This window comes from Rutidosis leptorrhynchoides, chromosome 10 (assembly GCF_046630445.1).
Source record: "Rutidosis leptorrhynchoides isolate AG116_Rl617_1_P2 chromosome 10, CSIRO_AGI_Rlap_v1, whole genome shotgun sequence".
NCBI classification, from domain to species: domain Eukaryota; kingdom Viridiplantae; phylum Streptophyta; class Magnoliopsida; order Asterales; family Asteraceae; genus Rutidosis; species Rutidosis leptorrhynchoides.
Genome location: NC_092342.1, coordinates 348,111,403 through 348,183,491, shown reverse-complemented (window position 1 = coordinate 348,183,491; position 72,089 = coordinate 348,111,403). Strand labels below are relative to the sequence as shown.

The 72,089-nt window shown below is 34.9% G+C and overlaps 2 protein-coding genes and 1 non-coding gene across 3 annotated transcripts; all 3 read left to right on the top strand.

Annotated features, from left to right (window-relative positions):
• The first annotated feature begins 37,615 nt into the window (after nt 1-37,615).
• Nucleotides 37,616-37,722, top strand: LOC139873933 (small nucleolar RNA R71). Its single transcript, XR_011767643.1, has one exon. It is a non-coding gene; the product is annotated as a small nucleolar RNA R71 (small nucleolar RNA).
• Nucleotides 37,723-42,666: 4,944 nt separating this feature from the next.
• LOC139871467 (uncharacterized) lies at nt 42,667-43,184 on the top strand. Its single transcript, XM_071859177.1, has 2 exons — nt 42,667-42,728; nt 42,779-43,184. The coding sequence occupies exons 1-2, from the start codon at nt 42,667-42,669 to the stop codon at nt 43,182-43,184; spliced, it is 468 nt and encodes a 155-aa protein (XP_071715278.1).
• Nucleotides 43,185-45,166: 1,982 nt separating this feature from the next.
• Nucleotides 45,167-46,604, top strand: LOC139872708 (heat stress transcription factor C-1-like). Its single transcript, XM_071860635.1, has 2 exons — nt 45,167-45,392; nt 45,903-46,604. Exons 1-2 carry the CDS (start codon nt 45,189-45,191, stop codon nt 46,503-46,505), a joined length of 807 nt encoding a protein of 268 aa, XP_071716736.1. The 5' UTR covers nt 45,167-45,188; the 3' UTR covers nt 46,506-46,604.
• The last annotated feature ends 25,485 nt before the right edge of the window (nt 46,605-72,089 follow it).

Below are 72,089 nucleotides of genomic sequence, written 5' to 3'. Positions count from 1 at the left end.
TTCTTGTGCATATTTGACTTGTAATTTTAGCTCCGTTGACTTGCGCATTGATACTCAGTTTATATCTCGGTTCCGGATTTTTGAACGTCTTTTCGTACGCTTTAATATCTTGTAATTATGTTTCGCAACTTGTAATTTGCACAAAAAATTATTTTTCTTAACTCCCAAAATCCGCGCAAGTCTTTAACTCACTTTTAGTGGCACTTTTGAGTGCACTATGGCTTTAGTGTCACTTTTCAGGCTTTAGTGGCACTTTTTCTTCAATTCTTTAATCTTCGTGCTTCGTCTTCTCATTTATTTATTTAAACGATTACAACTTAAAAATAGAATAATTACAACTAAAAACTTTACATATTGGGATGATATTGCAACTAAATATATGTTCGTTTGGAGCAATATCAAATATCCCCACACTTGAACGTTGCTTGTACTCAAGCAATACAGAACTTGAAATTAAAATCACACTTCACTCGAATCACTTTTTTATTCTCACACTTTATACATCAGTGATTTTGATACGGTGGTATGAACAATGATAGTAACGATGTGGTTTACAGTCCCACATGACTTATAAAAATTTAGATCCTTTAAGGAAATTGGATCTTTATGAAAACATTTGATCTTTTGAAAATTCATTCTAGCTTTTACCCTAGATAAGTTTTCAGGAATAACCCTTCATCGGTGTTTGAAAAATGTTTTTGTGGGTTATGTGGGTTTCAGATTTGAAAATTTTAGCTCAAAACTTGTGGTTTTGTGTCACCCACTTGCTAACCTTGTATTAGGAAAGCAACACGTCCAGTATACTTACTCCGTATATTACCTTTCGGTAAACTACCGGCAGGTTGTAAAGGAAAGCGATGAACAAGTAACTGTTAAGGCAATGTCTAATGACATACAGATGTTCATGGTCCATAACGTGTCGGATGCAATTACTATCCTTTGTAGAAGAAATAGTAAAGATCACTCTATAATTTTTCGGTCTGGCACAAGGTTATGTCTTTGACCATGCTATGCAACCACCGTTCTTACGGTTGATACCCGATTTGGTTCAGGTGACCTAATGAATTCCGGTGAATTCTTAGGATTTTACGTTCAATGGTAATGAACGCAATGAAAATAGGGTTTCAGAAAACAAATCGGTTTTAATTTTGATCAAAATATTTTCTCGTTCAAGCTAGAGTTTAGATATCATCGTATTCCATGAGTTTGTAATTCTCAATCTTTAAAGTCAATCTCAAGGATTGAGTAATATCAGGCTTAAAAGCTGATTTTTGATCTTTGAGGAGATTATCCTTTCTGTGGGTCTGATTCATTAGTCTTATCAAGCTAATTTGCACGGCGCCCTCCCCATTTTACGAGACAGATCCTCTCATGGTTAGGATAAGTCTGACCACTTGGCGACCCTGTTTGATGCTGAGGTCCGTGGATTTCCAGCTGATTTTCGAGAAAACTTTTCAAGGTTTTTCGTAGACTCTACAACTGGTCTGGACGACAACTTCCTGACCTAAATCAAGAAAAGCGTGTCTTTTTTGAAAGACTTTACTTTCTTTTAATGATGGAATTAATTCATCGTGTAGATCCATCTTTTTTTCAAATATATTATCGTAAATCGGGTAAAACTGATTAGTTTAATCCAAAGCAAAAGTACCTGCAATAATCTTGTACAAAATATGTGATATATGTTTTAAAGAACTTGGTAAATTCTTCTCACACTTAGTTTTTATTTATTCTTTTCTTTGCCTTTTTATTCTCCTCTATTCCATTTTAAATGAATTCAAGCATTTTGGGTTGTTTCTCAATTTATGTTCTCTCCGAGGTAACAATAATTTCGGTATTATCACCTAGTTTTATTGTTCATAAATATGTATAAACATGATTTTGAGTTCATTTAATTGAAATTTTTTTAAATTTTCACAAAATTTGGCAATTAAACCAAGTGTAAACCCGAGAGAATTTATGACCCTTCCCCACACTTGAGATCATGCAATGCCCTCATTTGCATGAAATTAGACTATACTTATAAATTCACGAGGGTGATTAGCGTAGAAAAATGATTAAAAATACCGAGTTTGCAAACATATTGTTTTTTCGAATGATAAATGGAGCACATCATTTGCTCAATCCCGCAGTTGTTATATCACATTTGATAATTTGCGTCTTGTCGTCAATATTAGTAGCTTTTGCTGAACTTAATGCCAGTTTTTGAAAGTGCGATGTTTTACCCTGTTTTGTATATAACATAAACTACAAACATATATACATATTTTTGAAGTTGGGTATATTACCCCACATTCATATAATATTTTTGGCATACTTTAGATCAATAATATTAAAATAATGATAATAAATTTTTTCGCCCCGCCCTCGGGTAAAGCAATTTCGGTTCTATGACCTAGTCTTTAACTTACGACGAATTTTAGAAATTATTTTTTAAACTTAATGAAATAAAGTAATTTTTGTTTTTAAATTCACACAAAACTTAAATTTAAAATGCATATTAATTTCATACAAAACCTACAAAACAAAAATTCAGAATGGAGGAAGAAAACTAGTTCTTTAGTGTCTGCTAGTGGAAAAGACCAGTTGAATTCCATTCTCGGAACTACACGAGAATAGAACAACTAACTCTAGACAGCATTTTTTTTTTCTTAGAACATTTGAATCTCCCCACACTTAGGTAGCTGTGGTGTCGAAATTGTGATTAACTTCATCGTTTCTCTTGGACCATAATCAACTTGCATATCTGTGACTTTTGCTTTAAGCCATTGGTCGGATTCCTGTGTAATATCCACAAATTCAACTAGTTTCGCCTTTTCTTTAGGCTATAGATTGGATACTAACCGGTTACATAACTTAGAGTTCCCCTTGGTTCTAGCATCGCGAATCCGTTTAATAAGTTTCTTCATTGAACTATTAATAACAGGGTCATTTAATTTCGCATTAACAATGGGGTTCTTTGTTATCAGGTTATCATTAGGTGTTACTTCATCTTCCCCACACTTAGGCGTTTTATTAAGCACTACCGTTGGAGTTGGTAAAACAATATGCTTCTTACCGATCGTCTTTATTGGTTCAATGGTTTTGGTTGGTTGAGATTTAGAATTTCGAATCATAAAGGTGATCGATTTTTCACCATTACTAAGTGTCATTCTACCCTCTCTTACATCAATTAACGCCCCGGTGGACGCTAAGAATGGTCGACCTAAAATTAGAGGAATGTTTGAATCCTCTTCTATGTCAATGACAATGAATTCGACTAAAAAGGTTAAATTACCTACTTGAACGGGTAGGTTGTCAGCAATTCCAACTGGGTGCTTAATGGTTTGATCAAGGAGCCGAACACTCATTTCCGTTGGACTTAACTTACCTACTTTTAATCTCTTATATAATGAAAGAGGCATAACACTCACACTCGCACCTAAATCTGCTAGTGCATCATACATGACACAATCACTAAGTAGACAAGGAACAATAAATTCACCCGGATCACCCAACTTGAAGAAGTGGAGACATTATCTCTACGAGATAAAATTCACGGTGTTTACCGATCATAAAAGTCTTCAACATATTATTGACCAGAAGCAACTGAACATGAGACAAAGGCGTTAGGTTGAGTTATTAAATGACTACGACTGTGAGCTTAAATATCATCCTGGTAAGGCAAATGTAGTTGCTGATGCCCTTAGTAAAAAGGATCGTGCTAAACCGATCCGAGTCCGAGCTTTAAGTATACGTATTCGTACGAATCTTACATCTCAAATCCATAAAGCACAACTTGAGGCATTGAAGGAAGAGAATGTCCAACTCGAGGGACTTAAAGGTCTCGTAAAGCAACTTGAACTCAAGGGAAACGGAATAAGGTATTTCAATAACCGAATCTGGGTCCCAATCTTCGGAAATCTTCGAGAACTAGTCTTAGATGAAGCACATAAGACTAGGTATTCTATTCACCCAAGCTCTAGTATAATGTATCACGATGTGAAAGAATTTTATTGGTGGCCTCATCTGAAATCAGACATTGCTGAATATGTGAGCAAGTGTCTAACTTGTTTGAAGGTAAAAGCCGAACATCAGAAACCATCTGGTTTACTTCAACAACTGGAAATCCCATAGTGGAAATGGGAATGTATCACTATGGACTTCATTACTAAATTGCCCAAGACTTCTAGTGGCAATGATACTATTTGGGTGATAGTTGATTGTCTTACCAAATCTGCTCATTTCTTACCGATCAAGGAAACCGACAAGATGGAGAGATTGTCACAACTGTATATCAAAGAAATTGTCTCTCGTCATGGTGTTCCTATTTCAATCATATCCGATCGCGACAGTAGATTCATTTTCAGATTCTGGAAATCCTTACATATTGCTCTTGGAACTCGACTCGACATGAGTACTGCTTATCATCCGTAAACCGATGGTCAAAGTGAACGAACCATTCAAACGTTGGAAGATATGCTTCGCGCTTGTGTTATCGACTTTGGCAAGGGCTGAGATAGACATTTGCCTTTGGCTGAATTCTCTTACAATAACAGTTACCACTCAAGTATTAAGGCTGCACCTTTTGAGGCCTTATACGGACGAAATTGTAGATCCCCACTGTGCTGGGATGAATTAGAGGACAGACAGTTAACCGGTCCTGAAATCATACACGAGACAACCAAAAAGATCGTTCAGATTAAGAAACGATTAGAAACTGCCCGCAGCCGACAGAAGAGCTATGCTAATAAACGTCGGAAAGGTTTGGAATTCCAAGTTGGTGATAAATTTATGTTGAAAGTATCTCCTTGAAAAGGCATCATTCATTTTGGTAAAAGAAGCAAACTTAGCCCACGATTTGTTGGACCTTTCAAGATTACTGAAAGGATCGGACCCGTGGCTTATCGATTAGAACTATCTGCTGAACTTAGCAGCGTACACGATGTATTTCATGTCTCGAATCTTAAAAAGTGTCTCGCTGATGACACTCTCGTTATTCCTTTGGATGACATTCGCATTGATGATAAAATGCACTTTGTAGAGGAACCCGTAGAGGTCGTGGACCAAACTGAAAAACGCTTGAAACAAAGCACTATTCCTATTGTTAAGATCCGTTGGAATTCACAAAGAGGCCCCGAGTATACCTGGGAACATGAAGACCAGATGAGGCGGAAATATCCCCATCTCTTCTCAATCGCTGATGCATCCGAGAAGTCTACCTAAAACTTTGGGACGAAGTTTTTATTAACGGGGAGGTACTATAACAACCCTCACTTTTCGACTTCTGAAATTACTAAAATATCCCTAGGTTTTTCTGCATGACTATATGTATTAATTAACTAGGGTTGTTATATATACGATTTAATGAACGTTGACAGAAAAGTGATTTTTAGTCAACAACGTACGCTTAAATAAATAATATAATTATTATAAACAATGTTATATTATATAAATTTATATAATGTAAAACTTTTTCTTATTAATTTAAATATATAACTTAAATTACTTGTGTTATATATAATTAACTATATAATAAATACAAGTTATTATATATATAAAATAAATAAATATATATATAATAATTTGATAAATAGTTTTTTAAATATATAACTTAAGTAAAAATAAAAATAATTTGATAAAAAGTTTTTGAAATATATAAATCTATAATCTGTAATATATATATATATATATATATATATATATATATATATATATATATATATATACTAAACAAATACATCCTTATGTTGACTAAAAAAAAATCATAAACTAGTTCATCCTCTTGTTGACTTAAGCTCCATCTCGTGTCCTATAAAAAGAGGTCAAAACTAGTTCATTCTTGCACACACTTAACTCACTTCCTCTCGAAAAACATTGAAGAACTCTTGAGGTAATCTTTCCTTTTCATTTTCTTATTTATTTTTATTCATTTTATTTATTTCTTGTATTTTGTTTCGCTAATTGTTATTTTAAATTCTTAATAAATATTCACATCAGTAGTATTTGTTTGGAAATTATTTAGAACAGTAGTAGTACTTATAAAAATAATTATGATAAATTTTGGAATATTATTTGTAGTTAATTATGAATTAAGTACTAATTAAATATGAAAATCATATAAAATTCGTAATAAAATATTAAACAGTAATAAAAATAGTTATAATTCGTTTTTGAGATTATTATACTTTTATAAACAAGGGAAAATTTTAAAAATTAAATAAATGGGTTGATTAGTATTTAAATACAATTTACTTTTGCTTTATTCTAAACCGAGAGAAATAATAAAGAAAATACAAAATAAATACAAATGTGTATTAAATCTATTTTTATAAAATTTTTATATGATTAGTAGCATCACTAGATACTGTAAAAAATATAAAAATTAATTTTAAATCGTTTTTCCTATTTATTTAATTATAGGCCGATTAGAATGGTTAAATAATTAGAAAATATTAAATAAATAATATTTAGGTATAAAATTTGATTTAATAATTTTTATAACATTTTTACAGAATATAGAACTTGTAAAAAGTATAAAATTATTTATTTAGGTTGATATAATATTTATTACCTAATTAATTTTGATTTAATCTAAACCGAGAACATATGCAAAGAAAAATAGAAATAAATATAAAAACTTGGAAAAATTATTTTTGTAAATGTTTCTACTGATTCATATGCCTAACTAGAGTTATAAAAATTATGAACATAATTATTAGGTGACTAATAGAATTAATCAACAAATTAAATCGTATATGTATATAATTCGGCTAAACTAATTAAATACATATAAATACATTAATATTATATTATTACAAAACATAAAAATAATACTTGTAATAACTAATTAATTGCTTTCCCTATTATACTAAAGAATTAAAAAAAATCAATAATAAAGAATAATACTTATAACTTAAATTAATAATGATAACATATAATTAATAAATAATTATGATATAATAAAGACTTATATTATAAACCTTGATGCGACGTATTCCTGTACGTACATAAAAAGTGTCGGTTATGATCAAGGATAACGTATGACTTATACAAACTTCATCGCTACTTACAGTCGTAAGTGAATGATGTCTAGGTTGCCATTTATGGGTAAGCTTTTGGATCTCGAATGCCATGACTTAGATTCCGGTCAAGAGTCCTGGGCCCCCGGTTACATCTGGTCATTTCTGGCTTATTTGATAGCAACTGATGAGTGCAGCGGTGTATACGAAATACTATTATTTTTATTACGAAATACGATCCAATTTACACAAGTTTTATTTATTTATATAGATGGTATATACTTAAACCTTGCTACAACACTATAGGGAGTGTACCTAATCGTAGAGCAGTGTAGTTTTTAGTAAGTGCGGTTCGTTCCACAGGGAGCTATTGAATACGTACTATATTTTTAACAACTATATTTATATAAAATGTATATAATTATATATAGTAATAATATATAAAAGGGGGGTTTTACCATTTAATGACCGGTTTGTCGATTTTAAATAAAGCGTCAAGATAAATGACGATAATATAAATGACAGAATTTAAATTGCGATAAAGTAAATTGCAGTAATTAAAATGACAGTAAATAAAGGTACGATGAAATATGAAATAAAAGTATTATGCTTATTTAAACTTCTGTAATCATGATGTTTGACGTTTTGATTTTAATTAATTGTTACCCGGGTTAATTGTCCTTTGTCCTGGTTTATTTGATACCTATTTGGTTTTTGTCCATAATAGTCCATCGGTCATAATTATAAAATGCTCATCAAATTAACCTTATTCCCGAAGTCAAATATTCCAACTAATTAGGGATTCGAACTGTAACAAGGTTTTAATACTTTGTTAATAATTACACCAGGTTATCGACTGCGTATAATCCAAGGTTTTAATACTTTGTTAACAATTACACCAATTACCCTTTTATGTAATCCACTCTTGTTTTAATAAGATATGAACATTAATTTACCCACTTGATCAGTTTGAATAATCAATTACCCAACCCGAATAATTAATTAAATGATCGTAAAAGATGTCGTATAAACGTCACTAAATAGGACATGCATAATCATTTAATAATTATTAGATTAACTAATTTGAAGATAGGTTTGACAGATTCTAATGAGTTGTCATTCGATTAGACAATACCCCCCATCTATTAATAGTTCATAGTCTAATGTCCACAAGTGTCGGTCTTTTGTCCAAACCCGAATTATGGTACAAAATCCAATAACCCCGTCTTAAATATTTAGTCCAACATCACGATTACTTCGGCTCAAATAAGCATAATAATAACTTAGTTACGAGACATTAATTTAAAAAGGAAGAACATAGCTTACAGTGATTGATATTGCTCAATTACATCATATATATCTATCGCAATATCGCTTAAAACGCTCTATAATCGAAGATAATGAAGGTGATCTACAAGTGATAAGCCAAGATGCGCGAATTTGTATCGGAAGAATGATTTGCAAAGAATTTCGATGATTTATGACATTGGTTGATCCCGATACGAGTTAGGGTCAAAATACCACTCTAAAATAATAAAACAAGGCTTCCGATATGATAGGTTTCGTCCAAATGAAATAATATTGAAAAGAAAACGAAAGAGTCAAAAATAGTACAGCAGGACGCCGTCCCACATAGCTAGACGCCGTCCTGCCCTTTGAAGTGGGACGCCGTCATGGTCATTCGAGACGCCGTCTTGATCTTTATACCGGGACGCCGTCCTGCCTTTTAGGACGACGTCCCGAAGTAGGTGTACCCGACTTTTTCTGCTTTTTACCTAATTTCTCCACTTTAAAACATCAGTTTTGGGACTGTTTCATCAGAATACGAACCAGAGAGTTTAGAGGCGATTTTCAGGAGCAAATTGGAGAACTCCAACCTCTTTGAAGAGGCTCAACATCAAGGCATCATCCATCAAAACCTTCTTCATCCAAGAACTCTTGTTCTTGTAGGTTATTTACTTGTTCTCAGCAATGATTTCAGTTAATAATTTGATTGTATTGTTGTCTGTTACCATGATTGTTGGCTAGTTTCTATAATGTTTGTCTAGATTAATAACCAAGGTATTGGATGTAATCTTATTGATTGAATGTATTATGCGTGATAGATTGAAGCTTGAATTAAGAACCATGCTTATTGTTGTTAAAATCATTTGTATCTAGTTAATTGATATGTTGTTGATAAAGAGAACTCTTGTTGATGTATCATATTGATTTACAATCAACTTGTCTTAGATTGATTGTTTGCTAAACCGGACCAAGAGGGTAAACTAGATTAAAACGGTTAAACAAAATAGGAATGAATTGTGTAGAGCGAACGCAAAGACAATTGTTATTCAAGTCTTTGATCTTGTTGATCAACTAGTCACAAACGAAAAGGTCTAAGTAATAGGGAACCCTCGCTTAGTAATTCTAGTTTGAGTACTTGCTAAAGAGAACTCTTGGCGAGTCGATTTAGGTGATTAGCATGCTTATAGTTATTTGATTACAAATACAAGAACCATAGTGAAAAGGGAACCCTTGATCTTGTTATTGTATTTGCGTGTTTATCCGAGAGAACTCTTAGTGAACCTATTAGATAACTACACACATAATTATTCAATCAGGACTTAATATCTAAAAATACATCCAATACCGAGGGTAAAATATCTAGATAAACATTTCATCTCTTTGATTTAATTCAAAACTATCTTACTTGCTTTATTTGCATTTATTCTCATTTCATAAACTTAAAAGACAAAAATATTGTTTTTACATTTAACCTTCTTTGATTTGGCTAAATCGTTAAATAGCCACCAAAACATAAAACTTGTACTTTTAACTTTCATTCACTTAGTTAATCATAATATAGTTTCTAATTCTAGTTTGACTGATATAACTGTCCTGAACTAAACCAGTTACTATACTACTACACGATCGGGTACACTGCCCGTTAGTGTGTAGCAATCTCTAAAACCGGTATTTTCCATACGATAATTCATATACCACTTTTCGCACATCAAGTTTTTGGCGCCGCTGCCGGGGACAGTTTTGTGTCAAAATAGAATTATTAACTGATTTGTGATTAAGTAGTTTCTTAATTATTTTAAATTTTTAATAATCTTTGATTTTTAAACTTATAGAATCGGTATGTTTAATAATTTTTGTTAGTTGTGTGATTGACAGTTTATAGGTCGCATATGCCACATACCCGAAGTTCAGAATCTCCATTACTTACACCGTTTACAGAACCTAATAGAAAGCTTGGTAGGATTTCAAAAGAAGTACTTGAAATTTTTGAATCTTCATCAAAGCAAGAAACCTTTGATTCAGAATCAAGTACGACCAAGCCTCGATATTCAGACTTTGGTAAACCCGTTCAACCCCCAAATTTTGAAATGGAAGGAGAAAGACCGTTGGTACCACGACAATCAATGGCAGCAAAGATGAAAGCAACCCGGACCGGACAAGGTAGTGCTATTACTCCACCTACTGGTGAGGTAACTTTTGAAATAAAAGGACCTATTCTTCAAATGATTAATAACAGGTGTCAATTTGGTGGTGGTCCGAATGAAGATGCAAACGAACATATTCGTCTCTTTCAAGAGATATGTCTTCTATTTAAACTTAAACCAGAAACTGACCAGACCATATTATTAAGACTTTTCCCTTGGACACTCCAAGGGGAAGCACGAAGTTGGTTAGATTCATTGGCCGAGGCTACGATAGAAACGTGGGATGGTATGTTGGAAAAATTTCTTAAGAAATATTTTCCAGCATCCAAGTCCGCGAGACTCCAACACGAAATTACCCAATTCTGTCAAAAGCCGATGGAAACCCTGTACGAAGCATGGAATCGATTTTCCAAAATGCTAAGAGGTTGTCCAAACGATGGTTTGGATACCTTTCAAAAGGTCCAAATCTTTTACAAAGGTTGTGATGTAGCAACCCGAATTTCAATTGACCAAGCGGCCGGTGGTTCTCTTATGGACAAAACCGAGCAAGAGGCTTATGAGATAATCGAGAAACTAGCCGATTATTCTCACGAGTGGAATCAAGAACGCCCAATTACTCGAAATGCTCAAGTCCAAAGCGCCGGTGCTTATGATGACTTAAGCTCCCTAGGTGTAAAAATAGATGGTGTTGTCCGAAACATGGACAAAATCACCAAGGAAATCCATAGTATGAAAGTAGGTTGTGAATACTGTGGAGGTCTCCACTTAGGAAAAGATTGTGATGCCGGGTTAACCATGGCTCAAAAAGAAGAAGTGGCTTTCATAAGCCAAAGAAATAATAACCAGTTTCAGGGAAGAGCCCAATTTAACCGGAACTTTAACAACCTCTACAACCCTCAAGGTCAAACTTCCAATTTTCAACAAGGGTCAGGTAGTGGGTTCCAACAACAAACTCCGGGTTTTTACCAAAAACCCCAACAGGAAGAGAAAAAGTCAAATTTAGAGAGTATGTTGGAAAAGTTAATTACATCACAAACTCAGCTTGTCACAAATATAAACCAAACCAACGAGAAAAACGAACATCAATTTAGAAACCAACAAGCATCAATTCAAAATTTAGAAAAACAAATGAGTGGTTTAGCCAATTTACTGAGCGAGAGGAAACCAGGTAGTTTACCGGGCGATACCAGTAAAAACCCACGAAATGAGCACGCAAATGTTATCACCACACGGAGTGGTCTAGCATACGATGCTCCAAAAATGCCCGAAAATTCTGATTTCAGGGTTCCATTGAACCAAAATGATGAACCGGTTAAGGAGCGGGAAAAAGTGGTTGAAAAGGAAGAACGGGAAAAACCCGTAGTGAAACCATATCAACCACCGCTCCCATACCCAAGAAAACAACAACAAGAGAGGCTAGAGGCCGAAAGGTCAAAATTCCTAGATATGTTTAAACAAATTAACATAAACATGCCTTTCATTGATGTAATCTCAGGTATGCCCAAGTATGCTAAGTTTTTAAAAGACTTACTTACTAATCGGAAGAAAATGGAGGAACTTTCATCCGTCACCATGAATGCAAATTGTTCAGCAATTTTGATGAACAAAATACCGAAAAAGTTAGCTGATCCTGGAAGTTTTACCATACCATGTCTCCTGGGAGATTTGGAATGCATTAAAGCATTAGCGGATTTAGGGGCTAGCATAAATTTAATGCCTTATTCATTATATGTTAAGCTAAACCCCGGGGAACTGAAACCAACTCGAATGGCAATCCAACTAGCAGACCGCTCTGTTAAATTCCCTCGTGGAATTTTAGAGAATATGTTAGTAAAAGTCGGTACCCTAGTATTTCCGGCTGATTTTGTAATTCTAGACATGGAGGAGGACACACGTGTGCCTCTTATATTAGGTCGACCTTTCCTCAATACCGCTAGAGCTATGATAGATGTTCATGGGCAGAAATTGACCCTTAGTATTGAGGATATGAAGGTTACCTTTTCCGTTGACCATGCCTTGCAGTACCCCGAGTCTACTGATGATCAATGTTATTATTTGCAAACCGTAGACACGTATTCGGAGTTATTGCAGGAATTTCCAGAATTGCACGGTACAGGAGAATGCATTTTTGCGGAAGGTGATGATGAAGCAATGGTGGAAGAAGTGGAGATGTTGACCACTTTGATGGCTAACGGGTATGAGCCAAATGATGAAGAGTACAGAAAGTTGGATTTAGGGAATGAATACCGATGTAAAACATCGATTGAAGAACCTCCCGTTTTGGAACTAAAGCCACTTCCAAGTCACTTGGAATATGCTTACCTACAAGAAGGTTCTACTCTCCCGGTGATCATTTCATCCGAACTCTCTGTAAGTGAGAAATCTAAGCTTGTTTCCATGTTAAAAGCCCATAAAACGGCTCTAGCATGGAAAATTCATGACATCAAGGGTATAAGTCCCTCTTATTGTACACATAAGATATTAATGGAAGATAACTATAAGCCGTGTGTACAAAGACAAAGGCGACTCAACCCCAATATGCAAGAAGTTGTTAAGAAGGAGATTGTAAAACTCCTAGATGCGGGTCTTATTTATCCAATTTCGGATAGTCCTTGGGTGAGTCCGGTCCAATGCGTGCCCAAAAAGGGTGGCATGACCGTTGTCACAAATGAAGACGACCAATTAATTTCTACCAGGACTATCACGGGTTGGAGGGTATGCATTGATTACAGGAAATTAAATGATGCTACCCGAAAAGACCATTTTCCCCTTCCTTACATTGATCAAATGTTGGAAAGATTAGCGGGAAAGAATTTTTATTGTTTTCTTGACGGTTTCTCGGGATATTTCCAAATCCCTATAGCACCCGAGGACCAAGAGAAAACGACCTTTACATGTCCTTATGGTACTTTCTCCTATCGGCGTATGCCTTTTGGCTTATGCAATGCTCCTGCTACCTTTCAAAGGTGTATGGTAGCTATTTTTCATGACATGATTGAAGACTTTATGGAAGTATTCATGGATGACTTCTCAGTCTTCGGTGATTCTTTTGACTCATGTCTTAAAAATCTTGAGCTTATGTTGATTAGGTGTGAAGAATTAAATCTTGTACTAAACTGGGAAAAATGCCATTTTATGGTAAAAGAGGGAATTGTATTGGGTCATAAAATTTCTTGTGCAGGTCTTGAGGTGGATCGGGCTAAAGTGGAAGTAATAGCCAAATTACCACCACCAACGAATGTGAAAGGTGTTAGAAGTTTTCTGGGGCACGCCGGTTTTTACCGGCGGTTCATTAAAGATTTTTCCAAAATTGCAACTCCCATGAACAAACTTCTTGTGAAGGACGCTCCATTTGTCTTTACGGACGAGTGTCTTACCACCTTTAATCTTCTTAAAGCAAAGCTCACGCAGTCACCGATTCTCATATCGCCGAATTGGTCAATACCATTCGAACTTATGTGTGACGCCAGTGACTTTGCTATTGGTGCCGTCTTGGGGGCAAAGAATAGAAAAACATTTCAAGCCCATTTACTATGCTAGTAAGACACTGCAAGGAGCCCAACTTAATTACACTACCACCGAGAAGGAACTCCTTGCAATCGTCTTTTCGTTTGACAAATTCCGATCCTATTTAGTGCTAGCAAAGACGGTTGTCTACACAGACCACACGGCATTAAAGTACTTGCTTTCTAAGCAAGATGCTAAACCCCGTTTAATACGTTGGGTCTTGCTTTTGCAAGAATTCGACATCGATATAAAAGATAAAAAGGGTGCCGAAAACCTAGCTGCCGATCACCTTTCTCGACTTGAGAACCCGAATCTTGGGGTTCTACATGAGACCGTTATCCAAGATAATTTTCCTGATGAAAATCTCATGAGAGTTGAGAAAATTAATGATCCATGGTTTGTAGACATTGCCAACTATCTTGCGGGTGGATTCCTAGAAACCGGTATGTCACACCAGAAAAGAAAGAAATTCTTTAGTGACTTAAAATACTATTTTTGGGAACACCCATATCTCTTTAAACAGTGTCCCGATGGGATAATCCGTCGGTGTGTTTCGGGGAAGGAATGCACCGAAATTCTGCTTGACTGTCACCTTGGTCCAACAGGTGGGCACTTTGGTCCCCAAATCACGGGGAAGAAAGTTTACGAGGCCGGTTTCTATTGGCCTACCATATTCAAAGATGCCTACGCTGTTTGTAAGGCTTGTGACGCGTGCCAACGGACCGGTCAAATAACTAAACGGGATGAAATGCCTCAACAAAGCATCCAAGTATGCGAGGTGTTCGATGTTTGGGGAATTGACTTTATGGGCCCCTTTCCAAAATCTCACTCTTACCTCTACATACTTGTCGCCATAGATTATGTTTCTAAATGGGCGGAGGCAAAGCCTCTACCAACAAATGATGGCCGAGTAGTGGTAAATTTTTTGATGGAGCTTTTCTCTAGGTTTGGCACGCCAAAAGCTCTTATAAGTGATCGGGGCACCCACTTTTGCAATAAGCAAATGGAAAAGGTGTTGAAAAGATATGGAGTAATCCATAAAATTTCGACATCCTATCATCCCCAGACGAGTGGGCAAGTAGAAAACACCAACCGGTCATTAAAACGCATACTAGAAAAGACCGTTGGTGCTAATCCAAAAGAGTGGTCAAACAAGTTATATGATGCATTGTGGGCATTTCGCACGGCCTACAAAACACCGATTGGAACAACTCCTTTCCGTATGGTATACGGAAAAGCATGCCATCTCCCGTTGGAGATTGAACATAAAGCACATTGGGCGCTAAGGGCATGCAATTTGGATTACCAAGAAGCGGGTCGGTTACGTTTGACCCAACTAAATGAATTAGACGAGTTGAGGCTTGAAGCCTATGACAACTCTCTAATTTACAAGGAAAAAACTAAACAATGGCACGACAAGAGATTGAAACATCCAAAAGAATTCATGGAAGGAGATCGTGTAGTTGTTTACAACTCCCGTTTCAAGTTATCACCCGGAAAGCTTAAGTCCCGATGGACGGGACCATTTGTGGTGAGAAGGGTGTACCCTTATGGAACGATTGAAATGGTAAACTGGAAAGGTGATATTTTTAAAGTGAATGGCCACCGGGTCAAACACTACGTTGATGGTCCCCTGGAAATTGAGGATGAGGTTAGCCTCAACTTCAAGAAAAACGCCTAAATCAAAACGGGGACGAGTTTGGTGAACGACTCATAAAAAAAATGGTTCACATTTGTAATTAGGTTTGTATTGTGTGCGCGATAAATTTTAGTTTGGTACAAAATGATTAACGTATGACCTCGAAACGCGAACGACTCGAGAAATCAGATCAGTGAGTTTTAGTGTTACGGGACGCCGTCCCATTTAGCTAGACGCCGTCCCACTTTTAAGATCAAGACGCCGTCTCAATTAGCTCGACGCCGTCCCAAAGTACTAACCGAGACGCCGTCCTCCATTCCGAGACGACGTCCCGACCCCCTGAGTCAGAAAAAAAAATACGTTTTATACACTTACCCACTCATTTCTTATCCACAAAACACACTCTTCTCTATTTTTCTCTCCCAAAACCCGAACCATTCTCAAAAACCCTAATTTCTACTTCAAATTCGCGATTTCCTCTTCAAATTCAAGCTTTAAATCATGAACTTTTGGGTATGAATACTCCATTTCTTCACTTTTCTTTATCAATTACTTGAATTATATGTTTATATCTATAAATTGGTTAAAGATTAGTGTGGGGTGTTTGATTTGCATGATTATTGTTAAGATTAACATACCTTAGATGTTTAAATTGCCCTTGTGTGTTTATTTTGCAAAGATAAATTGTTCTTAGGGGTTTATTCATGATACTAGGGTTTGAAGATTTTAAATCCGAATTTAGGGTACTTAATTTGTGATGATGAGTTATTGTATGATGTTTATGATTCTTGTGAAGTATTTGATTGTGTTGGTGATGTTGATGTCAATTTGGCCGGGTCATTTTTTTTTTGAATATTAGTAAATTTCTAAGCATATGATGAATTATAATGAATTTATGAAATGTGTATGCTTGTTTTTCATTTGTAAGGTCATGTTGAATCAAATAAGGGAATGGAATGCCATAATGTATGTGTTAAGATGGTCATTTGAGATAAAAAAAAATTGTGAAAATTGCACTATGATTTGTGATGAATATGATTAGTATGCAAGGTTAAATGCTATGACCTATGACACAACATACTTGAATCCTTTAGGTCCTAAGTTTGTGCTACTTTGTTAAGTTGTGATTTTCGTTTTTGAAAGTGTGTTAATGAATTCAAGTCGAGTTTGGTTGACTCTGGTATAAACTTGTAACATGCACTTTTGTTTAAATGAATCATAATAACTTTTTGAACTAGAAATTGAATGATTAAGTTCTCCTGCTACTCGGTTATGTTTTAGCTAACATTAACACAACGGTTTCTATGTTCTTTTGGTTTTGTGTATAATGTTTTGCAGGGACAATCAAGCAGGGGAGGACCGGCTAAAAGAGGAAGACCATCAGGTTTGGCTCCACCAAGACAACCACCACCACCACCACCACAACAACATCATTCATCGTCTTCTTTCGGAGAAGAAGAAGAGGAGGATCTAAATGATCCTCGAGTTTGGTTAACACAGGTACAGAATGATGAAGACTACACCGAAACTTTTGAGAGAATTAACCGCAGGCCGATTAATGCCACTTGGTATTTTATCTGGGGGCCATTGGAGGAGGCGGGCATGCGCCGACATGTTACTAATTTACTCGCCATTCCTTACGGTAGAGTAGTAGCCCACGCCTGGGAACATGTTTTTAGCATCAATGAACCAATCTACCCGGTGCTTCTTAAAGAATTCTACTCTACTATGCGGTTTAGCAATGTAAGTGATTATTTGTCAACTGAGTTTCTACGGTTTCGTCTAGGAGGCCAAGATAGGGGTTTGAGCAGTTTTCAGCTTTGTAGAATTCTGGGTATTTTTGAGGAACTCACCGACACACAGTTAGGTGAATACTTGAGGGCTTCTGATTATGTTGGCCGACATCAGTTTGATGACACTTCTTATTGGCGCAGAATTTGTAAGCCAAATAATGCGCCGGCACATTTTCGATCAAGCAAACACCGGTACAACGAAATCGCAGCCCGAGATGATAAGCTGCTTCACCGACTCATCGCATGCACCTTTAATGCGAGGATTGAGGGACATGAGAAGGTGAAAACATTAGATTTGTGGATTATGGATCAAATCAAGCGGGGGGCCTATACCGACATTCCTGGGTTAATCGGTAACTATTTTCTTTCCATTGCTACAGAGACACGGCTACAGAAGCCACTTCTGGGGGGGCACTACATAACCCGATTTGCCCGACACTTTAACATTGATTTCGACAGATTACAGGAACTTACGAGTATCATGAAACCATTGAAAAAGGTTTTTTATATTAATGCCGAAATCATTATGAAAGACAGGAATGGGCATTTGGTACCCTTTGTGGCAGCAGGTGCAGGTGGCGCGAGTAGCAGTGGTGTTCAACAGGAACAGCAGCAGGAAGAGGAGGCAGAAATGGAGGCACAGACCAATGTTGGTGAACAGGTTCCGTGGCATCCGTCCCAAGCGAATTGGGACAGTTTGGTTGGTAGTGTTAACAACATGAGATTGAGCCCGAACGAACAAAGGAGGCACAACCAACAAATGTGGGATAGTCAGGAAAGAATGGAGCGACGACAGATCGTTCAAGTACATGATCAGGGGTGGAACAGTTATGGTATTGATTGGAATAACCATAACTCTGAGTTATTTTATTCTAACCCCGAACAGTACTACGGTACGACACGTCTGACGCCACAATATTACACGGATCCGGAACACCCACCTCCACCTCATCTGATTTATAACTCTTCAGCTGCGATGCAAGAAGCTCGGGAAAGATTTGAGAGAGAATATCCACATGGGCGCCCGTACCGCGATGGTTCGGGTAATTATTCCTGGCCATACGGTAACTAGGCCTGCGTGCCTATTTGATCATTTTGTACTTTGGTTTGAGACTATTTTATTTGTGTGATGTATTTTGATACAATTTCGGTTTGTAATAATATACTAATGTGTGGTTTGATAAACGGATGTGGTTGTAAAAACGCCGTTATTTTTATATGCTTTGTGTGGTTTGTTTATTTGTGCAGCATGATTGAACTTCAAAGACTGGCATTAAGTTCAGCGACATTTGATATTATGATGTGTGTATGATGATAATCGCGGACTAGACGATGCTCTTATGCTGGCAGTAAGTTCAGCGGCATCCGTCTACATGTTCCACGATTTACAGGTTCAAAATTGGAAATTTCTACAATCACCCTATCACTTTGCCCTCTAAATTTAATCCTTTTTCTGATTTCATGCAATGAGGGCCTTGCATGATCTCAAGTGTGGGGTGGGGAGTAGAAATTTATCGGGAACTCGTTTTACTAAAATTAAGGCGTTCAAGGCAACATAACTTGTAAAAGGTTAAATTTTATAAAATTGATTTTAAAATTTATCGACGGATTAAGATCAGGTTTAACAACCGAATTTCCGTTATAAATATAAATTTTTAAAAGATATTTTATAAACTTAATTGATTATAAGCTTATTTAAAAAATTTTAAAATTTTCAAGTAAATTTTAAAATTTTCAAGTAGCCTTAAAAACGATTAAAAGCCCAAAAACCACGTTATACACATTATGGTCTTAAAATCTAGAAAATAAATGTTGGTTTACATTTTAAATTATTAATAGTCTTTGAAGTTGCTCCATCATTCAATTATTTGAGTGAAAATCCTACTAGTTTAGTAAGCTAACTTGTAGGTCACTTGTACCAAAAACGAGTGTAAACCGTGAGAGAGCGGTGATTGTATAGCGTGGTCGGAAACCGGATCTCGCGCCAGATCAAAAAAAAACCCTAAGGGCGATCCTCATTGTTTCTCCTAACAAGGACAATGTTGCGTTCGACCACTTATATGACCATACAGGATGTATCCATTCCATCCTAAAGGGAGTCAAGTCTCCCGAACGACACACTTGTTGATTTATTTCAGAAGTTGTAGTCCAGACCAGTTGTAGGGTGACGAAAAATCCTGAAAAGTCATTGCTAAAATCGACTGGAAATCTACCAGGCCTCAACATCAAACAGGGAAACTGGTAGTCAAAGTTTATCTCAATGAGGGAGATTTGCTAGCCAAATGGGAAGCGCACCATGATACACAAATTGTCAGTGATTGATCAGATTCCCAGTGGATAACCTCCGGAAAGGTAATATATCAGCTTTTAAGCCTGATGAACTTCAATCTTTATGATTGACTTAACGGATTAGATAATTACCTCATGATTGTCAATGATATCCGGACGTAATGTGTATCCTCCTAAGCACATTATTTTCTACCGACATCTCACGATGTTAGGTACCGTGGGAGGGATTGGCTTGACCAATAGCGGGAAACCCGCACTCATTTTTCAAAATTTAAAAATCCGACAAAATCGGAAAACGTGTCTAGTATTAAAAACTAGCATGATATTTTCAAAACCATAAAACGTTTTCATCAAGGTCCTGATTTCCCTAGGATCAAATTTTTCGGATACTTGGCTCAAATCTCCCAAAAATGTGTGTGTGTGTTTCCATTGTGTATAAAGCGTGCGTGTGATTTCAATAAAAGTGTACTATACTTAAAGCGTGTGTTTCCATTGTGTATATAGCGTGAGTGTGTTACTTAAAGCGTGTGTTTCATATAGTGTGTGTTGTGTTTTATATCAACATGTGTGTTTCGTGTGCTTCGAGTGATTCATGTAATGTATGTAATCTATATTGTGTGATTATGATTGATATTGTTCTACTTTGTAACGAAAGAATTGCTTGAGGACAAGCAAGGTTTAAGTGTGGGGTGTTTTGATATTGCTCAATTACATCATATATATCTATCGCAATATCGCTTAAAACGCTCTATAATCGAAGATAATGAAGGTGATCTACAAGTGATAAGCCAAGATGCGCGAATTTGTATCGGAAGAATGATTTGCAAAGAATTTCGATGATTTATGACATTGGTTGATCCCGATACGAGTTAGGGTCAAAATACCACTCTAAAATAATAAAACAAGGCTTCCGATATGATAGGTTTCGTCCAAATGAAATAATATTGAAAAGAAAACGAAAGAGTCAAAAATAGTACAGCAGGACGCCGTCCCACATAGCTAGACGCCGTCCTGCCCTTTGAAGTGGGACGCCGTCATGGTCATTCGAGACGCTGTCTTGATCTTTATACCGGGACGCCGTCCTGCCTTTTAGGACGACGTCCCGAAGTAGGTGTACCCGACTTTTTCTGCTTTTTACCTAATTTCTCCACTTTAAAACATCAGTTTTGGGACTGTTTCATCAGAATACGAACCAGAGAGTTTAGAGGCGATTTTCAGGAGCAAATTGGAGAACTCCAACCTCTTTGAAGAGGCTCAACATCAAGGCATCATCCAACAAAACCTTCTTCATCCAAGAACTCTTGTTCTTGTAGGTTATTTACTTGTTCTCAGCAATGATTTCAGTTAATAATTTGATTGTATTGTTGTATGTTACCATGATTGTTGGCTAGTTTCTATAATGTTTGTCTAGATTAATAACCAAGGTATTGGATGTAATCTTATTGATTGAATGTATTATGCGTGATAGATTGAAGCTTGAATTAAGAACCATGCTTATTGTTGTTAAAATCATTTGTATCTATTTAATTGATATGTTGTTGATAAAGAGAACTCTTGTTGATGTATCATATTGATTTACAATCAACTTGTCTTAGATTGATTGTTTGCTAAACCGGACCAAGGGGGTAAACTAGATTAAAACGGTTAAACAAAATAGGAATGAATTGTGTAGAGCGAACGCAAAGACAATTGTTATTCAAGTCTTTGATCTTGTTGATCAACTAGTCACAAACGAAAAGGTCTAAGTAATAGGGAACCCTCGCTTAGTAATTCTAGTTTGAGTACTTGCTAAAGAGAACTCTTGGCGAGTCGATTTAGGTGATTAGCATGCTTATAGTTATTTGATTACAAATACAAGAACCATAGTGAAAAGGGAACCCTTGATCTTGTTATTGTATTTGCATGTTTATCCGAGAGAACTCTTAGTGAACCTATTAGATAACTACACACATAATTATTCAATCAGGACTTAATATCTAAAAATACATCCAATACCGAGGGTAAAATATCTAGATAAACATTTCATCTCTTTGATTTAATTCAAAACTATCTTACTTGCTTTATTTGCATTTATTCTCATTTCATAAACTTAAAAGACAAAAATATTGTTTTTACATTTAACCTTCTTTGATTTGGCTAAATCGTTAAATAGCCACCAAAACATAAAACTTGTACTTTTAACTTTCATTCACTTAGTTAATCATAATATAGTTTCTAATTCTAGTTTGACTGATATAACTGTCCTTGGAACGATACACGGAACTAAACCAGTTACTATACTACTACACGATCGGGTACACTACCCGTTAGTGTGTAGCAATCTCTAAAACCGGTATTTTCCATACGATAATTCATATACCACTTTTCGCACATCAGTGATTATTAATCGCGTAGCGTTACACGGACAGAACTCCGACTTTAAAACCCGTAAAATATTTCTTACAATAACCCAAATTATTATTAATATTAAATTAAACTTTAATATTATAAATATAAATATATATATATCGTATATAGATAGAGAGATTGAGTGAAAAAGGGATGCTGAATTCGAGCAGAATGCGTGAGCTTTTATAGGCCCACTTTGAACTGTACAGCTTCGCGAGTGCGGTACTTTTGTGCCTTACAGCTCCGCGAGTGCGGAGCTTCGGATTCCAGCTCACCAAATTGAGTTAAACGTGGGCTGCTGAATATTATAATATATAATATAATAATATATAATTTCATATAATTATATATATATTATATTATATTCTTGTGCATAGTTGACTTGTAATTTTAGCTCTGTTGAGTTGTACGTTGATGCTCGGTTTATGTCTCAGTTCTGAATTTTCGAACACCTTTTCGTACGCTTAGATATCTTGTACTTTGCGTTTCGTGGCTTGTACATTTGTCATTTTTAGGCGTTTCTCATCAATAAATTGAACCACTTGGATTGTACTTTGTACTTTTTAGCTTTTTGGTCATTTGCGTCTTCAAATCATCGATTCTGTCTTTTGTCTTCACGCTTATTTATTTAAATGATTATTACATAAAAATAGAATAATTGCAACTAAAAACTTTACATATTGGAAGGATATTGCGCCTAAATATATGTTCATTTGGAGCACTATCAGCAACGAAGTTTGAGTAAAGTTGTACAACGTCTTACTAATGAATATAACCTGAACTTATAAACTTTCCATAAGTCAATGACAATAAATTCGACTAGAAAGGTTAAATTACCTACTTGAACGGGTAGGTTGTCAGTAATTCCAAATAGGTGCTTAATGGTTTGATCAAAGAGTCTAACACTCATGTTCGTTGGACTTAACTCTCCTAATCCTAATCTCTTATATAATGAAAGAGGCATAACACTCACACTCGCACCTAAATCTGCTAGTGCATCATACATGACACAATCACTAAGTAGACAAGGAACAATAAATTCACCCGGATCACCCAACCTTGGTGGAAGTTTTGGTGGAACTGTCTTCACCGGGTTTACTTCTACGGTTTTTGTTTCTTGCATTTTCTTATTCTTCTTCTTCTTCTTCTTCTTCTTCTTTTGATGTGCGAAATCAGGTATATAAATTATTGTATGGAAAAATACCGGTTAAAAAGACTGTTACACACTAACGGGCAGTGTACCCGATCGTGTAGTAGTATAAATAATGGGTTAGTTCCGTGTATCGTTCCAAGGACAGTTGTATTAGCCAAACTAGAATTAGAAACTATATTATGATTAACTAAGTAAATGAAACTTAAAGGTACAAGTTTTATGTTTTTGTGGCTATTTAACGATTTAGCCAAATCAGAAAAGGTTAAAAAGTAAAAACAATATTTTTGGTCTTTTAAGTTTATAATGAAAACTAGTGCAAAGAAAACAAGTAAGATAGTTTGATTTGAATCAAAGAGATGAAATGTTCATCTAGATATTTTACCCTCGGTACTGGATGTAAGTTTTGCTATTAAGGCCTGATTGAATGATTATGTGTGTAAGTTATCTAATAGGTTTACTAAGAGTTTTCTTAAATAAACACACAAACATAATTACAAGATCAAGGGTTCCCTTTTCTCTATAGTTCTCGTGTTTGTAATCAAATAACTATGATATATGCTAATCACCTGAATCGACCCGCAAAGAGTTCTCTTTAGCGAGTACTCAAACTAGAAGTACTAAGTGAGGGTTCCCTATTACCTAGACCTTTTCGTTTGTGACTAGTTGATTAGCAAGATCAAAGACTTAAATAACAATTGTCTTTGCGTTCGCTCTACACAATTCATTCCTATATCGTTTAATCGTATTGATCTAATTTACCCCCTTAGTCCGGTTTAGTAAACAATCAATCTAAGACAAGTTGATTGTAAATCAATATGATACATCAACAAGAGTTCTCTTTATCAACAACATATCAATTAACTAGATACAAATGATTAAACATCAATAAGCATGGTTCTTTAATTCAAGCTTCAATCTTTCACACATAGTACATACAATCAATAGGATTACATCCAATACCTCGGTTATTAATCTAGACAAACATTATAGAAGCTAGCCAACAATCATGGTAACAGACAACATACAAATCAGATTATCAATGGAAATCATTGCTTTAGAACAAGAAATAACCTACAAGAACAATGAGTTCTTGGATGAAGAAGGTTTTGATCTTTGATGCCTTGATGTTGAGCCTCTTCCAAGAGCTTGGAGTTCTCCAATATTGCTTCCAAAATTCGTCTCTGTATTCTCTGGTTCGCACTCTCTAAAACTGGTCTTCAATCATGAGTTATAAAGTGGAGAAAGTTGGTCAGAAAGTCAAAAATTCGCTGAAACCTACTTCTGGACGGCGTCCTAAATGCTGGACGGCGTCCCGTTGTAAAGGGTTGGACAGCGTCCCATATATCCGGACGGCGTCCCAGATTAAAAGGCTGGACGGCGTCCCAAAGCTCAGGACGGCGTCCCGATGTACTGAAAGGTACTGTCTCGTTTTCTTTGTGATTTCCTTTCATTTGGACGAAGCCTAACACATTTGAAGCTTTGTTTTACCATTTTAGAACACTAATTAGACCTTAACTTGTATCGGGATCAACCATGGTCATAAATCATCAAAACTCTTTATAAATCACTCTCCGATACAAATTTGCATATCTTGGGGTATCACTTGTAGAAATGCTTTCATTAACCTTGATTCGAGAGTATTTTATACGATATTGCGATAGATATATATAATGTTATTGAGCAATATCAAAACACCCCACACTTAATCCTTGCTTGTCCTCAAGCAATTCTTTCTTTACAAAGTAGAACAATATCAAACACAATTACACATATAGATTACAAACATTACATAAATCACTCGAAGCACACGAAACACACACGTTGATATGAAACGAAACTCACGCTATATGAAACACACGCTTTAAGTATAACACACCTTTATTGTAATCACACTCACGCTATATACACAATGGAAACACACACACATTTTTGGGAGATTAGAGCCAAGCATCTGAAAAATTTGATCCTAGTGAAATCAGGACCTTGATGAAAACGTTTTATGGTTTTTGAAAATATCATCCTAGTTTTAATACTAGGCACGTTTTCTGATTTTGTCGGATTTTCTAAATTTTGAAAAATGAGTGCGGGTTTCCCGCTACTGGCCAAGCCAATCCCTCCCACGGTACCTAACATCATGAGATGTTGGTAAGAAAATAATGTGCTTAGGAGGATACATATTACGTCCGGATATCATTGACAATTATGAGGTAATCATCTAATCCGTTAAATCAACCATAAAGATTGAGGTTCATCAGGCTTAAAACTGATATCTTACCTTTCCGGAGGTTATCCACTGGGAATCTGATCAATTCACTGACATTTTGTGTATCATGGTGTGCTTCCCATTTGGCCAGCAATTCTCCCTCACTGAGAGAAGCTTTGACTACCAGTTTCCCTGTTTGATGTTGAGGCCTGGTAGATTTCCAGTTGATTTTAGCAATGACTTTACAAAATTTTTCGTCACCCTACAACTGGTCTGGACTACATCTTCTGAATTGAATCAGTAAGTGTGTCATTCGGAAGCCTTTACTTCCTTAAGGATGGAATAGATACATCCTATTGGTCATAAGAAGTGGTCGGATGCAATATTGTCCTTGTTGGGAGAAACAATGAGGATCATCCTTATGGTTTTCGATCTGGCGCGAGATCCGGTTTCCGACCACGCTATACAATCACCGCTCTCTCACGGTTTACACTCGTTTTTTTACAAGTGACCTACAAGTTAGCTTTACTAAACTAGTAGGATTTTCATCTAAATAATTGAATGATAGTGCAACTTCAAAGACTATTAATAATTTAAAACATAAATCAACATTTATTTTCTAGATTTTAAGACCACAATGTGTGTAAAAATGGTTTTGGACAATTTTCGTCTCTAAGGCTACCTGAAAAATTTAAAATTTTTTTTATCATAAACGCCTTAATTTTTTTTAAAACGAATTCCCGATAAATTTCTATCTCCCACCCCACACTTAAGATCATGCAAGGCCCTCATTGCATGAAATCAGAAAAATGATTAAATTTAGAGGGCAAAGTGATAGGGTGTTTTTAGAAATTTTCAAATTTTTGACCTGTAAATCGTGGAACATGTAGACGAATGCCGCTGAACTTACTGCCAGCATAAGAGCATCGTCCATTCCTCGATTATCAATATACATACATCATAATATCAAATGTTGCTGAACTTAATGCCCGTCTTTGAAGTTCAATCACGCTGCACAAATTAACAAACCACACATAATAATAAAAATAATGGTGTCTAAAAACACACCCATTATCAATCCACACAATTAGTCAATTATTACAAACCAAATATTGTCTAAAAACACACCACACGAATTAAATAGTCTGAAAACAGTGTACAAAATGATCAAAGACGCATGCCTTAACTGGATTAGTTACCATATGGCCAAAAGTAGTTTCCCGAACCATCTCTGTACGGGCGTCCTTGCGGGTATTCCTGATCAAATCGGTTCCTAGCATCCTGCATCGCAGATAAATCGGGTGAGGAGGAGGTGGGTGTTGAGGATCCGTATAATATTGGGGTGTCAGACGTGTCGTCCCATAGTACTGCTCGGGGTTGGAATAAAACAACTCTGAGTTATGGTTATTCCAATCAATACCATAACTCATCCAACCCTGATCGTGCACTTGAGCAATCTGCCGTTGCTCTATTCGCTGCTGACTATCCCACATTCGGTCGTTGTGTGTCCTTTGCTCATTCGGACTCAACCTCATATTATTAACACTACTAACCAAATTATCCCAACTAGATTGGGATGGATGCCAAGGACCCTGATCACCAACGTTCGTTTACGCCTCCATTTCTGCTTCCTCCTCTACCTGCTGTTCTTGCTGCACGCCACTACCACTCGCGCAACCTGCGCCACCTGCCACAAAAGGCACCAAATGCCCATTTCCATTCTTCATAAGAATTTCAGCGTTGATATAAGAAATTTTCTTTAATGGTTTCATGACGTTAGTACACTCCATCAATCGGCTGAAATCTATGTCGAAGTGACGAGCAATCCTCGTGATATAGTGGCCTCCAAGAAGTGGCTTTTCTCTCCGTGTCTCGGTAGTGATGGCCAGAAAATAGTTTCCTATCAATCCAGGAATATCAGTATAGCAACCTCATTTTATTTGATCCATTATCCATAGATCCAACGTTTTAACCTTTTCGTTGCCTTCGACTCTTGCATTGAAAGTGCATGCAATAAGTCGATGAAGAAGTCTATCATCCCAGGATGCAATCTCATTATACCTGTATCTGCTCGATCTGAATGGTGTAGATGCATTCGGCCCACAAATTCTTCGCCAATAAGCAATCTCATTAAAGGGATCTCGACCAACGTAATCGGAACCCCGCAAGTAATCACCCAATTGGTTGTCGGTAAGTTCCTCAAAAATCCCCAACATTCTGCACAACTCAAATTTGCTTATCCCTCTATTTTTGCCCCCTAATCGAAACCGAAGAAAATCATTCGACAAATAATCCCGAACATTATTAAACCGTACAGTTGAGTAAAATTCTTTTAATAACACCGGAAAAATTGGTTCGCGGATGCTAAAAACGTGCTCCCATGCGTAGGTAATGATCCTATCGTAGGGAATGGCTAGCAAACGGGAAACATGTTGGTGCATATTTGCCTCATCCAATGGGCCCCAAATAAAGTACCACGTTGCAATTATGGGCCTACTGTTTATCCTCTCAAATGTTTCTGCGTAATAGTTGTCGTTTTGAACCTGTGTCAACCAAACTCGAGGATCATTTAGATCCTCTTCTTCTTCGTCACCAGATGATGAAGATGAATGTTGTTGCGGTGGTGGTGGTGGTGGAACCAAACCTGAGGTCCTCCCTCTTTTTGGTTGTCCTCTTCTGCTAGATTGTCCTTGCAAAACATAATAACACCAAACCAAAAGAATATAGAAACCGTTGTGTTAATGTTAGCTAAAAACATAACCGAGTAGCAAGAGAACCTAATCATTCCATTCAAAGTTCATAAGTATTATGATTCATTTAAACAAAAGCGTATGTTCACCATTTTTAACCAAAGTCAAACAAAGTTAACATAAACCCGCTAATACACTTTCAAAAATGAAAATCACAACTTCATAATTTAGCATCAACTTAGGACTCAAGCATGTTGTGTTCATAGGTCATAACATTTAAACTTGCATTCTAATAATATTCATTACAAATCATAACACAAATTTTCACAATTTTAGCTCAAAGGGACCATTATAACGCCATACATTATGGCATCCCATACCATCAATCTACTTCAACAGGCTCACACAAATGAAAATCAAGCATACATGTTTCATAAGTTCATTTCAATTCAAAAATATGCTAAAAATTCAAGAACATTCAAATTATGACCCGGCCAAATTGACATCTATATCACCAACACAATTAAACACTTCACAAGCTGCATTAACATCATACACAAACTCAATATCATGAATTAATCACCTTAAATTCAGATTCAATTACTACAAACCCTAGAATCATGAGCATACCCCTAAAAACATGTAATTTTTGCAAAATCAAGACAATATGGGTAATTAAACAACTAAGGTATGTTAATCTTGACAAGAATCATGAAAATCAAACACTCCACACTTATCTTTCACCAATGTATACATATAAACATACAATTCAAGTAATTGAGAAAGAAAAGTGTGAAAATGAAGTAACCATACCCTAGAAAACATGATTGGAGCTTGGAATTGATAGAAGAAATCACGAATTTGAAGTGAGAAATTAGGGTTTTTGGGAGTGGGTTCGTGTTTGGCAGAGAAAACTTGATAAAAATGTGTTTTTGTGGTTGAGAAATGGGGTGGATAGGGTATAAAACGCGTAATTTTTTTTTTTTGAGTCAGAGTGTTGGGACGGCGTTCAAACTTGGGACGGCGTTCAAGTTTTCAAAGTGGGACGGCGTCTGGCTTTTGGGACGGCGTCTAGGTTTTAATAATGAGACGACGTCCAGATAGTCTGGACGGTGTCCAAATGAACTAAACAGTTCTGACCAATTTTTTTTTTTTTGATACCCGCCAGTTTATAATCTAAACGTAAATCATTTTGCACAAAACTAAAAACACTCGTACACACAATTCAGAATATTTAAATTTGTGAACCATTTTTAACGAGTCGTTCACCTAACTCGTCCCCATATCGATTTATGCTTTGTTGTCGAAGTTGAGGCTAACCTTATCTTTGATTTCCAGGGGACCATCAACATAGTGCTTAACCCAGTGGCCATTCACTTTAAAAGTATCACCCTTCCAGTTCACCATTTCAATTGTACCATAAGGGTACACCCTTCTAACAACAAATGGTCCCGACCATCGGGACTTAAGCTTTCCTGGTGATAACTTGAAATGAGAATTGTAAACAAGGACACGATCTCCTTCCATGAAATCCTTTGGATTTTTCAATCTCTTGTCGTGCCATTGTTTGGTTTTTTCTTTGTAAATTAGAGAGTTGTCATAGGCTTCAAGCCTTAACTCCTCTAATTCATTTAACTGGGTCAAATGTAACCGACCCACCTCTTGGTAATCCAAATTACATGCCCTTAGCGCCCAATGCGCTTTGTGTTCAATCTCCAAAGGGAGATGGCATGCTTTTCCGTATACCATTCGGAAAGGAGTGGTTCCAATGGGTGTTTTGTAATCCGTGCGAAAGGCCCACAATGCATCGTTTAACTTAACAGACCACTCTTTTGGATTTGCACCAACGGTCTTTTCAAGTATGCGTTTTAAAGATCGATTGGTATTCTCCACCTGCCCACTTGTTTGGGGATGATAAGATGTTGAAATTTTATGGGTCACCCCATATCTTTTCAACACTTTCTCTAACTGCTTATTACAAAAGTGGGTGCCGCCGTCACTGATAAGGGCTTTTGGCGTGCCGAACCTTGAGAAAAATTCCATCAAAAATGTAACTACATCTCTGCCATCATTTGTTGGTAGAGGTTTTGCCTCCGCCCATTTGGACACATAGTCTATGGCAACGAGTATATAGAGGTAAGAATGAGACTTTGGAAAGGGCCCCATAAAGTCAATTCCCCACACGTCGAACACCTCGCATACTTGGATGCTTTGTTGAGGCATTTCATCCCGTTTAGTGATTTGACTGGCCCGTTGGCACGCGTCACAAGCCTTACAAATGGCGTAGGCATCTTTGAATATTGTAGGCCAATAAAAACCGGCCTCGTAGACTTTCCTCCCCGTAATTTGGGGACCAAAGTGCCCACCCGTTGGACCACGGTGACAATCAAGAAGAATTTGAGTGCATTGCTTTCCTGAAACGCACCTTCGAATCATACCATCTGCGCAACGCCTAAAAAGATACGGGTCTTCCCAGAAGTAGTATTTCAGGTCACTAAAGAATTTTTTTCTTTTCTGATGTGACCAACCGGTTTCTAAGTACCCTCCTACAAGATAGTTGGCTATGTCAACAAACCAAGGATCATCGATTTTCTCAATTTTCATGAGATTTTCGTCCGAAAAGTTATCTTGGATAACAGTCTCATGGAGAACCTCAAGATTCGGGTTCTCAAGGCGAGAAAGGTGATCGGCAGCTAGGTTTTCAGCCCCCTTTTTATCTTTAATATCAATGTCGAATTCTTGCAGAAGCAAGACCCAACGTATTAACCGGGGTTTAGCATCTTGCTTAGTGAGCAAGTACTTTAATGCTGAATGGTCTGTATAGACAACCGTTTTTGCTAGTACCAAATAAGATCGGAATTTATCAAACGAAAAGACAATTGCCAGGAGTTCCTTCTCGGTGGTAGTGTAATTAAGTTGGGCTCCTTGCAATGTCTTACTAGCATAATAAATGGGCTGAAAATGTTTTTCAATTCTCTGACCCAAGACGACACCAATAGCAAAGTCACTAGCGTCACACATAAGTTCGAATGGAATTGACCAATTCGGCGATATGAGAATGGGTGATTGCGTGAATTTTGCTTTAAGGAGGTTAAAGGCGTTAAGACATTCATCCGTAAAGACAAATGGAGCATCTTTTTCAAGAAGTTTGTTCATTGGGGTTGCAATTTTAGAAAAATCTTTGATGAACCGACGGTAGAAACTGGCGTGCCCCAGAAAACTTCTTACACCTTTCACATTTGACGGTGATGGTAATTTGGCTATGACTTCCACTTTAGCTCTGTCCACCTCCAGTCCCACAGAGGAAATTTTATGACCTAAAACAATGCCCTCTCTTACCATAAAATGGCATTTTTCCCAGCTAAGAACAAGATTAGATTCTTCACACCGAATCAACATACGCTCAAGATTATGAAGACATGAGTCAAAAGAATCACCGAAGACTGAAAAGTCATCCATGAATACTTCCATAAAGTCTTCAATCATATCATGAAAAATAGCTACCATACACCTTTGGAAGGTGGCAGGAGCATTGCATAAGCCAAAGGGCATACGTCCATAGGAGAAAGTACCATAAGGGCATGTAAAGGTGGTTTTCTCTTGGTCCTCGGGTGCTATAGGGATTTGGAAATATCCCGAGAAACCGTCAAGAAAACAATAAAAATTCTTTCCTGCCAACCTTTCCAACATTTGATCAATGTAAGGAAGGGGAAAATGGTCTTTTCGGGTAGCATCATTTAATTTTCTGTAATCAATACATACCCTACAACCCGTGACAGTTCTAGTGGAAATTAATTGATCGTTTTCGTTGGTGATAACAGTCATGCCACCCTTTTTGGGTACACATTGGACCGGACTCACCCAGGGACTATCCGAAATTGGGTAAATAAGACCTGCATCAAGGAGTTTGACAATCTCCTTTTTAATGACTTCTTGCATATTAGGGTTCAGTCGCCTTTGTCTTTGCACACATGGCTTATAGTTATCTTCCATTAAAATCTTATGCGTACAATAAGAGGGACTTATACCCTTGATGTCATGAATTTTCCACGCTAGAGCCGGTTTATGGGCTTTTAACATGGAAACAAGTTTAGACTTCTCACTTACAGAGAGTTCGGATGAAATGATAACCGGGAGAGTAGAATCCTCTTGAAGGTAAGCATATTCCAAGTGACTTGGAAATGGCTTCAGTTCCAAAACGGGAGGTTCTTCAATCGATGTTTTACATCGGTACTCATTTTTTAAATCCAACTTTCTGTATTCTTCATCATTTGGCTCATAACCGTTAGCCATCAAAGCGGTCAACATCTCCACTTCGTCCACCATGTTCTCTTCATCACCTTCCACAAAAATGCATTCTCCCGAACCTTGCAATTCTGGAAATTCCTGCAACAACTCTGAATATGTGTCTACGGTTTGCAAATAATAACATTGATCATCAGTAGACTCGGAGTATTGCAGGGCATGGTCAACGGAAAAGGTGACTTTAATATCCTCAATGCTAAGGGTCAATTTCTGCCCATGAACATCTATCATAGCTCTAGCGGTATTGAGAAAAGGTTGACCCAATATAAGAGGCACACGTGTGTCCTCCTCCATGTCCAAAATTACAAAATCGGCTGGAAATACTAGGGTACCCACTTTTACTAACATATTCTCTAAAATTCCACGAGAGAATTTAACAGAGCGGTCCGCTAGTTGAATTGCCATTCAGGTTGGTTTTAGTACCCCGGGGTCTAGCTTAACATATAATGAATAAGGCATCAAATTAATGCTAGCCCCTAAATCCGCTAATGCTTTAATGCATTCCAAATCTCCTAGGAGACATGGTATGGTAAAACTTCCAGGATCTGCTAACTTCTTTGGTATTTTGTTCATCAAAATTGCGGAACAATTAGCATTCATGGTGACGGATGAAAGTTCCTCCATTTTTTTCCGATTAGTAAGTAAGTCTTTTAAGAACTTTGCATACTTGGGCATACCTGAGATTACATCAATGAAAGACATATTTATGTTAATTTGTTTAAACATATCTAGGAATTTTAACCTTTCGGCCTCTAGCCTTTCTTGTTGTTGCTTTCTTGGGTATGGGAGCGGTGGTTGATATGGTTTTACTACGGGTTTCTCCCATTCTTCCTTTTCAACCACTTGTTCCGGCTCCTTAACCGGTTCATCATTTCAGTTCAACGGAACGCTGAAATCAGAATTTTCGGGCATTCTTGGAGCATCGTATGCTAAACCATTCTGTGTGGTAATAACATTGGCGTGCTCATTTCAGGGGTTCTTATTGGTATAGCCCGGTAAACTTCCTGGTTTCCTCTCACTAAGTAAACTAGCTAAACCACTCATTTGCTTCTCCAAATTTTGAATTGAGGCTTGTTGGTTCCTAAATTGGTGTTCATTTTTTTCGTTCGTTTGATTTATGTTTGTAACAAGCTGGGTTTGTGAGGCAATCAACTTTTCCAACATACTCTCCAAATTTGACTTTTTTTCTTCCTGTTGGGGTTTTTGATAAAAACCCAGAGTTTGTTGTTGGTACCCACTACTTGACCCGTGTTGGTAATTGGAATTTTAACCTTGAGGGTTGTAGGGGTTGTTAAAGTTTCGGTTAAACTGGGCTCTTCCTTGAAATTGATTATTATTTCTTTGGTTTATGAAAGCCACTTCTTCTTTTTGAGCCATTGTTAGACCGGCATCACAATCTTTCCCTAAATGGAGTCCACCACAGTATTCACAACCTACTTTCATACTATAAATTTCCTTGGTGATTTTGTCCATGTTTCGAGCAACACCGTATATTTTCACACTTAGGGAACTAAGGTCATCATAAGCACCGGCGCTTTGGACTTGAGCATTACAAGTATTTGGTCGTTCTTGATGCCACTCATGAGAATAATTGGCTAGCTTCTCGATAATCTCATAAGCCTCTTGCTCAGTTTTGTCCATGAGTGAACCTCCGGACGCTTGATCAATGGAAATTCGGGTTGCAACATCACAACCCTTGTAAAAAATTTGGACTTTTGGAAAGGTATCCAAACCATGGTTTGGACAACCTCTTAGAATTTTGGAAAATCGATTCCATGCTTCGTACAAGGTTTCCATCGGCTTTTGACAGAATTGGGTAATTTCGTGTTGGAGTCTCGCGGACTTAGAAGCTGGAAAATATTTCTTAAGAAATTTTTCCAACATACCATCCCAAGTTTCTATCGTAGCCTCGGCCAATGAATCCAACCAACTTCGTGCTTCCCCGTGGAGTGTCCATGGGAAAAGTCTTAAAAATATGGCCTGGTCAGTTTCTGGTTTAAGTTTGAAAAGAAGACATATCTCTTGAAAAAGACGAATATGTTCGTTTGCATCTTCATTCAGACCACCACCAAATTGACACCTGTTATTAATCATTTGAAGAATAGGTCCTTTTATTTCAAAATTTACCTCACCAGTGGGTGGAGTAATGGCACTACCTTGTCCGGTTCGGGTTGCCTTCATCTTGGCCGCCATTGATTGTCTTGGTACCACCGGTCTTGCTTCTCCTTCCATTTCAAATTTTGGAGGAGGAACGGGATCACCAAATTCAGAATACCTCGGCTTGGTTGTACTTGATTCTGTATCAAAAGTTTCCTGTTTTGATGAAGATTCAAAAAGTTCAAGTACTTCTTTCGGGATCCTACCAAGCTTTCTATCAGGTTCCGTAAGCGGTGTAAGTAATGAAGAATCTGAACTTCGGGTATGTGGCATATGCAACCTAAAATCTGTCAATCACACAACTAACAAAACTATTAAATGCATCGATTCTATAAGTCTAAAATTCAAAGACTATTAATAATTTAAAATAATTAAGAAACTACTTAATCACAAATTAGTCAATAATTCTATTTTGAAACAAAACTCTCCCCGGCAGCGGCGCCAAAAACTTGATGTGCGAAATCAGGTATATAAATTATTGTATGGAAAAATACCGGTTAAAAAGACTGTTACACACTAACGGGCAGTGTACCCGATCGTGTAGTAGTATAAATAATGGTTTAGTTCCGTGTATCGTTCCAAGGACAGTTGTATTAGCCAAACTAGAATTAGAAACTATATTATGATTAACTAAGTAAATGAAACTTAAAGGTACAAGTTTTATATTTTTGTGGCTATTTAACGATTTAGCCAAATCAAAAAAGGTTAAAAAGTAAAAACAATATTTTTGGTCTTTTAAGTTTATAATGAAAACAAGTGCAAAGAAAACAAGTAAGATAGTTTGATTTGAATCAAAGAGATGAAATGTTCATCTAGATATTTTACCCTCGGTATTAGATGTAAGTTTTGCTATTAAGGCCTGATTGAATGATTATGTGTGTAAGTTATCTAATAGGTTTACTAAAAGTTCTCTTAAATAAACACGCAAACATAATTACAAGATCAAGGGTTCCCTTTTCTCTATAGTTCTCGTGTTTGTAATCAAATAACTATGATATATGCTAATCACCTGAATCGACCCGCAAAGAGTTCTCTTTAGCGAGTACTCAAACTAGAAGTACTAAGTGAGGGTTCCCTATTACCTAGACCTTTTCGTTTGTGACTAGTTGATTAGCAAGATCAAAGACTTAAATAACAATTGTCTTTGCGTTCGCTCTACACAATTCATTCCTATATCGTTTAATCGTATTGATCTAATTTACCCCCTTGGTCCGGTTTAGTAAACAATCAATCTAAGACAAGTTGATTGTAAATCAATAAGATACATCAACAAGAGTTCTCTTTATCAACAACATATCAATTAACTAGATACAAATGATTAAACATCAATAAGCATGGTTCTTTAATTCAAGCTTCAATCTTTCACACATAGTACATACAATCAATAGGATTACATCCAATACCTCTGTTATTAATCTAGACAAACATTATAGAAACTAGCCAACAATCATGGTAACAGACAACATACAAATCAGATTATCAATGGAAATCATTGCTTTAGAACAAGAAATAACCTACAAGAACAATGAGTTCTTGGATGAAGAAGGTTTTGATCTTTGATGCCTTGATGTTGAGCCTCTTCCAAGAGCTTGGAGTTCTCCAATATTGCTCCCAAAATTCGTCTCTGTATTCTCTGGTTCGTACTCTCTAAAACTGGTCTTCAATCCCGTTGTAAAGGGTTGGACGGCGTCCCATATATCCGGACGGCGTCCCAGATTAAAAGGCTGGACGGCGTCCCAAAGCTCAGGACGGCGTCCCGATGTACTGAAAGGTACTGTCTCGTTTTCTTTGTGATTTCCTTTCATTTGGACGAAGCCTAACACATTTGAAGCTTTGTTTTACCATTTTAGAACACTAATTAGACCTTAACTTGTATCGGGATCAACCATGGTCATAAATCATCAAAACTCTTTATAAATCACTCTCCGATACAAATTTGCATATCTTGGCGTATCACTTGTAGAAATGCTTTCATTAACCTTGATTCGAGAGTATTTTATACGATATTGCGATAGATATATATAATGTTATTGAGCAATATCATCTTTCCAGAGGTGTCACAAACTTTATTACCTATTACTTGCTCATACTCAACTCCTTTTCTTGAAAACGGGATGGGTGGTCTGTATGGTGCCACTACTGGCTTTACATACTCGAGTGGTGGTGGTGTAACTTTTTCATTGTTACTCATATCTAAAACCTTCCCATCTTCTAGTGCTGATTTTTCAGAATTTGTTGACACCATATTAACATTTTCATTCCGAGGATTTACTTCAGTATTACTAGGTAGTTTTCCTTGTTCCCTCTCACTCATCATGCTAGCAAGAGTACCTACGTGTTTTTCTAGATTCAAAATGGAAGTTTGTTGAGTTCTTAATGACTGATCAAACCTCTCATTTGTTTGGGTTTGAGATGTAATAAATTGTGTTTGAGATTCCATTAGCTTTGCCATCATTTCTTCCAGATTTGACTTTTTCTCTTCGGTTTGTTGTGGTGGTTTATACAAGCCAGGTCTTTGTTGATTGAAAGTGTTGTTTTGAGTTGGTTGGTTATTCGAACCTTATTGGTTGTACGAGTTATTGTTGGGTCCATTTGGATTGTAAAGAATGTTTTGATTTCGATTAAAGTTTGACCTTGGCGGTTGATAATTATTTTGATAATTATTTCCCGGCCTTTGATTCATGTAGGAAACATTCTCACGTTGTTCCATCGTTTACTCGATGTTACAATCTATCGTTAAGTGTGGTCCACCGCATTCCTCACAACTGATTCGTATTGCGTGAATATCTTTATTCATCTTTTTCATTCGTCTTTCAAAAGCATCTATTTTTGTGGAAACAGAATCAAAGTCATGGCTAGAATCGGCTCTAGCCGCTTTAGATGAATAAAAAATATCTTTTTCCTGATGCCACTCATGCGAGTGGGAGGCTGTGTTATTAATAATTTTGTGAGCTTCAGTTGCGGTTTTCTTCATAATGGAACCACCAGCTGCTATGTCGATGTCTTTTCGTGTAGCAACATCGCATCCTTGGTAGAATATTTGCACTATTTGATAAGTGTCTAAACCGTGTTGAGGACATCCTCTCAACAACTTTCTGAATCTTGTCCACGCCTCATATAATGTTTCATTTGGCTTTTGCGCGAAAGTAACAATTTCTCCTTGAAGTCTCACGGCTTTGGATGCCGGAAAGAATCTTTTAAGAAAATTTTCAACTAAAACATCCCATGTGTCAATCGCTCCTTCAGGTAACGATTCCAACCAATCTTTGGCTTCTCCTTTTAAAGTCCAGGGAAACAACATGAGATAGATCTGTTCATCCTCAACTTCTCTGATTTTGAATAGATTACAGATCCTATTAAATGTTCGAAGATGTTCGTTTGGATCTTCTTTTTGGCGTACCACTATATTGGCATTGATTAGTTACCATGTGTAGGATTTGTCCTTTGATTTCATAATCTGGCGCATTAACATCTGGCTTAATAATGGTGTGACCTTGGCCCGTGCGTGTGGCTCTCATTCGGTCTTCCATACTTAGAGGTTTCGTTACTTCCAAAATTGAATTTGTTAAATACGAATCACTAGAGGATTTTGATTTAACGGTTTGTGGTTCAGGAGGAATGATTAGTGGTTCTGGATCTTAGAATTGTCCTTGAATATCCTCCGGGTTCTCGATTGTGAAATCGGGTTCAAAAAATGGATTATCGAAAATTTGAATTTGAATACTTGGTCGACTTGATGATAATTCTAAAGAAAAATCAACAGCGACAATATTGGCTAGATGTCTTGATCGAGTTACAGGTGGTGAACGTATGAAAGGTGGTGAACGTTTTGCTCGGTGCATTCACTGAATATCCTATTAGAAATTATATAAGTTATCAAATTAATAGACTTTTCTGCTTTTGCCCACGTTTCGAATAGCCAAAAGATGCAGCAGGGAGCCAGGATCCTTTAAGTCAGAAAATCCACAACTCAGCTACTAACAAATCCAACTATTACTACGAAGCAGAAAATTTTGGATGTCAGTCAATTTAACCGCTTAAACTAATTTTTCGTCGAAATTTAAAGAAGATAAAAATCTATGTCCTAAAAACTAGGGCGTAGAAATGAGAAAGAAAAAGAGTGCGTCGAAAAATGTCGAAAAATAAAAATAAGAAAGAAAAACGTCGAAACTTAAAAGTCTAAAAACTAAAAATTAAAGATTGCGTCTAAAGGTATTAAAGCTTAAACGGAAAACGACAATTACTTAAAAAGGCACTAAAATTTATTTAAAACTAAGGCGATAAGTGACGTCGTAAAATTCAGCCTGCCCTTACAGCCTTTGATCAGTAGATTAAAGCGCCTAAATCTTAATCTAAAGAAAAAGCACTTAAGGGATTTTACGGAAAAGCCTAAAAATCTAGAAATATAAAATAACTACGGCAAAAACTAAGTTTAAAACTAATTACGAACGAAAAATGTACAAATATTTAAAAATATACAATTAAAAAAAAATGATAAGATTACTTATTTTTATAAAAATATTATTTTTATATTATTATTTTATAAAGTATTAATTTATAAATATAATTAAAACTAATAATCACAAATTATAATTAAACTAAACTAAATATATTAAATTAAAACCCTAATTAGGTTTAATAATAATAATTATAATTAATTAAAACCCTAAATTCATAATTAATGCAGTCAAATGTTGCAGTCTGAGTCTGCTCCGCGACTGCGGTATTCTGTAAGAGAAGAGCTCCGCGACTGCAGAGCTATGCAGGCTCAGATGATGGCAGGTTCAAATTCGTGCAGGTTCAGATATATATATATATATATATATATATATATATATATATATATATATATATATATATATATATATATATATATATACACACATATATATATTTTTTATTTTGATTTGATTTGATTTTTATTTTCTTTTTTTGATTTTAGTTTTTAGAAAATATAATTTAAGTAAAACTTATATTTTAACAAAAATTACTTATTAGTTTTTGTAACTAAAAAAATAAATAAAAACTTTTTAATTTAAAAATATAAATATATATATATTTTTGATTTTGATTTTGATTTTTTTTTAATATTTAAAACTTATATAAATATATTTTTACAAAAATAGCTTAATTTGTTTTTTATATAGCGTTTCGCTTTCGACTCCCTGGCAGCGGCGCCAAAATACTTGATGTTATGCGAGGTGTGGTACGAAATAGTATTATTTTTATTTTGAAATACGATACAATTTACACAAGTTTTATTTATTTATTTATATAGATGGGATATACTTAAATCTTGCTACAACACTATAGGCAGTGTACCTAATCGTAGAGTAGTGTAGTTTTTAGTAAGTCCGGTTCGTTCCACATGGAGCTATTGAATACGTACTATATTTTCAACAACTATATTTATATAAAATGTATATAATTATATATAGTAATAATATATAAAAGAGGGGTTTTACCGTTTAATGACCGGTTTATCGATTTTAAATAAAGCGTAAAGATAAATGACGATAATATAAATGACAGAATTTAAATTGCGATAAAGTAAATTGCAGTAATTAAGATGACAGTAAATAAAGGTACGATGAAATATGAAATAAAAGTATTATGCTTATTTAAACTTCCGTAATCATGATGTTTGACATTTCAATTTTAATTAATTGTTACCCGGGTTAATTGTCCTTTGTCCTGATTTATTTGATACCTATTTGGTTTTTGTCCATAATAGTCCATCGGTCATAATTATAAAATGCTCGTCAAATTAACCTTACTCCCGAAGTCAAATATTCCAACTAATTAGGGATTCGAACTGTAACAAGGTTTTAATACTTTGTTAATAATTACACCAGGTTATCGACTGCGTGTAATCCAAGGTTTTAATACTTTGTTAACAATTACACCAATTACCCTTGTATGTAATCCACTCCTGTTTTAATAAGATATGAACATTAATTTACCCACTTGATCAGTTTGAGTAATCAATTACCCAACCCGAATAATTAATTAAATGATCGTAAAAGATGTCGTATAAACGTCACTAAATAGGACATGCATAATCATTTAATAATTATTTGATTAACTAATTTGAAGATAGGTTCGACAGATTCTAATGAGTTGTCATTCGATTAGACAATACCCTCCATCTATTAATAGTTCATAGTCCAATGTCCACAAGTGTCGGTCTTTTGTCCAAACCCGAATTATGGTACAAAATCCAATAACCCCGTCTTAAATATTTAGTCCAACATCACGATTACTTCGGCTCAAATAAGCATAATAATAACTTAGTTACGAGACATTAATTTAAAAAGGAAGAACATAGCTTACAGTGGTTATTAATCGCGTAGCGTTACACGGACAGAACTCCGACTTTAAAACCCGTAAAACATTTCTTACAATAACCCAAATTATTATTAATATTAAATTAAACTTTAATATTATAAATATAAATATATATATCGTATATAGATAGAGAGATTGAGTGAAAAAGGGATGCAGAATTCTAGCAGAATGCGTGAGCTTTTATAGGCCCACTTTGAACTGTACAGCTCTGCGAGTGCGGTACTTTTGTGCCTTATAGCTCTGCGAGTGCGGAGCTTCGGATTCCAGCTCACCAAATTGAGTTAAACGTGTGCTGCTGAATATTATAATATATAATATAATAATATATAATTTCATATAATTATATATATATTATATTATATTCTTGTGCATAGTTAACTTGTAATTTTAACTCTGTTGAGTTGTACGTTGATGCTCGGTTTATGTCTCAGTTCCGAATTTTCGAACGCCTTTTCGTACGCTTAGATATCTTGTACTTTGCGTTTTGCGGCTTGTACTTTTGTCATTTTAGGCGTTTCTCATCAATAAATTGAACCGCTTGGATTGTACTTTGTACTTTTTAGCTTTTTGGTCATTTGCATCTTCAAATCGTCGATTCTGTCTTTTGTCTTCACACTTATTTATTTAAACGATTATTACATAAAAATAGAACAATTGCAACTAAAAGCTTTACATATTGGAAGGATATTGCGCCTAAATATATGTTTATTTGGAGCACTATCAGCAACGAAGTTTGAGTAAAGTTGTACAACGTCTTACTAATGAATATAACCTGAACTTATAAACTTTCCATAAGTTAAAACCTTCCTATTTTGGACTGTCACTATTAATATAATTCATTATATTAATAAACATACACTTGGTCTATTAGACATTTACTGATCGAACGTTATACCTCTAGGTTGATATCCCGGTCACTTACTTCCTTTACTTTCCTTTCTTGCGTGGAATACTTCAACTGCTATTTAAGGTGAGTTTTCATAGCTCCCTTTTTATATATATTTTTGGGCTGAGAATACATGCGCAACTTTTATAACTGTTTTACACGTTAGACACAAGTACTCAAACTTGTATGCTATATACGTGCTTTGTCATGCTAAATCCCTGCCGTAATATCGTTAATTGTTGAGGAATAAGATGCAAGCTTAGTTATTATGAGTAGCGCTACTGAGAGTGACATCTCTAGTCAGTTAACCGTTGGTCTTTGGCTACATAATAATGATTCAACGACATGAATAACAAGTGTCACGGGGTAACTTTTGTTTATTCACGATATTACAAACTACAGCAACGCTTTTAGATTGATATATTTGGTATCAATCAACCTTAAACTAAATCTTGTGGTCTAATGCATATTATATAAACCTATGAACTTCATTCAACCTTTTTGGTTGATACTTTAAGCATATTTTGTCTCAGGTGACGAATAAGATGATTGCTATGACTGCTACTTGATGAATTGAATGCTGCTGCATGGAGTCTTCATTTCATTACATTTACTTTGCATTTTAAAACTATTACTATTTCAGTTTGGATTTGATGTAAACACTCTTAATGCTTCTGCTGTTTTATTAATAAAGGTTTATTTCAAAATGTCTCATATAGAGTCGTTCTCGTTATACAACTGTGTTATGATATGAATGGTCACAAATACCCCTGGCCCTATTTGGGGGTGTGACACAAACTGCTATTGATCCTGTCATTTTTTCATCTTCTATTGATGCTTGGGTCTGTTCATCGCTTCCAAATGGCATTTTCACTGTTAATGAGTTTCGGAAATACTTTGATCAATCGACAATGGGTTCTAGTCCTACGCATTGGTGTAAGGTTGTTCCACCTAACATTAATGTTTTCATGTAGCGTTCTCTTTGTAACAGGTTTCCAGATAAATGTAATTTGCTCGATAAAGGTGTGGTAATCCCGAATTTGATGTGTTCTTCTTGTTCATCTCATATTGAAGATCCGCCTCATGTATTCTTTGATTGTGAGATTGCCTCAAATGTTTGGTCATATATTGCTTCGTGGATTGGCATCAATCTTCCCATTTGGCAATCGATTGAAGATATGTGGCAATGGATCTTGTCTGCTAGTCATAACCAGGTGGAAGTTTTTATCTTGGAAGTTTGTTATGCAACCCTTTGGACTCTTTGGCGTTTCAGAAACGCAAGCACTTTTGACCCCTCAAAATTCAAGAAGTGTTACATTTTAGATTCGATTGTCTTATCCTCTTTTGATTGGCTTTCATCTCGTTATAAGAAAGCTAATCTTAATTGGAATGTATGATTACAAGATCCTCTTTTGTCTTTGTAATTTTCTAACTTCTTCCTAGCTTTTAATATATATTTTCAGCTATTCCCAAAAAATAAAATAAAAAAAATACTATCATTTCAACATATATGTGATATTTAGTAGCCTGTTAATTTATTTCATCAAGATATTACTTTTTTATGCATAAATTTATAAAGTACAAGGATAACAAGGATAATTGGTTGTGTTAAGGGTTAGAAAGTTATTCAAAAGCCTTGAGAGTATACATCTATGATCTATGATCTATGATATCTATTAAATCTCTAATTTAATGATGTCATAAAAAAACAATTACCAAGCTTAAAATTAATTCAAAAATAAAAGAAAATTTCTAGGACATTTATAATGATGTCATTAAAGTAACTAATTATATTTAATAAAAATTAAAACATGTTAAACAAATGTACAATATGATAAGTGTTATGTACAACCTTATGGTAGAACACTATATGTACAATAACTCAATAATTATGTACAACCTTATGATAAAACATTCATCCGATCATATGTACAATCTTTAAATAAATTGTACCATCCCATGAACACATATACAAATTTTGAAGCATATTGTACAACATTCATTCAATAATTGCATTTTAATTTTTAAAGATATTTCAAGAGGCATTTGTTATTATTAATAATTTTTATTAAAAATATAAATATTTAATTCTTAAGCAAACTTTATTATTATTTATTATTATTATTATTATTATTATTATAATTTTAACTAAAACTATAAATATTTAATTCTTAAATAAATATAGGTTCGTATTACGAGATTAATTATGTTACATATGTATGCTAAGGTAGTTGATTTATTCTGTCCAAGTTAAGTACATCAATATATTTGTAGTTTATCTTTAACTATTTCGAATGCATATGTTCCAAACAAAATATTTGTGGTACGTTTTCGTTATAATTATTTGATATATACATTTTATAAATTTCAACGTATTGGTTATTTTTCTCAATTGTTTAATAAGTATTCTTCACAATAGTATGTTCAACCTTGTATTATTTCATAAACTCGTAAATTCACATGTCATTTAACTAGTACATTTAAGTTTCTCAATAATTGATTTTTTTTAGTGGAATTAATTAAATATTTGTAAATTATATACATGAGACAAATGAGTTTTTCGATTTAAAATATATGTATATACTAAATGTTGAATAATTAATTAATGCACTATCAAATCACGTCCTTCCACATCCAAACCACCTAGCTATTTTTTTTCTTAGTTATTAAGCACTTTAAAATTAATAAATTAAACTGCCTGATCTTATTAGTATCCATGAATAGTTACATATTTGCATGAGTGATTTAGATATGTTTTCATAAACTTAAAATAAACCCTTAAACACCTTAATATTTATTTAATGTAATCAAAAGCGAATATCTGGCACCAAAGTATATGGCTACGTGTTCATTTACAAATGTTTAAATAATCATCATTTCTTAATTTGATACCATATATTTTATTGAAAAGGCAAGAAGGTACACATTTTTTACACTCCAAATCAATACTAGATTCAACTTTCTAATTGAAAATGTTTTTATAATTTAATTTTTCCATTTTCGTTGGAAAGAGACAGTATTATAAGTGAAAAACAATATATATAAAAAATACACTATTATGAATTCTTGGGGGTAATATTAGATTTTGAAATATGAATAAGTCATCCATTTCAATATAAATAAACTGTTTTTATATTTTTCTTATATGAGCTTAAAATTCTGTTAAATAGTGAGGTGGAAATTTATAGTAATGAATTAAACCTCAGATACTCTCATTTTTAGCGCGTGTTTAAACCTGCCAAAAATATCTAAACAACCGGGCCCACCCCACTATTTCCGGCCCCACATCCGTGACAGCCATGCTTTCACCCTTAACTTAAACTACTTCTTGAATTGAATTTCCTGTTTATATATAAACACTCACTCCTCAATCCATTTTCTTTCAAACTCAAACACAAACAATGGAATCTAACGATATTATCGCACCTTTTGTCCTCAAAACATATCAAATGGTCAACGATCCATCTTTAGATGTTTACATCCGTTGGGGTGTCGCTAATAATAGCTTCATCGTGGTCGAACCACTCGATTTCTCCCAACATATGTTGCCGGCCTATTTCAAACACAACAATTTTTCAAGCTTTGTTCGTCAATTGAATACTTATGTAAGCATCCAATTTTAATTTTTGATTTACCAAGTTTTCTGTTGCTCTTGAAATTCATTCTTAATGTATTTCCTTAATAATATTATTGTCTACATCTTATTTACCCGTACTCGTTACAAGAAAATTGAGTAATGTTGTTATAAGTTAAAAAGTTTCCATACCTTATTTAAAACTGTTTATATGTTTACCTTATAAAAAAGAATCAATTTTATTCAACGTTTGATCAAAGAACTTTGCTTAAGCCTAAGTCCTCCCCGGCTCATGATGTCCAGCCTGAAAATGATTTTTACAGAATATTGTATTAAATTAATACCTTTATTCTAAATAAGTATAAGTAAATTTTATATGTCTAATCAAAAGGCCATTGGCCGATTGAGATGACGTTTTAAGTATGAGAATGAACAATATGTATATATTCCGTCCAATTTAAATACTTCACCTCAAAAATGCTATTTGTTTGCATTTTGAAAACGCAATTTAACAAATTTGAAAATTGTACTAAAATTTCAGGGATTCAGGAAAGTGGATCCGGATCGATGGGAATTCGCAAACGAGTGGTTTTTACGAGGACAAACACATTTACTAAAAAATATAGGAAGAAAGAAACAAAGTTACATTCGTAACAATTCGAATTTCTCTCAAGATGACGATGAAGACGAAATGGCAATCGAAATTACTAAATTAAAACACAAACAAAAAACATTAGAACAAGAAGTGATCGAAATGAACAAGAGACTCGAAGCAACCGAAAGACGCCCCGAACAAATGATGGCGTTATTACATAAAGTAGCGGAAGACCCGGACATACTGCCACGTATGATGCACGAAAAAAACCAACGTTCAAAACGATTGGTGGATAAAAAAAGACAACGAGTTTTAATTCCTCCGCCGTCGCAATCACCGTCGCCGTCTTCAACGGCGAACCAGTTTGGAGAATGGGCGGCTTCGTCGCCGGAAGGTTATTATGGGAATGAACCGTTTTGGCAGTCATCACCATCACTAACGTCAAATACGCCACGTGTAAATGTAGATTACTCCGTAGGGTTATCGCCGGAGCGGGATGGTAGACAGCCGCCGGGGTATCCGTTTTCACTATTGGGTGGCGGATTTTAGATTTAGTTATATTAAATACCCCGTAACGGGGTAGTAGTATATTAGGATTTAGGAACACTTGATGATTGTAATTTTTGTTTCTTTTGATTAGAAAAAATCACGTCTTGTTTGGAATTTTTATGTAGTTAATTTTCATGTTGTTAAGGACTGGAAGTTAAAATAATATATAAGATAAAGTTAATTAACTTAAGAAATGATGAAAACAGAAATACATTGCATTACATATTACTCGTAACATTTATAAGCGGTTTGACTTGTTGCAAGTTGCAAGCAATGAAATTTATTCATTTTTTTTTATCAAATAAGAGAGGTGATATTTTCAAAACTAATTTTTAATAGATGCACACATTTTTGGATTTTTTTTAAAATAGTAATTTTTTTAAAGAGACTTGCAAAAATGGAAAAATTATCAAAATCGTTTCGAAAATGGTAAAACTGAAGTTCCAAAGTTCGGTTTTGGTCAAAACCCGAAGTTTGGAACTTCGGATTTTTTTTTTTTTACAAAAAAATAAAAAAATAATAATAAAAAAAGCGAAACCGAAGTTTGAAACTTCGGTTTTACTTTTTTATTATTATTATTATTATTATTATTATTATTATTATTATTATTATTATTATTATTATTATTATTTTCATTTTGGTTGCATTCTATCTCCCAATGGATTGAATGGGTAATCTTTAATACTTAACTTAAACTAAGAACAAATTAAAGAGCTTTTTAATCTATTGTAACGAAGTCTTAAAATATTACTACTGTATATGATTTTTAATGTTATTCCATGTTTAAATCCCACAAATTTGAAGGTTATAATAATAAATATAACATATAAATATAAATATAATTAATAATAGGAGCTATCGTACTCATCATTATCGGAACAATAATAGGAGCTATAGTACTCAGATATTATTTTAACTTCAATTTTAAAATAAATAAATAAAATTTGACACGTAGAGAGTTTATTTTGTAAGTTGGCATTTGGGGCAGGAAATGAAAATGGTCAAAGAAGACGGCTAGTTTGGTTTGACAAAAATAAAAAATAAAAAAAATAATAAAAAAGAAAAACCGAAGTTTGAAACTTCGGTTTTGCTTTTTTATTATTTTTTTAATTTTTTTGTAAAAAAAAGAAAAAAACAAATCTGAAGTTTGAAACTTTGGATTTGGCAAAACCGAAGTTTCAAACTTCGGTTTTACCATTTTTGTAACAAAAAATCTGATTTTTTCATTTTTGCAAGTCTCTTTAAAAAAATTACTATTTTTTAAAAAAATCCACATTTTTGTTTATACTTTTCAATTATGTACATTCAATAAATTGTAGTAAAAAATTTGTATATTATGTCATTAAGGACAGTTTAGTAAATATGAGTCGATTTATCAAAAACTTGTTTGAAAATATCAACTCCCATTAAATAATTAAACATTTTAACTTTTCAAAAAAATTAAAAAAAAAATAAACATTTATTTAATCAGTGAATACTGTGATGTGTCAAGATGTCCAGAGGAAAACGATAAAATATGAGTTATTCCAATAAATATATTCAAATTTCATCACTAAAGAGAGTTATTTAAATAACCATAATACTTTAGAAAAAGTATTTAAAAGAAGCTTGTACTTATAAAAATATTGTTATAATATAATAAAAGTATTTACATATGTTATTCACTCAAAAGTCAAAACAAATAGTCATAACAAACAAATGGTCAGCTCTGTATTAAATCATGTTTCAGGAGGCACTGCGGCCACAACCACTTACTTTCAATATGTTCACCATATCGTACACATTTTTATTTTTATAGAGAATTTAACTTCGTAGATTATGACGGGTAAATTCAAATTAAAACTGCTAGATAGAGTAGTTTTTTTTTTTTTTTTTTTTTTTTTTCCTTTTTACCTTCACTTGCATCTTTTAAGCAATGAGATGTTAGTTAGTCAAGTAGTTAAATCAAAACATTCAGTTTTCTTACTTATTTCGCCCATTGAACGAATTCGGAAACATGGATTTATATGTACGTGGGCCTTACTTCTACAAGGAATGATACAAAATCTGGTAATATGCATCTACTCATTCTATTTGATTCAAGCATTCATATATGAATATAAATTTGTAATTAAGTTATTCAAGATGCATCAGTTTGATCATAAACCTATTATGAGAGAAAGGGAGATTTTTAAAAATGGTGGTGTGTGTGAGAGTGAGAATGTTGAAAATATGCTATGGAGTATTAATTACATTATGTATTTCATGAAGAATTGTATTATATATAGCAAGTTGACCAATGAAGCATATCATCCGTGTTCGATTTCTGTCTATACCAAATCGTTCAGAAAGGAAATGTGACTAGAGGGTGTGCATAATACGCAATTCATCTGGCATCAGGTCTCTCACTCGAGGGGTTTGAGTACTCGGTATTTAGACTCTATGGAATAGCCAATGTACTCGTTCATACAGGGTTTCCTCGATAATAAAAGAAACTATATTATGTTTCTACAAAATAAGTTTGAAACCATTAGATTCACTTAAATACTTTTCAAAAGTGCTATATTCTCTTAAAAAACTGCCATTAACGAACTAATTTAAGCTTCTTCTTTTTTCAGTGTACCTTCATAAATTAGACATTAACTATGACATATATTTTCACGATCATAAAAAAAATGTTTAGCGTCTTAAACCAAATAACGACCAGTTTATACACATCACATCAAACATCAAATGCCAATCAATATTTTATGTGATAGGTTGTTGCTTTAACAACCCGATATCAGTCCCCACCATATAGATAGAACCTATATTTATAGTTAGATATTGAATCTTATGTTTCAAAAAAATTTCAGAAATTACATTAAGCTTATAAACAGGAATGGACATATAAGGATAACAAATACATAATAAAAAAATGACATCTAATTTATAAGCGCTTGAATAACGTAGCGGAGCTTCAAGTAGCTTGTTTTTTCATATGCTATACAAATTTTATCCACCAAACAATGTTGGAAGTTGAAACGTATAGTATAACGTAAGATAAAATGATTGATTAAAATATAAGTGTAAAATTGGAAAGTGAACAAAAATTACAGTGTAATGTTAGTATTTAAACTATGTATTTGTTGTCTTATGAGGATTATATTTTAAACATGTGGAGTACATATTTTATTGAGTAATTATTTATCAACTTACTAATTTAACGTATCAATTATGCTACTTAATAGTATAATGACACGTAAATCTTGGATTAGAGAGAGATTTAGTGAAAAATACATGTAACGATCCTAGAATGATAAGTGAATTCTAGAATGGTAATTGAATTGATAGAATGAAATGGTAAGATGAAAATTTTCTTATTTTACAGCGTGTCTTGTCATAAATAAACTCTTTTGGATTCATGTACTCCCATTATTATTTTCCATCCAACCAATCAGAAGGAAGAAAATTATCGTGAAAGGAGGGCAAATCATTGGGTTGCGAGTCACCAGCGCGTGAAAAAGTTTAATCAACATCATGGAATGCACGTGACAGCGAGTGGGGGTTTCAACTAAACGACAGTACTTCAAAATTCATACCACTGCTAAAAAAACACAAATATTAAAAAGAAAATGTTTTCTGTGAAAAGTAAGGTCGCGTTTTTGAAACTATTATTTTAATTATAGTAATTGTATTGATAAATACAAATAAGTCCGAAGTAAAATTTAACAAAAGATTATTATATACGTTTTTGTTAAAAAAAAAAAGGAAGTGATGTATCCAATGATAAAGAAAATAGGAGTAGGAAAAATATAGTACATTATCAGAAAATTGTAAAATCCGGGATTAGATTTCTTATTTTGTCCGATGACACGCACTTTCCAAATAAAGAAATAAATTATATTTGTACCAATCACAGGAAGACACGATCTCAAATTAAGATACTCCACGTTATGTGGTTTCCAACTTTAAATGGACACGTTTCGAGCTATGCATTGTTTGGGGGCCACATTTGACGGTAGATATTGGTCGTATCTTTGCTAATTATAAATTTAATGCAGTATATACAGAGTAGTACTTTAACTAATACTGTTTGCTTCCTAATAATTATAATCGTACATGTGTATAGTTTTGAAATTTAATTTAATATGAATAAACAGGTGGCATACACCCAAACTTGAGATTTTAATATTTAATTGAAACTTATTAAAAATGTGTTACAATCGATATCTTGTCTACGTTTCCTTTTGGGGACCAATTTTAAGTTTGTGTGATGTGATGAGGTTATGGCCTCAATGCAAGGTCGTCACATGGGTGCTTTCTGAATTTTGTTGTTAAAATAATTAATCTTGTTGATGTTGAATATCTAATTTAGGATATAAGTTACGGATTATATAAATCAATCAAAGTAATACGAATTATGTCACATATTTGTGATGTTATGCACCTTATAATATACTACTATACTGCAGTAGCTTAGCAAATTTATAGCAAACTCAAAATAGTATTATAATGCCCGAGTGCTTGAAAATCTTTAAAGGGGACAAAAATTCAATCCACATAAATTATATTTTGTGGCCTTGCCTTTAAAATAATTTTTTTTTTCTTTTATCATATCAATGAAGTTTTCTTCAAGGTTGTAAATCTGATATCTTCACTCCGTGCGGGTCAATCAGTTAACCTAAAGCATTTCGAGTACTCTTTGCGCGATGGATGCGAGAAGTTTCTTCCTAACGGGTGTGCGCGTGGCAAATAAGAGGATTCGATGCCAAAATTGTCGTTCTAAAAAAAACTATTATACTATAGATATCTTCCGTCGACAAGTTAAGTTTTGACATTTTTTATTATTTCATATGGTACGAGTTAGTACCTTGTCCTAATGTAAGAAATATGGCTGACACACTTTGTTAGAGGTCGGAAGTTTGACTCTCGGAGACTACTACATTGCACACAAGGTTATTCCATGACTTTGAAATCCATTTATTGTCGCTTTTCGCACATTGCGTTGCGGGGGTAGCGGAGGTGTTTTACCGGCCATGCCTTAGGATTGGTTCGTATTTTTTCCAGGACAGCAGTTTGAGATGGGTTATGCAACTGAGAGAGTTGATCGCGTGGGTAGTTTAGTCCTCTTGAATGATTACAAATTGTTGTTAAAAGAAAAATCTTTGATTTGTATTAAATTATTAGTATGGTCTATGTGCTTATATTTTGACGTGGATATATGAATGATGATCCTTGTAGTTTCATTTGTTATGGAGGTAGTCTTTAAAACTAACATTCATTAAACAAATTATCTTAATATCTCCCACATGCCAAACACATATGAATAAAGTAGTTATTTTTCCTACTTTTTCCCCGTTTGGCTCTAAAATTTCATTTAAAATACACAAGGATAAAAGTTCATAAAAATATTAACAGACGTTAGTGATAGAGATTACTCGCACAACAAGTCAACAAGTGAAAATCATGAGGACCATCTACGTCAAGAATATACAAGGACCATACTTGCAATCTAATACAAACCAAGTGCAAAATTCACGTGTTTTTTTTTATTACTTTAGACCCTTAGAGCCTAAAGAAAATTTCAGGCAGGATTTAAAACTCATGAAAAATTGATTTTACCATTTTCATGGCGTCTCAATTTTATTAATTTTTTAAAAAAAAATTTCCTACTTATTGCCCGGAGGTCCACTCGGAAGCAATCTCTCTATCCGTCGAATAGGGAGAGAGATGACTTTCTCTACTTTTGAGAGTGTTTTCACTCCGGGTGAAGAAATGACTTGTCTTTATTCTCGGATAGGGGAAAGATTGTCTACATCTCACCTTCCCCCATACACCATCTATGTGGTATTGCGTTTTGTTGTTGTTGTTGTTGTTGTTGTTGTTGTTGTATAAGTGATAAATAAATAACTACAAGTAAACGTTTGGAGGATCCAGGAAAATGGGGGTTTGAGATTCCCGAGCATGCGGGGTAAAAAAGGTAGATAATAATGACGTTGAATTAAGAAAATCAAATTATTATTCGAGACAAGTAGTTATTTATATATGTTAATAACGTTGAGTGCTAGTTACTAGTTAATCTCGTGATCAATATGTGCGCAGTAATAACTTTTTATATGATTGTGCGCAGTAAACTACTGTTAGTACTTATGTATATTTTGATAGTAACTAGTACCGGACCGGCTCGCGCGTTGCGGCGGAGTTTTTCGGCTTAAATATTCATATATAACATAGCATTACGTGTTTACAGACGGAAAAACGGGTCATGTTGTAAGCCCCATTTTGTATGTCGTTGTGTTTAGTTTTTTTTTTTTTTTTAAAGTATCCGTTTTCAACGCAGCTAGTTTCATTGTGTTCGTAAAATTATTTAGAATTTAATGGTGGTGTCGGTGGACAGTATCGCCCGGTGAACAGGAAGATACAGGGCCGGCCCGATGATTTTAGTGGCCCTGTGCCAAATTAAACTATGAGCCCCAAACACAAGATTTTGTTTTTTAAAAGCCTTGGATATTGATAAGTACTCCGTATTTGTTTATATAGAACCTGGAACCTATGTTATCAAAAATAACACCTCTACCGTTCATATAAGAAACTTGGATATATATTTTGGGCCCCCAAAAAAGTTGAGCCCTGTGCTGTTGCACAGGTTGCACACCCAATGGGCCGGCCATGGGAAGATAAGCCCGGTACAAAATCATGGTGGATTTTGTAGGGTATTTATAGATTTAATATAAAAGTTATGCTTTATACCCCTGGAATTTACGGTATTAATACCTGCAGAATTTAATAGTCAAACATAGTTAAGGGGTGATAAATGAAAATTTGCAGTGTGAATATGAGGAGTTGGACGACATTTTTTTTTTTTACGGTTACGACACAAAATCTCACCTCTATTACGACACCAAATCTCACCTCCATTAGTATATGTAAATAAAATAAAATAAAATAATAAAAATAAATAAATATTAGTATATGTATAATTTTTTCCTCGAATAAACAATAATATATAGCCAAAATATCTAAAAGGGCCGGCCTGTTTGTAATGAATTATAGTTTTGATGTGCTTAAAAGTTTTCACTTGGAGTCTTTATTGGACTGGGCTAGAACTGTTTAGTGTTTGGGTAGCCCATGTTAGTGATACTATCATGTTAGCCATCTAGATATATAGTTTTTTTTTTTTTTTTTTTTTTTAACAGTTGTTCGGAATTATCTAGGTGGAACTAAGCCACTCACGCGTTCATATCCCGCAGCTGCATAATTCACCCCCAACTGATGTCCAGAAAAAAATCTGGCCCAATCTGAGGCATGGGCGGTAAAACCCCATCCTCCACTGCCACCGCAACCCGCCCAAGGAAGAAGGTTGGTAGTTATTTGAAGGGGATTTCACCAAAATACCCATTTTTTTGGCCTTTTCTGAGCTGGAACCCTTTTTTTTTTTTTTTTTTGAGAATTTGCCCGCGCAAGGCGCAAGGATGTTTATACCTTGCGACCTTGCGGCTTGCGCCTTTGCGTGTAAACGCAAGGCGCAAGGATAAGGACTTGCGTCCTTGCGTCCTTGCGCCTTGCGTCTTATCAGAATGAATTTTTCCTGATTTCTGGATAAGATTTTTTGGATTCTTTGTACCTTTACAGATAAGATTATGTACCTGTCTATTTAATGAGGCTAGAACTCCAGATTAATCATTTTATTTCACTTCAATTTCAAAAAGATCAAGTCATTAGAGCATCGTTAAGGTACCAACTTTTATCTATTTTTTCACTAATTTGTGTCTTAATGAGTTGTAGTAATGATGAAGCATTTGTTGTTCATATATGTTGTGGGGGTAATTTTGAATTTGTTAACAACATACCAATGTATCTGCCTCTTGACTGTTTTAGAACCAGATTAAAACTACCACTTGCTCCACAAAAACCAATAAATCGAAGAGTATTGTTAAGGAAAATTCTCAAAAAAATTGAATTGCCACCTAATGCACCTGTTTCGTTAAGATATATTGATAATAATCATATTTTTGATATTACTGATGATCATGAAGATTTTTTTGAGTTTTTAAAACACGCTGTCACATACGAGCCTATTGATATTTATGTTGTCGACAAAGTTAGAATGCTTCAACCCGGACAAAGTTCACAAACACACCAGCCCCAACAAAATCCACAAACACACCATCTCCAACAAAACCTCCGGATTCTCGAGTCTCAACCAAACAAACAAACTCACCATCTGCAAAAAGAACAGGATGAAATACACAATTCCGAACCAAACCTCGAAACACACTATTTGGAAGAAAAACAGGCTGAAATACCACCTCCAAACACAGAAGAATTTGACTTCTTCAACCATGGCGCCGAGAACGTGTGTAAAATTAAAAAAATAGAGAACCCGTTTATACCTGTTGTTGGGTCTAGTGAATCGGATGAAGCAAGTGAAGAGGAAGATGAAGATGAAGAAGATGAAGAAAAACAAGATGTATTCTGGAATATGCCAACTCTACACAGTCAGCAAGATGAAGAAAACCCAGAATTTACGACCCCAATTCAAACCACGTATCAGGTATCTGATTTGGTCAAAGTTCGTCAAACGTTTTCGAACAAGGAAGAATTCGTAAACCAGCTATTTACAAAATGCCTTGAAGAAAACTTTCAAATAAAGCCTGTAAAGTCAGACAAATCTCGGTACACCGCTAAATGTGTGTTGCCAAATTGTGAGTGGAAATGTAGTGCATACAAAATAAGACACACTGAAAACTTTATGGTTAAAAAGTTGCATGACGTACACACTTGCTCACGCACACAAATTATGGGAAACAATAAACATGCTACTAAAAAGGTGTTGGGTAGTATTCTTATGGATTCGTTCAAGGCTGCTAATCGAGAGTATAAACCAAAAGATATACGTGATGATGTAGCCAATCGGTTTAGAGTGAGCATATCATATAATCAAGCATGGAGGGCCAAGTGTCAAGCAATAGAGATGTTACGTGGCAGTAGTGATGACTCCTTTAGAATGCTTCCCATTTACCTTCATAACCTTAAGATCCACAACCCGGGGACCATCACCAATTTGGTTAAAGATAAAGAAAATAAATTTGTGATGTGCTACATGTCCATTGGAGTAGTTGTAAGTAAATATATATTAGCAAAAACCACCTTTTAAAATGTACACCATACGCAAGGCGCAAGTGTCACCTTGCGCCAACGAATACGCAAGGACGCAAGTACAACCTTGCGACTGGCATTAAAGACGCAAGGTCGCAAGGCTTTACTTGCGCTTCGTTGTCGCAAGACATAAGAGTATTCCTTGCGCCTTGCGTATGGTGTATGAGGTCTTATTAATAATATTTGATTTTACTGTTAAAATTTCATGCAGATTCGATCATTTGTGCAACATGTCCGCCCGATAATCATCGTCGATGCTGCACATTTAAAGGGTGGGTACCTGGGTACTAATTTAGTTGCTGTTGCGATGGATGGCAACAATGGAATTTTGCCATTGGCTTATGGAATTGGTGAAGGCGAGACAAACAGTGTTTGGTCATGGTTTTTTGGTAACCTAAGGGATCATTTAATGAGTTGTGGTATGGTTGATCGTATGTCAGAGATTACTTTTATTTCTGATCGTGCTCCTGCAATAGCACACGGCATTGCAAACGTGTTTTCGGAAGCGTTTCACGCTCATTGTGCACGTCATTTATTCATGAACATCAAAACTAAATCCAACAAGATGAAATTCTTCGAATGGCACTTTTGGAAAATGGTTAAGGCGTACCGTGCGTCGGATTTTCATGATCATCTAGATGTATTTCGAAGGAGATTGAAAGCGTCTTATAAAGTTCTATGTGAGGATGGTATCAATAGATGGTCCAGAAGTCAATCTACTCATATTAGGTATTCATACCTTACAAGCAACAGTGTAGAGTCTATAAACTCTCTATCAAGACATGCTCGTAAACTACCCGTTTGCATGTTGTTCGAATTTTTTCGTTGTTCAATACAGGATTGGTATTTCAAACATCGCAACAAATCAGTTAGTCTTACTTCACCGGTTACTCCATATGTTGAACGTAAGCTAGCTAAGAGGACGGACAAATCAAGAAGATGGCGAGCATTTCCATCGACAAATGATCTAATAGAGGTACATGATGGACGAAAAAATGGGTTGGTTAATCTACAAGATAGAACTTGTTCATGTGGTCAATGGCAATTATCAGGCATACCCTGCGGTCATGTGATTGCATCAGCACGACACTTCGGAGTGGAGGATATTAGTTGTTATGTATCGCATTGGTTCAGCACTCAAACATACATAAATACGTATTCCGAACACATTCTTCCTCTCCCCCATCGGTCTGAATGGTCGGATCCGGGTCCCGGGATTTTGCAACTTGTACACCCCCCAGTTCTAAAGAAAAGACAACCCGGACGTCCTAAAGGTAAAAAACGCATTCCTTCAAAAGGTGAAGAAACTTCAAAAAAAGTAAGAACTTGTAGTCGTTGCAAAGAACCAGGTCATTCTCGATCAACATGCCCAGCTGCTTATGACCGAACAGGTGAATCAACTTCTCAACGGGCAAGAAAGACAACCTCAAAGGCGAAAGAGACAGTTGAACCATCTCAAGCTTATCAATCTCAGTTTTATCCAACGTACAATTTAGGTAGTAATTAGTTCCTATAAGTCGTTTATTTTCAGGAACAAATTAAGGTGTGATGAATTCCGTTGTTGTAATATTTTTTAATTAGTATTTTATGATGTGGTTTCGTGTGTTACTTCACATGTTATAATATTGAATGCACAAGCTAGTGGTACAAGAATAATCAAAATGTTGTGGCGCAAGGTCGCAAGATGAACCTTGCGTATGTTTCAAAAAATGGGCGCAAGGACGCAAGAAGTACCTTGCGCCTGCTTCATCAAAAGGCGCATAGACGCAAGACCTACCTTGCGCCTGCTGCTAATTACGAGGCGCAAGGGCGCAAGAAGTACCTTGCGCCTAAGGCTATCACGGGACGCAAGGTCGCAAGGTCTGATTACACACCTTTGCGCCTTCAAAAATACAGTTAGGGACCTGTTCACAGTTTACAACATTTACAGTTTATACACAAATTACATAACTAACTACAGTTTTCAGAATAAAACCTCAGTTACCAACTTTTGCTTTCTCTTTTGGTGGGGGTTCCTGGGTATCAAAGCGTGCACGAAAGAAGGTCTTGGCCATTCTCACTCTGTAGTCTTCTGCGGCCTTTTTAGCATCTCCAATGTTTGGGATTTCATCCCACCCAAAGATCACCCTCTCCATATGGATGCAGACCCAAACACCACAGTCCCCATTACTTCCACTTTGCACCGGCATGACTGGTGCTGCCTCGGTCATGAACTCTATACTCTCCTTGTTTTCCAAGTATTCAACAATCTGGGAGTCTTGCTTTTGGTTAAAGTAATCAATTGCTCTTAAGTATACAGGCAATTGATCTCCCAGATCTTTGGTGAGCTTGACAATTTCTTGATCAACATGACCGGGCAAACTATATTACACCAATATCTTCTGTTCCTCAAAGTTCAAGACAATCAGAATAAAGTGTTGAGCATCGTAAAAGTGAACGGGGATCAAAATCTGCAAAAAACATACACAATATTAGGTAAACTGTAAAAGGCGCAAGGACGCAAGACCATACCTTGCGCCTGCAAAGTGGTCGCAAGAGATGAGTGTCGGGGTGTGTGTGTGTGTGTATGTGGTGTGTGATATCTATATTTGACCTAAATTTTTAACACATGGACGCAAGGACGCAAGTCGCAAGGACGCAAGTCGCAAGGTCGCAAGGTCTCTTGCGCCTTGCGCGGGCATTTTGTCAAGTTTTTTTTTTTTGGGTTCCAGCTCAGAAAAGTCCAAAAAAATGGGTATTTTGGTGATTGGCGCCCTTATTTGAAGCCATTTTACCGTTACACGGTTAGCTAGCAAACAATCCAGCCATCTATACATAAAATATTGTTTGAACTTTATACATGGTATACACTATACAGGGCGGTATGTAGATGAGCTTATGAATTGCAATACTTTTAAAGTTATATTGGCCCAATAAGTTTGTTTTAAATTACTCTGAGTTAAAGTTAAACGATCTTGGGCATTTTATGGGTACACTTATTGGGCTTGTCCAATTAATTGTTATTTGATGTAATTATCATCCAAATAGTTTTCTTCAAATATATTTTAAAAAATAAAGAATCGTTCAAATTAAGCTGTAGTAATCATGTTTAACTAACTTAAGACTCGCACGGACAAATAAAAAACTAAATTGTGAGATTAATTATATTTTATACAATATTTGTTAGATTGTTAAGAAACCTAAATAATTTCAGTAGTAATATTGAATTGGTGATAATATTGAATTAGTGTAACGAAGTATCAAAGTAAAATAATAGGGTAGCTACTACACTAATCATTCATATCGGTGACGTTTCGTATGACACTACGATAAACATCCACCGTCAAAACAAAATAGCTAGGATCGATCCATACGCCTCCTATCTAAATCAAATAACAAAGAGCTCGTACAACCACCGGGTAATCAAAAGGAGACGCCGTAAATATAAAAAAAAAATACACTGCTACGTTCGATGCCAGTATCACAATAATGCTCTCATGGGACCTTCATGAATAAGTTAATCTTAGGCACATTTTAAGAAACCGTTTTAACCGACACATGATTATAAATTTCCAAATACTTTTCGAATGATTAAAGGACTTTAAAATATATTTAAAAAGAATAAAAAAATGAACTTAAATATTTATTTTTGACCAATACTTAAAATGTTTTATAATATGTCATGTCGTTTATTTTAAAATCACGTGTCTACACAACCATTTGGTCTAACTTTTGTCACGAGTCACATTACATAATATTTGAGCCCTTTACAAATTAGCAACTTAAACGGGACTTACGGGCATGTAAAGCCACGTGGAATAATGGACAGTCGATAGGAATCACCGTACCACTCGCCACACACACACACACACACGCGCGTTCATTGTCGGGCTGTTTAGAACATTTCGGGGCTGTTTTCGGGACAATACGGAGATGTTACTGGAACTGATTTCATGACAGTTTCTAGACAGCTGTTTCGCGACAGTTTCAGGCTGTTTTGCGATAGTTTCAGGCTATTTCGTGACAGTTTCAGGCTATTTTGCGACAAGTTTGGGACTGTTTAGCGACAGTTTCATGGGCTAATTTTTTCGGGCTGTTTTAGTTGAGATTTTGAGACAATAACTTTTACACACAATTCGAAACAAAATTTTGAGAGAAAAGATTTACCGAAGTGATCCTAGAACACCTAGAATATCCGTACCTTATCTCCAATAACGCAATTTGCAAAGATGAAGAAGACTACCAAAAGAATGCGATCATCAAACTTAATCTAACAAATACAAAAGTATGAGCACAAAATACATTCATGTATGGAGTATGTAATATTCTTTAATTTATAATTATTATCACATGATTTTTATGTGTTTATTCCTATTATCACAAAATTAAAGCTTGATTAAAAACTCTATTACTTTCATTATATATTAATCACCAAAAGTATCATTGTAAAACAAAGTTTTGATACAATTTTTATGTGATTTTATTTAAGGAATGTAGAGCTTATATAATAATAATAATAATAATAATAATAATAATAATAATAATAATAATAATAATAATAATAATAATAATAATAATAATACTCTTTAAATGTAGAACAAAAGATATACCTTAACACTTAGACATCAAAATAAGTTTATTTTTCCATCAAAATGAATCAAATGCATAGCATATTGTAAAGAAAAAGAGTGTAGAATTTTTTTGGTAGAAAAAGATGGGAGAAAGTGAAGAAAACTCAATAATATCTTTTGCAAATTGTAACTTCAAGTTTGGTAAAAATTCTCATATTAAAGAGCCATTAGTTTTAGAGTTAAATGGCTAATAAAGTTTGTAAGTAAGTGGTGATTAAACTTGTAACTAAATAGGTGAATAAAAGCTAGTTATTAGTAAGTTATGAGTTATAGAATTCAAAGGTCTCTTAATGAATCTAGTCTTGTTTAAGATGTAAAGTTCATTCATAGAATGTATCTAGTTGTTTAGAGTTTTAAGCTTATAATAAAAAGAATCCAACGTAGAAAATTCTTGACTATAAAGTAACTTAGGATAAAATTATTTATATAAAATTTAGGATCAAATGTAATATTAACTCACAAATTATTATTCATATCAGAACATATGTCTTAAATATTATGAAAGTTATAGTGTTAAATTATATGGGGTATTACATATAGTCCGTTTAAGTTGTATGAAAACCGATATACACTATTTTTCCGATCATATCGATAAAAATGTTCTTTTGAGTTGCTTAAATGATCTGTCAAATCTTGAAAAAATGCCCGAGTGATTGAATTTTCTGGATCCGCCGCTAGAGGTGCGGGTATGTTCAAGCGTAGCTAGTAAAACGTGGCAACGACTAACAGACACGCACCACACATAGACCAACTCGCACTGTGCTTGGTGCGTGATCAGACCGCATTTGGCAATTTAGATTTTTGGACAAACTCCGAGTCAAAGTTAAACACTTCCCTTACTTTTAAATTGGTGTACTTTTAAAGTTATAGTGTAATAACCCTCCTTTTTCCGTTAATTTATTTTAACGCCCGTCTCTTTTTTTTAAGATAATATATTTCGTTATCTAAATTCGTACCTCCGTTGATTAGCGTTTTAATATTCCCGTTATTTAATCATAACATCTCTCGCTCACTCTAGCATCTTTAAACTATTTCGTTCGATTAATTCACGCACCCGCTTTTAAACCCGAGGGACTAAAGTTGCCAAGTGGGTAAACTAGTTGACTAGGTCAACTAGTCAACCCACCTCCCCACCATTCATTCCATCTATCTTCCACCTCCCTCTTTTTCTCTCTAGTTCAAGAACACAATCTTTATCCAAATCAAAGAATCATCATTCAAATTCGATCAAGGAAGCTTACAACAAAACAAATTACATATTTGTAATCCTCTCTTCATCTTCTTCAATTTGGTTCCAATTTCATAGCTTGGGGTAAGCCTTTCAAAATCTTTAATTTCCATAAATTAGACCTTTAAACTTAAAAGTGTGTTAATTAGTGTCTATGGCTCAAGTCTAACATGAATATGTGATTCGTTTGCTCGATCTTGTTATTTTGATGTAACTAGCATGAACTTGAAAATGGGTGTATTTAATCTTGAGTTTTGGTTGATTAAAGGTTGTTTATATGTTAAAGTTCATGTATTAAATGTGTTACTAGCATCATTAGCTACATTTTGGTATGTAGGTTGACTTGGAAAAACTTCATTAACATGATTAACGATTTCGTGATTTTTGGTTAGGGTTTGATAGACTTAAATACGAACTTTTGATGCGTTGAATGCTATGAAACATTGTTAGTAAGTGTTTAGTTGTAATGTATGTTTAATTACCTTCGAAAAGGCATATCGTATGTGTAAATTGGATTCCCGAATCATGAAATGCATTTTATGAACTTGAAACTTTAATGACGAACATTTAACGATCATTTGACGAGGATTTAGTTAGTGTAAATGATGAATTTGATTGATGAAATGTGTTTAGTTGTATTCCTCGTTAAATTACCTTTCCAACGATATAAGATACGTGTTTTGAATGTTTGCGGTTCATTAATTGTGAATTGGTGAATTTTGGTTCGAGACTTGAACACTTGAAACAGCCCAGGAATCAGCCCATGTGTTTTGCCACGGCGCAGCCAACCTTTGGCATGGCGCTGCGTATGCCTGGAAAGTGAGCTGTCCAATTTTGCGTTTTCACGTTTAATTCTAACTGTGCTACACACCTCCTTTTAACATGTAACTTGTTCTAACATGCTCATATATGATTATGAAACTCAGAAAAATTGTCCGACACCCGACCCGAACGTGTTGACTTTTTCGTTGACTTTGACTTGACCAAAGTTGACTTTTATTCAAACTTAACCAATACTTTGTTTAATCGTTATAACTTTTCTCTTATACTTGATTCTTGCATGAAACTTGACAACGTGGCTCACATGCTATATAATCGAGTCGTAACGAGCCATAGGACTAATTGAACACATTTCGACCGACCTTGTGTCTTACCCGGTATTGATATAACTTACTTGTTTAGGTCAAGACTAAACAACTTTCATTGCACAACGTTTAAAATGAAGTACTTTGGCATGCAACTACAGTGAGATCATAGTCCCATCTTTTCAACAACTTTTACTCTTTTAAATCATGGGATGAGAAACATATACGGTTTATATATTTATACTTTGAACACAAGTACGGAAATAAACATTCCACGTGCGAGTTAGTACAAAAATCCTCAATTCAATTATCATTAGTTACACTTGTAGGGTGTAAGCGTGAACTTATGTTGTGTGGATCCATACGGGTTTGACGATCCCTCATTCGGACGGTTCGCTACCGTTGGCAGATGAAATATATTTTCAGGTATAGTGCAGGTTCTAACACTATGATAACGGGGTTCGTATACAGTTAAGTCTTGATAATTGGGGGCTCCACAAACGTACAACATCTTTGGAATGCAAACGATTTGGATAATCAACTTCATACAAAATCTTGTGGTTCAAAAACAACGTTTACAAATAAACCTATGATTTCACCAACGTTTTTCGTTGACAGTTTTCTATATGTTTCTCAGGTTCATACTTGGCTACTTGATACATGCTTCCGCACACTTTGATTACTTGCTTAGGGTCAAGCATACATGCATACGCTAGTGATAGCACCTTTGGATTCAAACTTAATGTTTACATGCATACGCTATTGATAGCATTCGTGATTTTCAACTTATATTATGTCACAAGTTATTTCATTTATACTTTACAACTTCTGTAAACTTAAACTCGTTGTTGAACCGTTTGGTAACTTAAAACTTTGCAAGTCATACACGTTTCAAATGAATGCGACATAATTTTGGTCAAACACGCCTCATTTAGGAACTATGACCACGTAACGGGACCTAAGTTGACGGCGCCGTCAATGGCGATTTTGTCGGGTCGTCACATGTGGTATCAGAGCGTTGGTTGTAGGGATCTAGGATATGCATTAGTGTATCTGACATGATCGTTAGGACGCATTAGTGAGTCTAGACTACAACCCGATAGTTAGCCATTGCATTCTGACATACATTTGCTATAGATAGCACTTACTTGACTACTTGTGCATTAATACCTGAAACTTTCTACGGTGAACTTCTTAATTGTACCTAACCCCCATCATGCGAACCCGTACCCTGCCACTTTCTGGTAACGCACGGGACGGATATATATTTCAGTAAAGGAGGTGACAAAGCTAACATTTGATGTTAACGGAGGTAACATTTTATGTTAAAGTCTCTAGAATAGAAATCAGGGTTGGAAATTCAAGTTGGTTAGTAATGAGTTAGAATGGGTAACATTTTGGTATATGTGGACACATGTTGTTTGACCCAAAGCACTTTTAATGCAACACTTCGAGTTCTCTTAAGATGCTTTGGGTCATATGTATTAATAGGCCGTTACCCTATTGGTATTACAATTTCCAAGGTGTAACTAAGGTGGTGTTCAAAAGTCGGAATATTATATTTACTGGTTTGAAATGTCTTATTTAGCAACATATATAGAATAATCTTGTGTAATCAGGAAACTGACATGGTTGGGTATAGCAGACGAAACATCTTAAGTCAAGAAATAAAGTTCCAACTTCATTTCTCAACGTCGAAAGTAAAACAAACAACATTAAAAGTCACGGGCAACATTTATCTCTCCGATTTGGTCATCACAATAAGTTAAGTTATTTAAAGGCATAACACGAGCTGCAACATATAACGCAGCTACTTCACAACCCGCATCCTTAAAGGCGGATTTTCTAATCTCCATTTAGAAAAAAATGTTGGATTTTCTAATATCTATTAGTACTACTAACTAAACGACATTAATAGATTACTATTATATTTTCTTTTGCTTTGTAATCGAACAAACATATTATGTATAAAGCTACTTTACCGGAACCATCACCATTTCGATAACGTTCATACAAAAGTGCCCGCGAAATCGTTGGCGTTAAGCTAGTATATATTAAACCAGTTTGGAAATTCCGTCTTCCCATGTTTTTTCGCCGTCGTTCCGGCTTACTATCTACCAGTGTGGTAAAACGTTCACAACTATTATGGTCACTACTCACTACAGATATTACACTAGTGCTCCTCATTATATATCACCGTTCGTTACTACTACCACTACTATTGATGAGTATCGTCATCACTACCTATCAGTACTGTTGTGTACTACTCGTTACCATGATTCATTACTCTCTTTATACTTAAGGATACCACTAATCTACTTTGAACGTGTTGACGTGAACAATCAGTTATATATTTCCCCACGAGAAACACATTTTCAGGGATTGCACTAACTCTTTCGATTAAATACGAGTCTTGTTAAAGATGTCGTTGCACCTCGTTCATCTGCAACCTTCGTGATTACACAAACTTAACCATGTGGAGGGGTGTTTGAATAGAGGTATGAATTAGCAAAATATAACGACACTTGATCGGCGTGGTTATATTACGGTAAGTCATACCAAAGTCCCAATGGCTCAAAATGATGGTGGGTAAAGAATTCAAAATCTATTTAATACCTCTAGACCTAGAAAACTTCGATGTAATTATTGGTGTGGATTGGTTAGCCAAGACAAAATCCAACATTCCATGTGATCTCAAAATCATTCGTATCCCTATCGAGAACGGTGAACCCTTGATCGTTTATAGCAAAAAGAGTTGCACCGGGCTCAACCTCATTTCGTACCTCAACGTTGAAGAATACCTTCGTATGGGTTGTTTTACGATCCTAGCCCACGTTAAGAAAGTCGAGACCGATGAGAAGCATATCGATGATGTGCCAATTGTTAGTGACTTTTCCAATGTACTTCCTGAAGAATTGCCGAGTCTTCCACCTCATCGACCGGTTGAATTCCAAATCGATCTTATCCCGAGAGCCGCACCCGTAGCACGTGCACCGTATAGACTTGCTCCATCCAAAATGCAAGAATTACAAAGTCAAATTCAAGAACTACTTGATCGTGGTTTTATCCAACCTAGCCATTCACCATGGAGAGCTCCAATCCTATTAGTTAAGAAGAAAAATGGTTCCTTAAGAATGTGTATCGATTATCGTGAACTAAATAAATTACCGGTTAAGAACCGACATCCTCTTCCCCGTAACGATAATCTATTGATCAATTACAAGGATCTCGTGTGTATTCCAAAATCGACATCCATTTCGTTTATCATCAATTGAGGGTTAAGGGAGAAGATGTCTCCAAAACCGTTTTCCGAACTTGCTACGGTAGTTATGAATTTCTTGTAGTGCCGTTCAGTTTAACTAATGCCCCGACCGTATTCATGGATCTTATGGATCGCGTATTCAAGCCTTATCTAGACAAATTCATTATCGTATTCAAAGATAATATCTTAATTTATTCAAAAAGCGAAAAAGAACACGAACAACATCTTCGTCTTATGCTCGAACTCTTGAGAAAAGAACAACTCTATGCCAAGTTTTTCAAGTGTGAATTTTTGGTTAAACGAAGTCCAATTTCTATGCCATGTCGTTAGTGGTCAAAGTATTAAGTCGTTCTCGCAAAAATAGAAGCCATACGTAATTGGAAAACCCCCACGACTTCGACTCATATTCGTAAATTTTCGGATCTTGCCGGTTATTACCGAAGATTCATTTCCGAATTTTCCCGTATTGCTCGTCCTTTAACCTCGTTAACTCATGAAGGAAAGAAATTTGTTTGGTCCGCCTAACAAGAGTCGGCATTTCAAATCTTAAAGAGGAAGTTAACCACCGCACCTATCTTATCTATTCCCGAAGGCAATGATGATTTTGTGGTATTTCATGATGCCTCCAAACAAGGTTTTGGGTGTTGTTAATGCAACGAAAGAAAGTTATTGCTTACGCTTCCAGACAATTGGAATATACGAACAAAACTACACGACACACGATCTTGAATTAAGAACCATTGTCTTTGCACTTAAAATGTGGAGACACTATCTTAATGGAATCAAAAGTACCGTTCTCACCGACCACAAAAGCCTCCAACACATTTTCGATCAAAAACAACTCAACATGAGACAACGATGGTGGACTGAAACATTGAATGATTATGATTGTGAACTTCGTTACCATCAGGGCGAGGCAAATGTTGTAGCCGATGCCTTTAGCCGGAAGGAAAGAATTAAACCTCTCCGTGCCCGAACCTTAAACGTGATTATCCACACCAACCTCGCTAGCCAAATTCGTGTAGCACAAAATGGAGCTCAAATATGAAAATATTTCTAAGTGAACACCTGAAAGGCCTCCTCTCTCAACTCGAAATCAAAGAAACTGAAATTCGTTATTTGTAACGACCCCTCAAAATCGCTATTGACGCGGCACGTTAATCATTGATTCCACAGTGAGGTTTTGACCTCTATATGATACGTTTTGATAAAATATTTCATTCATTAAAATAAGCGACTTTCTAAACATAGAAAGTTATAAACGTGTGGGTGAGTGCTTAGGTATAAGCAAATCCCCAAAATACATAAGTTTTTATCATACAGTTTGACATCACAGTCAAATTATTTATTACACAACGCAGTTTTATTTAGAATGCAATAAACTTTATACAAAGCATGAGAGGCTCCATGCAGGCAACAAGCACATCACAGCGGAAGCAGTCTAAGGACCTGAGAATAAAACATGCTAAAAAGTCAACACGAATGTTGGTGAGTTATAGGTTTAATTGCTCGAGTCATAAATATATATAAAGATAGACCACAAGATTTCATCAAAAGTTTATCAATAGATTCTACGTAACAGAGCACCCTGGTAACTAAACTTTAACGTTATAATGATAATTACCCCATTCGTTTTAATACACGCAAACCAACGTGTCATAAACTCAAATAACATACGTCCGTTAAAAGGCTAGCGCTCTAGCTCGGACGGGGATGTCAAGCCCTATGGATCCATATACAATTATTCGCGCCCACCAGTCCATATCCTATGTACTGGCAGCTACTAGTTACCAAAGCTAAGGGATTTTCGGTTTAACTCAGTGTAGAATTTAGTATGTACTTGTGTCTTATTGCGTTTAAAATAAATTGCATGTATTCTCAGCCCAAAAATACTTAAAGTATTTAAAAAGGGATCTATAAACTCACGGTTCAATATTGTAGGCAAATTGCGTAGACGTAATGATGGTAGACGACTGTATGGTTGGCCTTGGATTTAAGAACAATACCCCGAACAATACTCAATATTTCCTTAGTTTAAAACGGTTTGAAACCCGAATTAAAACACCCGCGTAATTTTCCTTATTATTATTAAACTTAAATTAAAATTAAAATTATAATCATAATTATAAATATAAGTTACAGAAGAAAGAAAAGAGAAATGGTGTATGAAACTCGTCGAGCAAGCTGGCTTTTTATAGGCACATATCCTGATTCTGAGGCCCATGCGATCGCATGGGTTTTCAGTGCTTTTGCCATGCGATCGCATGGTCGCCTGATCCGCTTTTGTTTGCTAGTTCATCGACATCAAATAGCGCACTGTAGCAAATAGTGTTTACTGTAGCAAATAGTGTTTACTGTAGCAAATAGTGTTTTACTGTAGCAAAGTCGTTTTCACTGTAGCCACTGTAGCAAAGTCGTTTTCACTGTAGCAAATAGTGTTTTACTGTAGCAAAGTCATTTTTACTGTAGTAAATAGTGTTTTACTGTAGCAAAGTTGTTTTTACGGTAGCAATTAGTGTTTTACTTGTACATCTTAATATATATATATATATATATATATATATATATATATATATATATATATATATATATATATATATATATATATATTGATAATGCTAAAAGCGAACATATATTTCATAGCATTATTCCCCAAGAAAGACAAGCTTTTAGTTGCAATTGTTCTATTTACAAGTGATATTCGTTTAAATATTAAAAGGTGAAGACAAAAGACAGATTCGACGAATTGAAGACGCAAACGACCAAAAAGCTCAAAAGTACAAAATACAATCAAAGAGGTTCTAATTATTGATAAGAAACGTCTCGAAATTACAAGAGTACAAGATTCAAAATGCAAAGTACAAGATATTAAATTGTACGCAAGGACGTTCGAAAATCCGGAACCAGGACCAGAGTCAACTCTCAACGCTCGACGTAACGGACTAAAAATTACAAGTCAACTATGCACATAAATATAATATAATATTTAAATAATTCTTATAATTATTTAAATATTATAATATATTAAAAATTCGTCGGCAAAGAAAGACTCCAAAGTTGGTGAGCTGGAAAATCAAACTCCGCGACTCGCGGAGTTTGAAGGCAAAAATTGCCGCGAGTCGCCGAGCCCCAAATTCTGAAACCGCCTATAAAAGCAAACGCAGTTTGATCGCAAAAATATCCATAATCTATCTCTCTCTCAATATATACGTAAATATATATATATATATAATTTATATTTTAATTTTAATTTTAATTTTAAATCCTAATAATAAGGGTATGTTAGCGAATGTTGTAAGGGTGTAAGTCGAAATTCTGTCCGTGTAACGCTACGCTATTTTTAATCATTGTAAGTTATGTTCAACCTTTTTAATTTAATGTCTCGTAGCTAAGTTATTATTATGCTTATTTAATCCGAAGTAATCATGATGTTGGGCTAATTACTAAAATTGGGTAATTGGGCTTTGTACCATAATTGGGGTTTGGACAAAAGAACGACCCTTGTGGAAATTAGACTATGGGCTATTAATGGGCTTTATATTTGTTTAACTAAATGATAGTTTGTTAATGTTAATATAAAGATTTATAATTGGACGTACCCATAAATTACCATATACACTCGATCGGACACGATGGGCGGGGTATTTATATGTACGAATAATCGTTCATTTAACCGGACACAGGAATGAATTAATAGCCACTAGAATAATTAAAACAGGGGTGAAATTATGTACAAGGACACTTGGTATAATTGATAACAAAATATTAAAACCTTGGGTTACACTCAGTCGACATCCTGGTGTAATTATTAAACAAAGTATTAAAATCTTGTTACAGTTTAAGTCCCCAATTAGTTGGAATATTTAACTTCGGGTATAAGGATAATTTGACGAGGACACTCGCACTTTATATTTATGACTGATGGACTGTTATGGACAAAAACCAGACGGACATATTAAATAATCCAGGACAAAGGACAATTAACCCATGAGCATAAAACTAAAATCAACACGTCAAACATCATGATTAATGAAGTTTAAATAAGCATAATTATTTTATTTCATATTTAATTTCCTTTATTTTATATTTAATTGCACTTCTAATTATCGCAATTTTATTGTTATTGTATTTAATTGCACTTTTAATTATCGTACTTTTTAATTATCGCAAGTTTATTTTATCGCACTTTTATTATTCGCAATTTCATTATCGTTATTTACTTTATGCTTTAAATTAAGTCTTTTATTTATTTAATATTTTACATTTTGTTTTAACTGCGACTAAAGTTTTAAAATCGACAAACCGGTCATTAAACTGTAAAAACCCCCCTTTATAATAATAATATTACTTATATATATATTTGTATTTTTATAAAAGTAAACTAATATAGCGTTAAGCTTTGTTTAAAGATTTTCCCTGTGGAACTAACCGGACTTACTAAAAACTACATTACTGTACGATTAGGTACACTGCCTATAAGTGTTGTAGCAAGGTTTAAGTATATCCATTCTATAAATAAATAAATATCTTGTGTAAAATTGTATCGTATTTAATAGTATTTCCTTGTAAAATATAAAGCTATTTTATATACACCTCGCATAACATCAAGTTATTTTTGGCGCCGCTGCCGGGGACAATCAAACTTAAAAGTCGGAAGCGCAACGCTAAATAAATAAAATAAAATAAAAAGATTTTTATTTTTAGTTTACTTTTATTAAAATTTACTTTTGTAAAAATATGTTTTTAATTATTCGAAAACATAAAAAGAAAACAAAAATATAAATATTTTTAAGAATTTGTTAAATATTTAAGTTTTGTAAAGTTTCTTTATTTTTATTTTATAAAAATATACGTTTTATTTAAATATTTTGTTTTTATTAAAACATAAAAAAAAACGTCGAATTAAATCCTGTACCTGAGTTGAATTTTGGAACCCCGCGACTCGCGGAGTTTGCAGCTTCGAATACCGCAACTCGCAAAGCCTCCCTGACACACGTGACAGAAACCCTAATCAGCATTAAATACGGGGTAATTATCATTTATTTATTATTATTAACCCTAATTACTTATTTATTATTATAATTAGTTTTAAGTTTTTAAATTAAATTGTATTTTAGTTAAATTAGTTTAATTAAAATATAAAATTAATAGTTTAATGAAATAAATAATATAAAAATAATATTTTTATAAAAATTGTACTTTTTACAACTTTTTGTATATTTTTATATTTTGTCCCTTTTTAATTATTTTAGCGTAATATTTGTATTTTTCGCTCGTATTTAGTTTTAAGATATAGTTTTTGCCATAGTTATTTTTTACTTCTAGATTTTTAGGCTTTGCCGTAAAATTCCTCAAGTGCTTTTTCTTTAGACTAAGATTTAGGTGCTTTAGAATTTTGCGACGCCTTTTTAAGTTTTAGTACCTCTTTTTAAGATATTTCTATTTGGGATATAGTTTTACTTGTAAGCTTTAATATTTTTAGACGCCTTTTACCTATGTATCAATTATCATTCCAATTAGTAATCTCAATTTGCGATTATAATTTTAAGTTAGTGATAGTAATAAGGTTGGGTTAGTCGAGTGTTTTTAAGTTCTATAAGTCACTCTTTTTCTTTCTTATTTTTATTTTTCGACCTTTTTCCGACGCACTCTTTTTCTTTCTTATTTCTCGTCATTCTAGTTTTAGGACATAGATTTTTATTCTACTTCTTATCTAAATTTCTTAAAATTACGAAAATTTATTTTAAGTGGTTAAATTGATAGACATCAAAATTTTCTGGTTCGTAGTAATAGTTGGATTTGTACGTGGACCGGGTTATTGGAGCCAAACAGTCCTCAATTATATTGAGACCAAACGAATCCTGCCCCTCTGCTGCATCTTTTGGCTATTCGAAACGTGGGCAAAATCAGAAAAGTCTATTAATTGGATAACTTATATAATTTTTCTTTCTTTTTAAAAACTAATAGGATATTCAGTGAATGCACCGAGCAAGACGTTCACCACCTTTTGTACGTTCACCACCTGTAACTAGATCAAGACATTTAGCAAATATTACCGCCGTTGATTTTTCTTTAGAATCGTCATCCAGTCGACCAAGTACTCCAGTTCAAATTTCCGATAATCCATTTTTAGAACCCGACCTCACAATTGAGAATCCGGAGAATATTCAGGGACGATTCATAGATCCTGAACCACTAAACTTTTCTCCGGAACCACCAATCATTCAAACAGAGATTGTTGAGGAACGAACCATTAAATCAGAATCCTCTAGTGATTCC

Coding starts and splice junctions, on each gene's coding strand:
- LOC139871467 (XM_071859177.1), top strand. CDS start 42,667: ATGAGTTTCGGAAATACTTTGATCAATCGACAATGGGTTCTAGTCCTA. Junction 42,729..42,778: donor GTCCTACGCATTGGTGTAAG/GTTGTTCCACCT, acceptor TCTTTGTAACAG/GTTTCCAGATAAATGTAATT.
- LOC139872708 (XM_071860635.1), top strand. CDS start 45,189: ATGGAATCTAACGATATTATCGCACCTTTTGTCCTCAAAACATATCAA. Junction 45,393..45,902: donor TTCGTCAATTGAATACTTAT/GTAAGCATCCAA, acceptor CTAAAATTTCAG/GGATTCAGGAAAGTGGATCC.